At 37.6% G+C, this 72,089-nt stretch overlaps 1 protein-coding gene, 1 non-coding gene and 1 pseudogene across 2 annotated transcripts; 1 reads left to right on the top strand and 2 right to left on the bottom strand.

Moving 5' to 3' along the window:
* Positions 1–6,531: 6,531 nt before the first annotated feature.
* LOC141668141 (transcription factor TCP8-like) lies at positions 6,532–8,825 on the bottom strand (annotated as a pseudogene).
* Positions 8,826–23,982: 15,157 nt separating this feature from the next.
* LOC141669010 (small nucleolar RNA R71) lies at positions 23,983–24,089 on the top strand. The gene has a single exon (XR_012553312.1). It is a non-coding gene; the product is annotated as a small nucleolar RNA R71 (small nucleolar RNA).
* Positions 24,090–30,439: 6,350 nt separating this feature from the next.
* Positions 30,440–46,125, bottom strand: LOC141665459 (uncharacterized). The gene is made up of 3 exons (XM_074471443.1): positions 45,889–46,125; positions 45,185–45,621; positions 30,440–30,470 (listed from the first exon to the last, which is right to left on the bottom strand). The coding sequence occupies exons 1-3, from the start codon at positions 46,123–46,125 to the stop codon at positions 30,440–30,442; spliced, it is 705 nt and encodes a 234-aa protein (XP_074327544.1).
* Between the last annotated feature and the right edge of the window lie 25,964 nt (positions 46,126–72,089).

The following is a 72,089-nucleotide window of genomic DNA, read 5'->3' as shown; positions in this document are numbered from 1 at the left end:
CATACCTGTGCCCTCTTCCATGCCTAATATGTCTGCATCACCTCTGCATGCTATGCCTGTTATGTCTCAACAGAATCCTTATGCACATTTTGCAAACATGCCATATTTTAACAATCCTTATCTTGCTGCATTTAGTATGCCTCAAATGCCATACAATATGCCAATATGGAATAACATGCTTGCACAATCCATGCCTTATCAAATTCCAAATGTGCTAAATGATTCTGTGACTAACCCTACACCTCAACCAACTACATCTAAGATCAAGGTTGACTCAAAGTTACCTAAGTCTAAAGATGCAGGAGGAATGAAGTCTAGGAGAAAGGCTAACAAGAATGGACCCAAGGAAACTTGGGTACCAAAATCAACTTGATTGATTTTATGGTGTGCAGGGAAAAAGAAGAAGAATTCTTGGTACTTGGACAGTGGGTTCAAGACACATGACCAGGAGGAGTTTCTCCCTGCTCACACAGAGTTTAAGGAGAGAGCTCGGCCCTAGCAGAAACCGTTTGGAGATGAACAGCAAAGGGTTGACTATGGGATATGGTCCTTGATTTCACAAGGAATGTCATAATTGATGAAGTTGCATTAGTGATGGTCCTCAAGCACAAACTTACTGAGCATCAGTCAACTATGTGATAGAGGGAATACATTTCATTCAATTCAGAAGCCTGTGTTGTACCAGTAAGAAAGACAACAAAGTGGTTCTAACTGGAGTTAGAAAAGGAAATGTGTACTTAGCTGACTTCAACTCTACAGATGCAGAAATCTATTACTTGTCTCTTCAGCAAAGCAAGATTCAGCTTGAAAGTTGGCTATGGCACAAGAAGCTATCCCATTTGAATTTCAAGACAATGAATGATCTAGTCAAAAAGGACTTAGTTAGAGGAATTCCTCTTGTTGAATTCTCAAGGGATGGTTTGTGTGATGCTTGTCAGAAAGGCAAACAAAGGAAAGCATCATTCAAAAAGAAGCTTGAAACAACAATTGATGAACCATTACAGCTGCTACATATGGATTTGTTTGGACCAGTCAATGTATTGTCAATTGCAAGAAAAAGATATTGCTTGGTGATTGTAGATGATTTCTCAAAGTTTTCATGGGTCTATTTTCTTGGATCAAAGGATGAAGCAAGTGAAATCATTATCAATCACATCAGGCAAGTCAATAATCATCCTGACTTGAAGGTTAGGAATATCAGGAGTGACAATGGAACTGAGTTCAAGAATTTGACAATGAGGCTGTTCTGTGAAGAAAATGGAATCATGCATGAGTTCTCAGCTCCAAGAACACCTCAGCAAAATGGGGTAGTTGAAAGAAAGAACAGATCTTTAATTGAGGCTGCAGACAATGCTTGAAGAGAATCAAAGTCCAACTATTTCTGGGCTGAAGCTGTTAATTGTGCCTGCTACACTCAGAATATTTCTTATCAATCAAGCTAAAGGCATGACTCCTTATCAGTTGTTCAAGAGAAGAAAACCAACTTAAACTTTCTTCATGTCTTTGGTTAAATGCTTTACACTGAGAATCAATCTGATAAAGGGAAGTTTGATGCAAAGGCTGATGAAGGGATATTTGTTGGTTATCTGCTGGAAAATCATAGGGTCTACAATCTAAGAACCAACATTGTATGGAATCTGTGCATGTTGTGTTTGATGATAAAAAGATTGATGGACTAACAGATGAGGGACACATGAAGACTCAAATTTGACAACATTGAGATATTGTGATGATAGTGAAGAGAGAATGATAAGACACTCAAAAGATTCAGAATCCCTTGGATAATGCACAAATGTATCCGTTGAAAGTCATAATTCAGCTCCGTTGAAAGACAATGCAGCATCCGTTGAAAGACAAATGCATCATCCGTTGAAGTCATAATGAAGCATCCGTTGATCACAGTCTGTCAACGGATAATCATTCATCATCAGTTGATAGAACTCCAATTCCTGCAAAGGACAACAACTCAGGGGGAGTTTCAACCAATCAACTCTGTCTCACATCATGACAATACTGAGGCCACCTCATCTAGAGCAATCTTCCACCTCAAAGGAAATGGACCAAGAATCACCCTTTGAACTGATCATTGGTGATGCACATCTAAAGTGCAAACAGAAGCTACTCAATGAATGTCTGTATAGTAGTTTCTATCTCAGGAGGAACCTAAGAGTGGAAGAAGCTCTATGGATCCAGATTGGATTTAGCTATGCAGAGAGCTAACCAATTTGAGAGAACAAAGTTGGAAGCTGGTACCCAAGCCAAAGAACAAGAGTTCCTTGACACAAATGGGTATTCAGAAACAAGATGGATGAAAATGGCATTGTCATAAGGAATAAAGCCAGATTGGTTGCTAAAGGCTATTCTCAACAAGAGGGAATAGATTTTGATGAAACATTTGCTCCAGTTGCAGACTTGAAGCCATCAGAATCTTTCTAGCCTATGCAGCAATGCCAATTTCAAAGTCTATCAATGGATGTCAAGAGTGCATTTCTAAATGGGGAATTGGAGGAAGAAGTTTATGTAAGCCAACCTCAGGGTTTGAAGATCCAAAATTTCCAGACTATGTGTATTATCTGTTGAAAGCACTCTATGGACTAAAGCAAGCACCTAGAGCCTGGTATGAGACTTTGTCAAAATTCCTTCTAGATAATCACTTCACAAGAGGTACTGTTGACAAAACTCTTTCTTTAGAAATGTTAATGGCTCTACAATACTTGTTCAAATTTATGTATGATATATATTTGGATCTACAGATGATAAGCTTTGTAAAAAGTTTGCTAAGTTAATGCAAAGTAAATATGAAATGAGCATGATGGGAGAGCTAACTTATTTCTTGGTTTACAAGTTAAACAAGTTAGTGGTGGAATTTTCATTAGTCAAACTAAATATTTTGATCTTTTAAAGAAGTTTGACTTAATGGATTGTTCATCTGCAAAAACTCCCATGGCCACTGCCACTAAGCTTGAATTAAACAAGGCTGAAAAGTCTGTGGACATTAAGTTATAGAGGCATGGTTGGCTCACTTTTATATTTAACTGCTAGTAGACCTGATATAATGTTTTCTACATGTCTCTGTGCTAGATTTCAAGCTGACCCTAAAGAATCTCACTTAGTGGCTATTAAAAGAATTTCAGATATCTCAAGGGACTCCAAATCTAGGAATTTGGTACCCTAGAGAGTCTGGTTTGATCTAATTGGCTACTCAGATGCAGATTATGCAGGTGCAAAATAGACAGGAAAAGCACAACTGGCACCTGTCAATTTCTAGGGAACAAGCTTGTGTCATGGTTCAGCAAGAAGCAAATTCTGTTTCTACATCAACAGCTGAAGCTGAGTACATTGCTGCTGGTAGTTGCTGTGCACAGATACTATGGATGAGGAAATCAACTATTTGATTATGGACTAACTGTTGACAAAATACCTATATTCTGTGACAACACAAGTGCCATTGCCATTACTGAAAATCCAGTACAGCACTCAAGAACCAAGCACATTGACATCAAGTACCACTTCATAGGGAACATGTGATGAAAGGTACAGTGTAACTTCATTTTGTTCCAAGTGAAAAAGCAAGATTGCAGACATATTTACCAAGCCACTTGATGGATCAACATTCACAAGATTAGTAAGTGAGCTAGGTATGCTTAATTATTCATAAATTTATGTCCTCTATGTAATCTGCCTTGAAGCCTGAAATGAATTTGCTGCAAGAACAAAGTTGGCTTTAAGTAAGACTTATTCTATCAACGGATATTCCCTATCCGTTGAAAGCCAAAATTGTTCTATCAACAGATGTTCATTATCCGTTGAAAGACAAATATTTCTGGTAATTTTATCCCTCAACGGATAAAATAGTGTTGATCATCAACGGATAACTATTTACCTTATCCGTTGAAGTGTCACATCAGTTACTTTAAGTGAGTCACAGTCGTTGATTCTTTTACTTAACCGTTGATACAGATATACACTGTTGTATGTATTTGTATTAAAGACAGTTTTCAGAATTTCTACAGTTTTCTTTATTCTTAAACGACTGTAATTTATTTAAAAGTATCATTTAATCATTTTATTTACGTTTTAATTCAAGAAAGTATAAAAGCCCATTGAATTCCTAATAATAATAATAATAATAGATAGATATATTTAAAAATTATTGCAAACTTGATAATTATATCATATCCAATGATATAACAAAATAGTATGATCTTGATCATAATAATCACCATTACCTATATTCAATTATCTCTTTAAAACACAAAAACCCACCACTATTGCCCCAATAAATCATATATATACATCGCATAAAAAATCACAATTTTAACAATAAATCTATACTCATTTAAAAAAAACAATAAATATATAGCACGCACACATATGATTGAGAGAACAGCCAAATAAAATCAAAAGTTTCAAGCAAAAATTAATACGAATTATAAAAACAAAATACCCGAAAGTACAGAAATCACAACTTCAAATATGAAATAAAATAATTCACCCCCCAAAGCATATTGTCTAGGGCTTAGCAATATGAAATTTTGACACGAATTTACCTATTTTTGGTGTAAACAATTTCGGTGTAAACAATTTTCGGTGTTAAGAAAATGTTGAGGACAAGCAACATGAATATATTTCAATTTCTTAACACGTTTCCGGACCGCCGATATTATGGATTCGCCTTTTTTCTTTGTAAACACCGATCCAAAATGTTCTAAACTGAGAAATAACTGATTGGCCGTTGAAACTTATTATGGAACTCAAGTGCATACTCTCACAAATTCAAACTCGCCCTGCGTTAAGATAAAATTTTGGGGAACAATCTTCTTTCTATTGCCACAATGATACTCTTGTTATCAAGCCCGCCGTAAAAATACTGAAATTATGAATCGGTGGAACCGCACACATTCAACAAAAAACAAACTTGATATCACATCCAATATTTATCGAAAAAGATAAGATAAGCTCCTATGGTTGCTTTAAAATGACTAAGGGCATCTCTAAGGAAGCCCCCCTTCACTTTATATTACTCTATATTTGAAGTTGAAATCAAAATTCCATCCATCTCCAATAATAGTTAACTTCAACTTTATTTTTAATATAATACAATGCTCAACTTTATATTTAAAGGTACATGATACATATAAAGTAACTCATTACGGACTGATACATGTTCATTTCAATTATTATTTCATAATACAGTGATATATATATGAATGTTCATAATTTTATATGTATAAAATGGGTTTGAAGTAAAGAAATAGTTGGAGAAGAAATAATAATTTGAAGTGAAAAAGGTGAAAATTTAAAATAGAATTATTTTAAATAGAGAAACTGTTGGAAATGGCCCAATACATTAATTTTGAAATCTGATGTTACAAACTTGATGCAAATCTCGGTGGACAGTAACTTTTAGTAATAAAAAAATAGAAATAATTACAGTTCACGCATACCCTTAAAATAGGCCCTGATAACTTAGTTTTGTCTAATTTATACTGTCAGATTAGAAGTAAAATGAATATGTTGTTGCATCAAATTTAAGTTGATTTGAGAACTTGACTGTGACCATGTACGAATCTCGGCTGTATTACTACGGAGTACAACAAAAGGGCACAATTAAATTTGTTGACACGGCACTGTATCATTTTTAACTTATTTTTCAAAATATTTTAGCACAAATTTACGAGAAATGTTAGAGTTTGTCGAAACCCTTATCAAATGATGATATTATTATATTATTGGTCTAATAATTCATAAATAAAATAAATCCCAGCGCAAACATAATATATGAGTTCCACGACTAACAAACCGTGCACGTGTCATTTGATTTATCAATTAAGATTTATTTCCAGATTAATAGGTCTTCAAATCGTTCATTTGAAAAAATTGAAACCCTTAGCATATTCGACTAAATTTGATTCCGGAATTAGTAATAGTGGAACTGAAAGTTTGCATTGCCAATAAACCAATTTGTTACCTTTTGTATAAAATTCAAAATCTATTTCTCATTCCACAGATGTACCCAAATAGGCTAGGCAATCTTGGGACCGGTACTAGTCAAGATCAAAACTTGGCTCAGTGCAAAAAATAAAATAAAGGGTACTAGTAATATTTTGAGGGGACCATTTCTAAACAAAACACAATAAATGTGATGAAAATGATTATTTAGTGAAAATGAGGTAGTCATCTGAATGACTGTACAGGTCAATAACAAATGTCAGTATCAGTTGGTGTGTGTGTGTGAATGCAGTAGTATCTTGCAGAAACATGTGAATGAAGAAGAACCAACAGTGTTGAGTCAACTCAGCAGCTATTTAGTCCAAACTCAGTGAGTCATTAACATGGTTTAATCGCTGCTGGTTTACTAGATCGTTGCTTTTTAGAGCTTAAGCAGACCCACATGATACTAATCAACAAAAAAGTCACCAATGGTGAGCAAAAAGTGGAGAAGGAAAAATAGAATGCAAAGGTCTTTTTCTTGATCAAATTTTCCATGTGAATACAAAAAAGCAATAGTTTTATATGCTACGATGTGCAAAAAGGAAAGATCAAATCTTGGAATTTAAATAAATAAATAACTTAATTATCACTCCGATTATCTTAACCTCCTGGTTTTCTTATGCCTTTCGTACAGCTAAATCAAGTAGTAAATTACATACTACTCCTACCAAGCACAAGCCCATAAACCCTCCTATACAGTCTTCTCTCTTCACTCCTACTAGTGTCTCTTAATTTTGGACCAAACTAACAATTAAATTACAACTCAAATTCTCCACAAAATCAAATAAAAAAATCAAGAAAATAGTGACAAGCAAAATACATATAGATTGACAACTAATTACCTTTCTCGATCCTCAAACACCCACATTACTTCATCTCAGATTTACCTCCCAAAGTTGAACAAGATTCACAAACTCAAACCCTGCCATAATGCAAATATAACACATTAATTTAACAAATAACTTAGTTTACTTCATGCTACAACCTTAATTAATTGCATAATTAACAAACATGTATATGTTCAATAATGACTAACCAGCACAAAGTTGAAATTTTATCACTAAGAACTGTTTGGGTCCTCATCTCCACTATCTTCAGCCTGAGAGTGTTGATGTTGCTGCTGCTGGTGCTGTTGTTGTGTATGATGCAATGGATGATTTTGGTCCAAGTTCATATTAAAACCACCTCTGGGATAAGCATTTAGAGCAGCCAACATCCCCAAATTTGTATCATTCATTCCTAACCCGAGATGCTGAGACGGTTGTTGTTGTTGCTGCTGCTGCTGCTGCATCAACATTGAGCCTAGTTGCAACGGATTAGCTCGTCCGCCTTGAAATTCAATATTACCCGGAACATTAAACCTAGGCATAAAATTCAACGGCGCTTGAATAGTATTACTGTTCACAGGTTGTGGCGTAGCAAAAGGCCACATCTGAGGTTGATCAGACTGAGCACCACCACCTCCTGTGGCTGTTGCTACGCCACTGCCAGCACTAGCAGTGAAAGGCAACATCCAGAACGTATTACCGCTTCCACTGCTAGCTGCTGGAGCTACTGCCCACATAGCGGTAGCTGGCACCATATTTGTATGGTGCTGCTGCCTAGAAGACCCGGCTTCTTGTTGCTTAGGCAAGCCCTTAAAATGCTTATTAGACGGTGAGCTCGATTCTCCATCAACATCTCCTCCTTGTCCTTGCCCTTGTCCGTCTTCTTTAAACAAATCTTCGCGAAATCTTTTTCTCATGTAGTCCTCATTTCCGCCCTCATCACCACCACCAGTACCACCACTATCACCAGTAACTGAAATTCCAGCCATTTGTTCAGGAGTCAAAATATGCGGGGATTGTTGATGAGGATGATGAAAACCTAACATATGAGAAAACCCTTCTTCATAGGGATGATGCGCGAGTGCTAAAGCGCCATGGAAAGTGTGCGGTGCTGATTTTGAAAGCGGTGCCGAGAGTGTTGAGCCACTAGACCTTAAAGAAACGTTGAGTGTCGAAAAATTGGCAGGTATAGTTCCTGTTCCGGTGGCAGCAATGATAGCAGGCTCAGCTTGTTGTAGTAGCCACTCAATTGTTTCACCATCTGATTTATGTCCAAGTTCTCGTGTTAGTTGAAACACTCTGGCGGCGCAAGTCGCCGGCATTCGAATACGACGGCCACGGCCGTCGACTTTAGTGTGTCGGTCTTTAGTGGATCTTTTGGCGACAGTGGTGACTTTTTTGAAGTGTCGGTGGGTTCGGATCTTGTGGTGGAGATGGCTAGAGAAGCGTCGATGATTGCCAGTGGTTGTGCGGAGGGAGTTGAGGTGGAGGCGGCGGCGGTGGTGGAAGTAGAAGGGGTATGTGGAGTTGAAGTTTGGTTTGGTGGGGTGGTTTCATTAGGTTGGATAGAAGTGGGGTCCATGTTGAAAGATGAAGAAGATCTGTTGTCATATTGATTGTGGTGGAGATGGTGGTGTTGAGTGGTGGTGGGAGTGGAGGAGTTGGTGGTGGTGGCTTGGTTTTTGTTGTTGTTTTTTTGGGAATCTGTGAGGTCCATTGTTTGATATTTCATGGTGAGTATTATCAACAAGAGAGGTGGGTTTTTGTGGGGTGGGGGAGTGGGGTGAGGGGTCGGGGTGGTTTTAATTTTCAATGTTTGGCTTTCTGTTTTGTTTCCTTATAGTTTTGGTTGATGATTGATTTTGATTTTGATTTTGATTTTGATGAACCCCATCTCTCTGATCCTTTTGTAAAATTTATCCTCAATTCTTGAATTTTTTGGCTTATTTTTAGTGACAGAATTTAGGAGAAGCCTTATAAAGTTCTTGCATGATAATGGACCTACTATGAGACTATGAGTGTGTTTGTGGGTGCTGCTTATTGACTTGTGTTTCTTTGCTTTCTCTATTGATGCACAGGCACAACACAAACAGGAGAGAAGAGGTATTAATTTGCTTGATACCGGGAAATAATAGGGGCGGTTACTCATTTGTAATTTAGTGTTAATATATTTAAGATTCGTTACTTATTTGTCGTTCATTCATTATATTTATCAGACTGCATAATTTGTCACTTGTTATTTATAGGTTAATATTTATCAAACGGTACAATTCGTTACATGTTTACCGTTCATTAATTATATATTTCTTAGATTATACAATCCATTACTCATTTGTGGTTCAACAAATTATTTGCTTGAGTCTTAGTCCTTAATCCGTTCGCTATCTCCGTTCGCTATTTCAACATAATATTACCCCTCGATTCTTATGTACGAGATCCATAATTAGAAGGAACAAAATGAGTTGAGTTATTTAAATTGAATTTTGGAAAATGCATTTCTGTTTAAGTAGATAAAAAGAGATGAGCATCTATGAATATTGTGGATGGAAAGAGATAAGGGTTGTGACTTGTGGTATAGATATACATATATCAAATGAGATTTACATTAGAATTTGAAATTTTGGTCAAAAATGTTAGAAGTTTTAGTATGTCAGCAAGCAAAGTTTAGCAAGTATGCAGATGGGAAAAGGTATACAAAACCAAACTGAGTTTAGGTTGTTGTTTTGAATAGAAACACAAACTTGTCTTTCATCACAAAGCATAATTTAAGCAGAAATGGTCATCTAGTGAGGCCAAAAACTCTGTCTCTTTCCTCTATAAGAGACCACCCCATGTAACAACATGATATCCATCAGAGATTCTCAAAGCCTTATCTCAACAAAATTTCAAACTTCACACCTAGAAGATTACCACATTGCTGAATGCTAACATATACACATACGGCCACACATTAATTTGAATATATACATAGAAGTGTCACGTACAACACAACCATTATTGCAACATATTATATCGTTCTTAACAAAAATCATTTGTCAAGGACCCGTACTCATACAAACGTTCATATGTATGTTTAATTGTGTATGCTTGGATACCCACTGCAACTGCAATGGTGCTGGTAAGAGCAACAGTTGCAGGACAGGAACCGCAGAACAATAGCACTTGTTACAAGTTACAACCATGCAACTGCACCCCATATCTCTAATGACCAATTTACCATCATACAGTTCACATAAAAACACAAACTTTGATTTGTTGTCTAAGTGTGACAGTGTGTATATAAACTATACAGTAAGATAATGGGATTTTTTAGTAGTTAAATTAATATCTTGATAATAGTAATTTATAAATTTAAAAGATTTTTGTATGTTAAAAAAGATGAAAATGGAAGTCCAGGGTGGCAGATAGACACCACAGGTAGCATCAGATAAAAGCATCTAATGCTGTAGGACAGCTCATTTCTAGTCCCAGCCCCACTCTTTGTTTTTTTTCTCCTTATTATTCACTGTTTACCCTTCCTTTTCTTTTGTTTTCTTCTTTATTCCGAAAACATTACAAATATTAGTACAAATTTAAATTTGAGAGTGTGTATAAGCAGAATGCCTCGGTCCTAATTCCCACAACATAAAACTAAATAGAAATACTCCAATCATTTAGAGCAAGTCCAATACAAGGTTTAAAATAGCTATAATTATTGCTATAATTTAGTATCAAAAAATGTTTAAAAGAAAATTTCAACTCCAATATTAAATGCATTTTGAAATCAAATATTAACTTATTTGTCTAAATTTTGTCACTTTACCCTAAGTTTCATTTAAAATACACATGCATCTTATTTGTACTAGTATGATGACTTGGTTAGATGCATAAATACATCTTTGGTTTCAAATTTAGAATAAAAAATGCATATATGTATATTTACATCCAAGTATAAAATTTCTTTGGAGTTGAAATTTTGACATTTGATTTCAAATTATAGAAATAACTTCATTTATAATATTGCATTGGACTTGCTCACAAAAAAATGTTGAATTCATGGTTTTATTTATTAGTAAAGATACATTTTTTACATCTAAATTTGTGCTAAATTTTTGACAAATCCTTGAAAAAACTAACTATTCGTGAATGAAAAAATTTGTTTTCATTATTGAAAATAATCGAACAAGACAAGTGGAGGAGTTTCACAAATAATAGACGTAACATATATTTTAAAAATATTATACCAAAATAGATATAAAATGACGTAACATATTTTAACGAATGCATACGCAGAATGCCGTATTTTATGAGAAATTAAAGTTATCATTTATAAAGTACTTTTTAAAAAATCATAATAATATTTAGGACATCCAGTATTTCCTATTTTGAATAAAACTAAACATATTTTGACATGCATCTTCACATAATGTTTGTATAGTTACAGAGGTCTTGTTGACAATTGAGGACACATATGTATGTTTCATTTTTACTTCTTCCATCTCCCACATTTTTAATTCAAAAATTCAAATTTCGGTAACTTTGTTCCAAATTTCTGACAAATTCTAACAATTTCTAAAAATTTCTTGTAATATTTGTAAAAATATCTAAAATTATATATTTAATTAACGAAAAATAAATTCATTTTATTAATTAATATATAAAACATCGTTAACATTAATTAATTAATCACAATCAATTTTAAATCTAATAATTTAAAGTATATTAATAAGAAAACAATTATTTTATATTAAATTAAATTTAAATATCATCCAAATTTGAATCATTACTATTTACTGATTTAAATTTAAATCACCATTTGAATTACTTTTGAAGAAAAAATTGATATAATCTACCTAAAATTTAAATATTTGGATCACGGTTTGATATGTGAGAACTATAAGAACATGTTAAACATGGCCTAACTCAAAGCACTTACTCTTAAGTAGGAACCTAATTTGCTTTTGACCCTTAAAACCATGAACAAGAAAAGGACAGTTTTGTCTATTTCTTACTTACAATATTCATCGGCTTAGAGGGTGCGGTAATGATCTCACCCATATTATTAATTAAATATGTAGTGTGTTACTATTAAAAAGTTAATTATGAACAATTAAGCCAGACTGTTCCACCTGGACCCACTTTGTTTAAAGTATACTACTAAGTACTAACTAATATAATCATCATGAAATAAAGGGAATATTTAAAATCCATACAAACCCCACTCACACCCTCATCCTAATTATACTTTAGTCCAATTTTATATACTGCGCAATCTTTATCTAATAAAAATCAGAATTTGTTTTCAGAAGACAAATCCGGTAGTTTCTTGGGCATTTGTATTGTATGGATTGGCCGACCAACGTCACCGAACAGAATCCAAATAATTGAAAATATTATATAAATTAATTCGAACACATTTTTACAAATGAATTAAATCAAAATTGACTTATTGTTCGAACCGATTCCAAAGCAAAATAACCGAATTTTCATTAATTTCAAAATTAAATTATTAATTTTGAATATAATTATCTTACTTCAAATTGATTTATTTTGACTATGTTTTTAGGTATACATGATGATTAATTAGGGATAACAAATTAGCTAAAAAGGATTTTTTTTATTAAGAATAAATCATTTTTACGTTCAACTATATACTACAAATTAGTAAATGATATATTAGTAAAATAACCAAAGTATCATGTATAGTTAGACAAATGAATAATATAATATAACATAATATATATTCTAGAAAATGTTATAATATAATTGTAATTTATTAATATTCGTTCAATTTTGTAATTAGATCTTACTATTTTAGATGTTAAATATAGGAACAGAGAGCATCACATTTTACACCTGAGGAACGTTTATTATTTAAGATGTTAAAAACCGAAACCGAATCTGAGAATCAAAATTTAATTAAAAAGGAAACATAAAGCAAATTTAAATTATGAAAGATCCAAATTATAATAAAATTTTGATTAGGTTTGATCCTCATCTCGAACTTAAAAATTCACTCATATCCTGCAAGGGAACGTTCTACAACAACCGTTTGTTGTAGACCGAGATTTAACAAACGCCTTTTCCATCGTTGGATGGGGATTGGGCAGCTGGGATTAGGGGCGGACCGCGGAAATTTTCCGCGGTTGGTAGGACGGACCGCTGAAATTTTTCGCGGTTGGGAGGATTACTCCCTTATCCCTAGCAGCAACCCAACATCCTCCCACTCACCACACAAACCAACAAAAATTCACAACAAAAACTCCACTTGGAGAGTGATCAATTTAGGCGATTTTTGGGCATTTTCATCAAGAAATTCAAGTACTTTTGTCAATTCAAGGTATATTTTTTGTTTTCAATTTCACATTTTCATGGCGGATAATTTATTTGCTCTCATAAACGTAAAAATGAAAAAAAGAAGAGGCTATTGATCATATTTTACATCTTAATGATTTAAATACTAGTGAAGAACCTAAAACCCTTGTATTTGTTGAAGATGATGATTTTGTAGATAAAAATGAGAAATTTATTAATTTAGATGATGATTTGGTTGATGTTGAGGATGAAAATGAGGAAAAATGAGGTTGAAAATGATAATGATAATGTTGAGGGTGAGGATGAAGATGATAATGTAGAGGATGCAAATATGTATGAAAGTGTTGAGGGAAGAAGCTCCATATTTGAATCAAAATTTTCAAAGTGTGGATGTGGTCGGATCATTTTTTTGGGGCTTATGCTTTACGAAATGGATTTGCTATTAAAATTCAAGCGAGCCATCGTAATAAAGACAATAAGATATATAGTCGTTTATATGTTTGTAGGCTTTATGGAAAAAGTGTCGTCGCCGAGAGTAGTCAAAATAAACGGCGTAGAGAGGTTCTTCCTAAAAGTGAGTGCAAGGTGAGGATGTATGTCAATTATCAAAAGAAAAAACTTCTTTGGGAGGTAACTAGCCTTGAATTGGTACACAACCACGGTCTTGTTTCCCCTATTAAGATGAGTTTGGTACAACGCGAAAGACATGTCAACACCGCTACCCGTAATTTGATTAAAATGGTTTATGATTCGGGGGTTCTTAATTGCCAAGTGATGAATGTGATTGGTAACATTAATTGAGGCAATGATAAAGTTGGTTTCAATGTTCAACATGTTAGGAATGTGTTAAAAAATGAGAGGAAGAAAAGGTTTGAGATTAGTGATGCCCAAGCGGGGTTGGACTTGTTGCATAGGTTGAATGAAGAAAGTGGTTTTAAATATTTTATTAGGACCGAAGTTAATGAAGAGAATCGTTTGAAGTGTCTAGTATGGATTGATCCGAGATATTTAATGGCCTACCAAAATTTGGCTATGTTGTGGCTTTTGATACCACTTATCGGACAAATAGATATGCAATGCCATTTGTCCCATTTACCGGAGTCATTCATCATTATCAATCGGTGATTTTCGGGTTTGCATTGATGCGGGATGAACACGCGTCGACTTTTGAGTGGATTCTTCGTAGTTGGCTTGAAGGTGCGGGGAATAAGCCTCCATTGACTAGAATCACGGATCAAGATCAAGCCATGGCAAGCGCTATTGCGGATGTACTCCCGAATACTACCCATTTATTGTGTTCTTGGCACATAAGTCAAAAATTCCCCAAGAAATTAGCTCATTATTATTTGGCTTTTCCGGAATTCAAGACGGACTTCAACCATTATATTTATAAATCTCGCACCGAATGTATTTTTGAGGCTAGATGGGCATCGTTTGTGGAAAAGTATCACTTGCAAGAGCATAAATGGTTAAATGGGTTATATGAGTTGAAGCGCAGGTGGATTCTTGCATATACTAGAAACACATTTTCGGCATTTCAAAATAGTACATCGAGGAGCGAGGGGATGAATTCTTTCTTTGATAAGTATGTGAGTTCGGCAACGGGTATTCATTGAAAATGCCCAAAAGCATTGAGAAGGCAATTCACGAGGGAGAAGGAAGAAGATTATGTCACGATTAATCTAAACGTCCCATGAAAATGCATACCACATTGGAGCATCATGTTTCTTGTATTTACACTAAGGAAATGTTTAGAAGATTTCAAGATTAATTAGTTCAGTCTTCAAAATACTTTGTTGAAAAAGACCGACGAGCTTGTGAAGAAGGGGAGATAATGGGGGATGTCTATATGTACTATAGTTGTTATAGGCTCATGTCCGAGCCTACAAGAAGAAATATTTATTTTGTGGCATTCGAGAAAGCAAGCTTTTTGGGAATGTGTATGTATAGAATGGTTGAACATTCGGGGCTACCTTATAGACACCTATTGGCGGTATTCACTAAGAAACGGGTTTCGAAAATTCCCCCCATATTTCATAAACTCAAGGTGGACAATGCATGCCAATAGAGTTGATGGTGTGTTGCCTTACGATTTGGATGTTGGACAAAGTCATGAGATGACCTCAACCGATTGATTTAATAGGTTGACAATATTAACCATGAGTTTTTATCAAAGTAGCATTGCATTCAAGGAAGGGTATGATTATGCCGTTGGAGTGATGAATCGAGAAATACCAATTCTCGAAAGAATGAGCGTTGATGGAATTAAATCTTACGAAAGCAATTCTCATGCTCCAAATACAAGTGCTCATGAAGAACCAATTCTTGACCCTATGTTGAGTGGCATTTATGACACTTTATTATGCTCTAATAAGCTTTGGATTGATGCATTTGTACTCAAGTTTGTAAGTGTTATAACGTGTTTTCTAGTATTTTTGCATTTCAGGCATTAATCTGTGAATCAGGTGAATTAGCATTGTTTTGGTGCTAATATGGTGTCTAGGTGGTGTTGGAATAAAAGTTCGTTGAAGCCGGCTCGAAGCTGCAAGATAAAGAAAAAGTAAAGAAGTTATTTCTGGCAGAAGCCCAGCGCGCCCGCGCTGAACAAGCGCGCGGCCGCGCCGAAGTACAGAAAGCCAGCGCGCCCGCGCTGATGAAGCGCGCTGGCCGCGCCGTATCGGGATAATAAAATCCTGATTCTATTATAATTTTGTTTTCTGGACTCCTGGGTTGATTGGACTGCTATATATTGATAACTCAAGATCGTTTTTTAATAAGGAGACTTACCAGAGCACAAGGAGAAGACGACAAGAGACCTATAGCACAATTCAATAAAGACGAAGACGATCTAGTTTATTCTTGTAAATCTTCGTTTTGAGTTGTAATCTAGGATGCTCGTTTCTTGTTTTGTTGAACCTATACTCTTGTTTGTACTTGGTTTTATTTATTCATTATAAAGACTACGTTTTATATACCATGCTTTCATTGGAACCCACGTTGATGATGAGTCCGATTATGGGCTAATCGTTATAGTGGGGTTCTAGCGGATTTATTTATGGATTTCTTTAGTTAAATTGTTGATGCCTTAGTATGTGGTGATTGTATGATATCCTAGTGTTGGTTTTGCGTATTCGTCTTATGAGCGCCGCGAACTTATAAGATAGTGTGTTAATTCTTAATGAAGCGAAAGTGAATTTAAGGATTTAGAACTTGTCATGCTAGCATAGGTTCATGTATTGTCATGCATGATTCGTAGGTAATTTTAACCATCTTACTTGCCCTGTGTAATCAAGTTAGATAACTTGTGCTTAAACCGTTATGTTGTCAAATTCTATAGACATATATGGTCTCAATATAATTGGTGTTTATTCAGATTCTATCTCTTTTGTGGATGTCTGGTAGTATGGTACTTGTGCAACGAAAGTTGGCGTTTATCAGTTTCGTGTTATCTTATTAGTATCATCACCATTGCATGCTAAGATTAAGAACAATAAGGCTATTGAATGAAGTATTAAATGAAGTTAGAATCCCATGTTTGTCATACTTATTAATTCAATCAATCTTATTCTTGTAGTTATAGTTATTAGTTTAATTCTTAGTTATAAACAACCTCACTGCTTTATCGTCTTAGCATTGAATAATAATCATACATTGTTGCTTAAGTGTGTGAATTAATTATTTAACCAATACAGTCTCTGTGGGAACGAACTAGAAAAGATTTTATACTACTTGCAAACTTGTACTCGGACATTGTTACTTATCTGTTTCCTTGTCTTATTTTAGGTACTCTAGCGAGAGTGTATATATACGCGTTCGCGTACTCGTAAGAGAACACTGGATAAAGCCGAGGAAGAAGTTGTGGTAGTTCGTAAGGAAGTTTTTGAGGAAGAAAAGAAGGTAGAAGAAGAGAAAGTCGAAGAACCAGTTATAGTAGCGATGGGAGATCAAGCAGAAAATCTGAAGGCCATGAAAAATCAAATTGGGCAAATTGCCAATGTCTTGCTAAATCGTCAGACTGGTATATTACCTAGTGACACTGAAGTGCTAGGAAAGAGGAAAGCTAAGGAGCAGGTAAAGGCAATCACTTTAAGATCTGGAAAGGTTGCGAATCCCGAACAAACTCAAGAGTTGACTAAAGAAGTTGGGGCTGAGAAAGAAGTAGTGCAGCGGGATGAAGAAGTGGGACCAAGGAAGACTACTATTGAGCACACTTCGCCTGAGGGTAATACAGGGGAGAAACAAATCTATCCTCCACCGCCTTTCCCCAAGCGGTTGCAGAAGAAAAAGCTGGACAAGCAATTTGAGAAGTTTCTGGAGGTGTTCAAGAAACTTCATATCAACATACCTTTTGCCGAGGCTCTCGAGCAGATGCCTAGTTATGCAAAATTTATGAAAGGTATTCTCTCTCGAAAGGTGAAGCTAGTTGATTTAGAGACAGTCACTCTCATGGAGGAATGCAGTGCTGTGATGCAACAGAAGTTGCCTCCGAAGCTTAAAGATCCAGGAAGCTTCACTATTCCATGTACTATTGGAAAAGTGTCTTTTGACAGATGCTTATGTGATTTGGGAGCTAGCATCAATCTGATGCCTTTGTCAATTTTTAAGCAGTTGAATTTACCTGATCGCAAACCGACTTATATGACCTTGCAGTTGGTCAACCGTTCTATTACATATCCGCGAGCTATTGTAGAGGATGTCTTGTTCAAGGTTGATAAACAAATCTTTCCTGCTGATTTCATAATTCTTGATTTCGAGGAGGATAAGAAGATTCCCATAATCTTGGGAAGACCTTTCTTGGCGACTGGCCGAACCTTGATAGATGTACAGAAGGGTGAGCTCACCATGAGAGTTCTGGATCAGGATGTTACTTTTAATGTGTTCAATGCTATGAAATTCCCTACTGATAATGAGGAGTGCTTAAAAGTGGAGTTGGCCGATTCGGTGGTCATCTCGGAACTTGATCAATTACTAAGGTCTGATGCCTTAGAAAAGGCCTTATTGGGGAATTCAGAGAGTGAAGATGACGAAGGGGAAGAACAATTGCAATATTTGAATGCTTCTCCCAAGAAAAGGAAAATCGATATGCCTTTTGAATCTCTTGGAATGGAGGAATTGAAAAAAACTCCTAAACGCCTCAAGCCTTCTATTGAGGAAGCTCCCACTCTTGAGCTTAAGCCTTTACCTGAATATTTGAGGTATGCATTTTTAGGTGATGCATCTACTCTGCCTGTTATTATTGCATCTGACCTTTCAGGTAGTGATGAGGAAAAGCTTTTGAGGATCCTGAGAGAGTTCAAGTCGGCAATCAGATGAACTATAGCAGATATCAAGGGAATCAACCCTTCTTACTGTATGCATAAAATTCTGCTAGAAGAAATAGCAAATCTACGGTCAAGCAGCAAAGAAGACTTAATCCTATCATGAAGGAAGTAGTGAAGAAAGAAATTCTTAAGTGGCTAGATGCAGGGATCATCTACCCTATCTCTGACAGTTCATGGGTAAGCCCAGTTCAATGTGTACCAAAGAAAGGTGGAATTACTGTGGTAGGAAATGAGAAGAATGAGCTTATTCCTACAAGGACAGTCACAGGGTGGAGAGTTTGCATGGACTACAGGAAGCTAAACAAAGCCACTAGGAGGAATCACTTCCCCTTGTCCTTCATTGATCAGATGCTTGACAGGTTGGTCGGTCTTGAGTACTATTGTCTTCTGGATGCTTATTCGGGTTATAATCAGATTTGTATCGCTCCAGAAGATCAAGAGAAAACTACCTTCACTTGTCCATTTGGTACTTTCGCTTTCAGGTGAGTTTTTTTTGGTCTGTGTGGTGCGCCAACTACATTTCAGAGATGTATGATGGCCATCTTTTCTGACATGATTTGACAAAATGTGGAGGTGTTCATGGACAACTTTTCAGTCTTTGGCGATTCTTTTGATGAATGCTTGCAAAATTTTGGACATGTTCTCAAGAGGTGTGTTTTTCTCTCAAAAAGGACTTTTTCTCGTCTCAAAAAAGGACTTTTTCTGGTTTTTTTGTGTTTTTCTCTTTTCTTCTTGATTCTTCTACCTACTAATGTACAACATACTTGGGTTGCCTCCCAAGAAGCGCTTCTTTTACATCGTTAGCTCGACGTAAAATCTTGTGATCAAATGGACAATAAAACGACACTAACCACCTCGGGGTTTGCCGTGTCACCATAATAATGCTTCAATCTCTGACCATTTACCTTGAATGCTTGGCCCGGGTCATTCTCAAAAATTTCCACCGCTCCATGTGGAAACCCAGTTTTGACAATAAACGGCCCTGACCATTTTGACTTCAACTTTTCAGGAAAAAGACAGAGACGAGAGTTGAATAAAAGAACTTATTGCCCCGACACAAATGACTTGAGCACTAGACCCCTATCGTGCCACGTCTTGACTTTCTCCTTATACATTTTGTTGTTCTCATAAGCTTGAAATCGAAACTCGTCAAGTTCATTCAATTGAAGCATCCTCTTCTTTTTAGCCGCATCCAAGTCCAGATTCAACTTCTTCAAAGCCCAATATGCCTTATGCCCGAGCTCCACAGGCAAATAACACCCCTTACCATAAACTAACTGAAATGGCAACATTCCCAATGGAGTCTTATATGTTGTTCTATACGCCCATACAGCTTCATCAAGCTTCAAAGACCAATCCTTCCTTGATGGACACACCACTTTCTCCAAATGCATTTGATCTCTATGTTAGATACCTCAACTTGACCATTCATTTGAGGATTATAAGCCGTAGCAATGCGATGATTCACATTATACCTTTTTATCATAGCAGTGAACTTGCGATTACAAAAATACAACCCCCTCGTCACTAATTATAACTCTTAGAGTTCCAAACTTGTGAATATCTGCTTGTGAAAAAAATTAAGCACCACTTTCGCATCGTTCATTGGCAACGCCTTAACTTCAACCCATTTTGACACGTAATCAACCACCAACAAGATATACTGATTGTTACAAGATGAGACAAATGGCCCCATGAAGTCAATTCCCCAAACATCGAAGACCTCAACCTCGAGAAGCACGTTAAGAGGCATCTCATCCCTCTTAGACATATTACCCACACGTTGACATCGATCACATTTCAAAACAAACTGATGAGCATCTTTAAACAACATCGGCCAAAAGAAACCTGCATGAAGAACACGAGCTGCTGTCTTTTCTCCACCATAATGTCCTCCATAAGTCGTTGAGTGGCAATCTCGCAAGATCCCCCCCGTTTCGTTGTACGAAATACATCTCCTGATGACTTGGTCAACTCCTTGGTGAAAAAGAAACGACTCATCCCACATATACCACTTCACCTCATGTAGAAACTTCTTCCTTTGAGAATAAGATAAGTCGGGAGGCATGATATTACTCATTAGGTAGTTCACAATGTCTGCAAACCATGGTTCTTCTTCTTGCACTTCAAACAGTTGCTCTTCGGGAAAAGACTCATTTATCAATGTCTTATCCAATGAAGTAGCATTAGGATTTTCTAAATGCGGGAGATGATCAACGAATTGATTTTCAGTTCCTTTTATGTCCTTGATCTCTAGTTCAAATTCTTGGAGCAAAAGAACCCATCTAATCAATCTAGGCTTCGAGTCCTTTTTTGAGACGGGATATCGGATTGCAGCATGATCCGTGAAAACTGTCACCTTAGTCCCAAGTAGGTAAGATCAAAATTTCTCAAAACCATAGACAATAGCCAAAAGTTCTTTTTACGTAGTAGTATAATTCAGTTGGGCACCATTTAGGGTCTTACTAGAATAGTAGACCACATGAAATATGTTGTTCTTCCTTTGCCCGAGAACTGCTCCAACTGCATAGTCACTTGCATCGCACATCATCTCAAAATGATCTTTCCAATCAGGTACAGTTCTGAATGGTGCCATGATTAGACTCTTCTTCAATGTCTCAAAAGCTGCAAGGCACTCGTTATCAAACTTGAAAGGAACATCTTTCTCTAACAGACTGCACAATGGATTCAAAATTTTCGAGAAGTCTTTGATGAAACGCCTGTAGAAACCCGCATGACCAAGAAAACTGTGAATTCCCTTAATAGAAATGGGTGAAGGAAGATTCTCAATGACTCCCACCTTGGCCTTATCCACCTCAAGACCCTTACTAGAAACTTTGTACCCGAGAATGATGCCATGTCGCACCATAAAGTGACATTTTTCCCAATTGAGAACCAGATTGGTCTCAACACACCTCTTGAGAACATGTCCAAAATTTTGCAAGCATTCATCAAAAAAATTGTCAAAGACTGAAAAGTCATCCATGAACACCTCCACATTCTTTCCAATCATGTCAGAAAAGATGGCCATCATACATCTCTGAAATATGGTTGGCGCACCACACAGACCAAAAGAAACTCGTTTGAAGGCGAAAGTACCAAATTGACAAGTGAAGGTAGTTTTCTCCTGATCTTCTAGAGCGATACAAATTTGATTGTAACCCGAATAACCATCCAGAAGACAATAGTACTCAAGACCGACCAACTTGTCAAGCATCTGATCAATGAAGGACAAGGGGAAGTGATCCCTCCTAGTGGCTTTGTTTAGCTTCCTGTAGTCCATGCAAACTCTCCACCCCGTGACTGTCCTTGTAGGAATAAGCTCATTTTTCCCATTTGCCACCACAGTAATTCCACTTTTCTTTGGCACACATTGAACCGGGCTTACCCATGAACTGTCAGAGATAGGGTAGATGATCCCTGCATCTAGCTACTTAAGAATTTATTTCTTCACTACTTCCTTCATGATAGGATTAAGTCTTCTTTGCTGCTCAACCGTAGATTTGCTATTTCCTATAGCAGAATTTTATGCAAACAGTAAGAAGGATTGATTCCCTTGATATCTGCTATAGTTCATCCGATTGCCGACTTGAACTCTCTCAGAATCCTCAAAAGCTTTTCCTCATCACTACCTGAAAGGTCAGATGCAATAATAACAGGCAGAGTAGATGCATCATCTAAAAATGCATACCTCAAATGTTCAGGTAAAGGCTTAAGCTCAAGAGTGGGAGCTTGCTCAATAGAAGGCTTGAGGCGTTTAGGAGTTTTGTTCAATTCCTCCATTCCAAGAGATTCAAAAGGCATATCGATTTTCCTTTTCCTGGGAGAAGCATTCAAATATTGCAATTGTTCTTCCCCTTCGTCATCTTCACTCTCTGAATTCCCCAATAAGGCTTTTTCTAAGGCATCAGACCTTTGTAATTGATCAAGTTCCGAGGTGACCACCTAATCGACCAACTCCACTTATAAGCACTCCTCATTATCAGTAGGGAATTTCATAGCATTGAACACATTAAAAGTAACATCCTGATCCAAAACTCTAATGGTGAGCTCACCCTTCTGCACATCTATCAAGGTTCGGCCAGTCGCCAAGAAAGGTCTTCCCAAGATTATGGAAATCTTCTTATCCTCCTCGAAATCAAGAATTATGAAATCAGCAGGAAATATTAGTTTATCAACCTTGACCAAGACATCCTCTATAATACCTCGCGGATATGTAATAGAACAGTCGATCAACTGCAAGGTCATATAAGTCGGTTTGTGATCAGGTAAATTCAACTGCTTAAAAATTGATAAAGGCATCAGATTGATGCTAGCTCCCAAGTCACATAAGCATCTGTCAAAAGATACTTTTCCAATAGTACATGGAATAGTGAAGCTTCCTGGATCTTTAAGCTTCGGAGACAACTTTTGTTGCATCACAACACTGCATTCTTCCGTGAGAGTGACTCTCTCTAAATCAACTAGCTTCACCTTCCGAGAGAGAATACCTTTCATAACCTCTGCATAACTAGGCATCTTCTCGAGAGCCTCGGCGAAAGGTATGTTGATATGAAGTTTCTTGAACACCTCCAAAAACTTCTCAAATTGCTTGTCCAGCTTTTTCTTCTGCAACCGCTTGGGGAAAGGCGGTGGAGGATAGATCTGTTTCTCCCATGTATTACCCTCGGGCGGAGTGTGCTCAACAGTAGTCTTCCTTGGTCCCACTTCTTCATCCCGCTGTACTACTTCTTTCTCAGCCCCAACTTCTTTAGTCAACTCTTGAGTTTGTTCGGGATTCACAACCTTTCCAGACCTTAAAGTGATTGCCTTTACCTGCTCCTTAGCTTCCCTATTTCCTAGCACTTCAGTGTCACTAGGTAATGTACCAGGCTGACGATTTAGCAAGACATTGGCAATTTGCCCAATTTGATTTTCCAAGGTCTTGATAGAAACATCTTGACTCTTGCACATAAGTTTCAACTCCTCTAATTCAGATTTTTTATTGGCTTGTTGCAGCTGGAGTTGCTGTGAGGTGCATACTGTGTTTGCTGAAAACCAGGGGGTTGTACTGTTTAGCTGGGTACTGCTGATAAGGCTGTTGAACCGCATTCTGAGCATTGCTCTAAATAAAATTAGGATGATTGCGGTTGTTGGAATGATAGATGGCTGGCACTGGTTAATACGATCGCTGGAAGTTGCTCACGAACTGAGCTGATTTACTAGAAATTGCGCACTGGTCAGTCTCATGGGCACCAGCACAAAGCTCACAGACACTAGCGATTTGATTTAATCCATAATTAGCCAAAGTGTCCACCTTCATCATCAAATCCTTAAGTTGGGCAGCGATAGAAGTAGCTATATCCAACTCCAGAATTCCTGCGACTTTCCCCTAAGTCAGTCTCTGGGAAGGATTCTGGTGCTCATTAGCAGCCATCAGTTCAATAAGTTCATAAGCTTCATCGTAGCTCTTAGCCCACAAGGCTCCTCCTGATGCTGCATCAAGCATGGGTCTAGAAGTAGCACCCAATCCATTGTAGAAGCAATTAGTAATCATCCAATCAGGCATGCCATGGTGTGGGCACTTCCTTAGCATCTCCTCATATCGATCCCAAGCTTCACACAGAGATTCCCCTGTTTGATGAACAAACTGGGTAAGAGCATTCCTGATTGCAGCAGTCTTCGCCATGGGGAAGAATTTAGTGAGAAAATTTTATGCAAGATCCTTCTAAGTGGTGATAGATCCTGCTGGAAGAGAGTGTAACCAGCACTTAGCCTTGTCCCTAAGAGAGAATGGGAACAGGCGTAGCTTGATAGCATCTTCGGTCACATCATTGAATTTGAAAGTGTCGCAGGATCTGGATAAAATCCCTGATGTGCATGTTGGGGTCTTCAGTAGGAGAACCCCCAAACTGAACTGAGTTCTGTATCATCTGAATCGTGCTAGACTTGATCTCAAAAGTGTTAGCCCTGATGGCCGGTCTGATGATGCTTGACCGAATGTCATTAATCTTAGGCTGAGAATAGTCCATCAAGGCCTTCAGATTTTCTGCTTGATCTCCCATCGCTACTATAACTGGTTCTTCGAATTTCTCTTCGTCTACCTTCTTTTCTTCCTCAAAAACTTCCTTACGAACTACCACAACTTCTTCCTCGGCTTTATCCAGTGTTCTCTTACGAGTACGCGAACGCGTATGCATACACCCTCGCTAGAGTACCTGAAATAAGACAAGGAGACAGATAAGTAACAATGTCCGAGTCAATGAACTTTAACGACCACTGATGGAAAGCACATAAACTATCAATTAACACTGCACTCCCCGGCAGCGACGCCAAAAACTTGTTAGTCGCTAAACACACGCTAATAATACACGCAAGTATACGAGTTCGCAAGTAGTATAAAATCTTTTCTAGTTCGTTCCCACAGAGACTGTATTGGTTAACTAATTAATTCACACACTTAAGCAACAATGTATGATTATTATTCAATACTAAGACGATAACGCAGTGAGGTTGTTTATAACTAAGAATTAAAGTAATAACTATAACTATGAGAATAAGATTGATTGAATTAATAAGTATGACAAACATGGGATTCTAACTTCATTAAATACTTCATTCAATAGCTTTATTGTTCTTAATCTTAGCATGCAATGGTGATGACACTAATCAGATAACGCGAAATTGATAAACGCCAACTTTCGTTGCACAAGTACCATACTACCAGACATCCACAAAAGAGATAGAATCTGAATAGACACCAATTATATTGAGAAAATATATGTCTATAAAATTTGAAAACATAACGGTTTAAGCACAAGTTATCTAACTTGATTACACAGGGCAAGTAAGATGATTAAAATTACCTACGAATCATGCATGACAATACATGAACCTATGCTAGCATGGCAAGTTCTAAATCTTTAAATTCACTTTCGCTTCATTAAGAATTAACACACTATCTTATAAGTTTGCGGCGCTCATAAGACGAATACGCACAACCAACACTAGGATATCATACAATCACCACATACTAAGGCATCAACAATTTAACTAAAGAAATCCATAAATAAATCCGCTAGAACTCCATGATAACGATTAGCCCATAATCAGACTCATCAACAACGTGGGTTCCAATGAAAGCATGGTATATAAAACGTAGTCTTTATAATGAATAAATAAAACCAAGTACAAACAAGAGTATAGGTTCAATAAAACAAGAAACGAGCATCCAAGATTACAACTCAAAATTAAGATTCATAAGAATAAACTAGATCATCTTCGCCTTTGTTGAATTGTGCTATAGGTCTCTTGTCGTCTTCTCCTTGTGCTCTGGTAAGTCTCCTTATTAAAAAACGATCTTGAGTTATCAATATATAGCAGTCCAATCAACCCAGAAGTCCAGAAAACAGAATTATAATAGAATCAGGACTTATTATCCCGATACAGCGTGGCCGCACGCTTCATCAGCGCGGGCGCGCTGGCTTTTTGTACTTCGACGCGGCCGCGCGCTTGTTCAGCGCGGCCGCGCTTGTTTAACTTGTTTAGAGAGCAGCCTACAAGGATGGTGGGTCAGGATACTTGGAACAATAAGACTCCAGAGGACTTTGATTTGGATCTCATCGTTGCTACTCTCTGTGTGCCTGAGACTCATTGGAAGTTCAAGAGGGGCACTACTAATTACTCCACGTTCCCTGCGTCGTGCATGAACAAGTTTGCACGGGCTTGGAACTCGTTTATTTGTGCTAACATCATGCCATCTTCGCATGTGCATGAGATTAATGTGGAGCGTGCTCGTCTGCTGTGGGGTATTTTGCAGGGTGATTACATTGACTTGGGGATGGTGATACATCAGGGGATTTTGAGATTCTTGAGAGGAGGTACTACAGGTGATATTCAGTACGCATCAGTTGTGACGAAGTTGTGCGTGGCGGTTGAAGTTCATTGGCTAGCACATGAGCATCTTCAGCTTCCCAGTGCTCCTATTGATAGTTCTACGCTGCAGAGCATGCAAGAGTGGTATAGAGGGAAGCTCGATCCTAAGGGGATTGGTTATTCATATGATCATTTGCCAGGTGGTATGCCTATGGAAGCAGCTACAATAGGAGGTTCTCAGCATGCCCATAGAACAACTTGGAGAGCTCAATATGGAGAGGAGGCTGGTTCATCATAGCAGCAGCAACAGCAGGAGGCAGCAGGAGTAGAGATGAGAGCTGGTTTGAGTTCGATGCAGTATAGGTGTCTCATGAGAGGATGGATGCGATGCATGACATCCATAGTCGGTTTATACACGATCTCACCCAGGCACTTGGGACAGCTTTTAGAGTCACCGGTGTTGACATCCAGTGGCCAGTTTTTGGTGAGGATTCAGTGTATCCGCCTCCAGACACGTCTGACACTCCACCCGTTGAAGGTGAGGATTCTGATTCACAGTAGCTATGCCTGATTCCTTACTATTACCTTCATTGAGGACAGTGAATATTTTAAGTTTGGGGGTAGTAGTTGAAGGAATATAGTTTGTGTGAGTCTCATATAGTTTGCATGTTCATGATAGTTTTATTTTATATAGTTTCCTAGTTTTATTTCATATAGTTACATATATTTCCATGTATTTTTTTATTATTTTTGGTAGTTTTATGATATTTTGTTCATGTAGTTTCATGCATTTGCATTATAACATGATCCCTTAGATAATTTTCCGATTAATTTGTGATATTGATGCTAGTGTAGTGATGTCGTATTTGGTGATGTTGAGTCTTATTGGATTGATTTGCATGCTAGAGACACTTGTATTTCACTAAGTCTTATAGGTTGCTAGAGTGTTAGATCATAGTCATGAGTTGTTTGATTGTTGAGGTTTAATCGCTTGTTTATATTTGGAATTTGGGGTATTCTCTTAATAATAAAAGACATGGAAATTTAACAATTGGAGAATTGGATTTCATTGCTAGCTGTGTGGCTAGGTGTCAAATGGCTAGTAGTCGGCTCATAGTTTTATGAGTAGTCTAGGGTTGAATGAGATGGAGCGAAACACACTCATTCAGAATTTGGAGAAGAAATATATATAAAAAAATAGAAAAGAAAAAAAAAGAAAAAAAAAAGAAGAATAAGTGTTATGCATAATTGATCACGAGTGGGCTCTTTAGTACTCGAGTTATTAAGTTCTTAGGGGACTTTGTGCCTAGTGACCTAAAGCTATTATAGTCTGGGATTTGCTAACCTAATGCTCGCTACATGGGTACTATTGTATAAGTCTTTTATGGATCTCACTCATTGTACCATCAAATAAGCATACTTGTGTTGTGTTATTGTGAATAAAAGCATGAATCCATAACAACTCTGATATAAGAATTGATTTTTTATGAGTTATTTTGAGTCTAGCTTTTATTCTATTTATAAACTTGTTATTGTTTTGATAAGTAGTGAGTCATGATTGTCGATCTAGTAGCAATAGTATATCTGTAAGCATTTGCACACACGCACGTCTCTGGTTTGTAGGTTGATTTGAGAGAATTGATTGGTCTTTATGCGAATAATTACATTTGCTGAGGTGTTGCTTATTGGTTGGTTTAGTTACACTATGGGGATCATTTCATTATTATTAGTTGCATTCATGCATTTTTATTTCTCGTTCTTTGAGTCTGTTTATGCTTGAGGACAAGCATCGATTCAAGTTTGAGGGCATGTTGAGTGGAATTTATGACACTTTATTATGCTCTAATAGGCTTTGGATTGATGCATTTGTACTCAAGTTTTTAAGTATTTTAACGTGTTTTCTAGTGTTTTTGCATTTCAGGCATTAATCTGTGAATGAGGTGAATTAGCATTGTTTTGGTGCTAATATGGTGTCTGGGTGGTGTTGGAATAAAAGATTGTTGAAGCCGGCTCGAAGCTGCAAGATAAAGAAAAAGCAAAGAAGTTATTTCTGGCAGAATCTCAGCGCGCCTGCGCTGAACAAGCGCGTGGCCGCGCTGAAGTACAGAAAGCCAGCGCGCCCGTGCTGATGAAGCGCGCGGCCGCCCGTATCAGAATAATAAAATCCTGATTCTATTACAATTCTATTTTTTGGACTCCTAGGTTGATTGGACTGCTATATATTGATAACTAAAGATTGTTTTTTAATAAGGAGACTTACCAGAGTACAAGGAGAAGACGACAAGAGACCTATAACACAATTCAACAAAGGTGAAGATGATCTAGTTTATTCTTGTGAATCTTTGTTTTGAGTTCTAATCTTGGATGCTCGTTTCTTGTTTTCTTGAACCTGTACTCTTGTTTGTACTTGGTTTTATTTATTCGTTATAAAGACTATGTTTTATATACCATGCTTTCATTGGAACCCACGTTGATGATGAGTCCGATTATGGGCTAATCATTATCGTGGGGTTATAGCGGATTTATTTATGGATTTCTTTAGTTAAATTGTTGATGCCTTAGTATGTGATAATTGTATGATATCCTAGTGTTGGTTGTGCGTATTCGTCTTATGAGCGTCGCGAACTTATAAGATACTGTGTTAATTCTTAATGAAGCGAAAGTGAATTTAAGGATTTAGAACTTGCCATGCTAGCATAGGTTCATGTATTGTCATGCATGATTCGTAGGTAATTTTAACCATCTTACTTGCCCTGTGTAATCAAGTTAGATAACTTGTGCTTAAACCGTTATGTTGTCAAATTCTATAGACATATAGGGTCTCAATATAATTGGTGTCTATTTAACTTCTATCTCTTTTGTGGATGTCTGGTAGTATGGTACTTGTGCAACGAAAGTTGGCGTTTATCAGTTTCGTGTTATCTGATTAGTGTCATCACCATTGCATGCAAAGGTTAAGAATAATAATGCTATTTAATGAAGTATTTAATGAAGTTAGAATCCCATGTTTGTCATACTTATTAATTCAATCAATCTTATTCTCGTAGTTATAGTTATTAGTTTAATTCTTAGTTATAAACAACCTCACTGAGTTATCGTCTTAGCATTGAATAATAATCATACATTGTTGTTTAAGTGCGTGAATTAATTAGTTAACCAATACAGTCTCTGTGGGAATGAACTAGAAAAGATTCTATACTACTTTCGAACTCGTATACTTGCGTGTATTATTAGCGCGTGTTTAGCGACTAACACCCTATTATTTCCCAAACTAAAACGAGGAAAAAGGATGTTCATTTCAAAAGTCCCATATAATCGATTGGTAAAAAGGAGAAGCCGCCAAGAAAGTGCACCTATTGTCAAATGGAAGGCCATGATAAAAGAATGTGTGCTAGTAGACTAGAAGATCTTAAAAATGCTCAAGAATTACAATATAATTAGTAATTTAGTATTTTGTAATGGAATGTTGTAATCTTTTTATGAATTTGAACTTCTTGTATTTAACCTTGCTTTCTTCTTGGTTATGTTTAATTGTCATATAATTGCCAATTATTTTCATATAATTGTGTTTTATTGTGATAGGTAACATGACTAGCGAGTATTGTGGTGACAACAACTCCGATCATAGTTGTTATTCGGTTTCCCGTGTTAGCAACACATTCTCGGACTCCCAACCAAGTGACTCGTGGTATTAGGACAATGACGAGGAAGTTATGGTATCACCAACCTTTAGTGATATGGAAGATGCATGTGGTGAGTTGATGCCCCTTGTGGACAATGATGAGCCGCCCCATTTGGAGGAAGAGGATACAGACTTGTACCCTCCCGATGAGGAGGCTTATCGGGCCAAAACTTGGATCGAGGTATGCAATTGGATGGGGGGTAGTGAACCGTGGAGATTGGTGAACTCTCATCTGAATCCGTACTTCCTTCCGATCTTGAATTTGGGCAACAACACGCCTGATGGAAAATGGAAAAAATCCGGATGGAATGGCAGTAAGCTTGTTAAATGTGATCGGATTGCCGATATTGTAAACTTGAGGCCTCGTGTGGGTTGTAATATGGACCAAATGCGTATTGAATATGTGAAGGGTTGGGGTCTGTGATTTTTTTTCTGTAGCCTACAGACAGAGCATCCATAACCAAAATTCACAACCAAAATTCCAAAATCCACCAACACCTACAAAATTCACAATCCTAAAATTCACAACCAAAATAAACCAACACCTACAACCAAAATCCACAATCCCAACACCTACAACAATCCACCAAATCCACCAAAATCCACAAAAAACAACAAAATCCACAACAACCCAAAATGCACAAAAATAACCAAAATCCAATAAAATTAAACTCCGTCAAACCAAACAATCCAAATAAACCAAAATAAACCAAATGAAATGAAATCCAACTACATAATCCGACAACCTAAAATCAAATGAAATCCAACGACGTAATCCGATAACCTAAAATCAAATGAAATCCATCTACGAAGCTTCTTGACGTCTACGCATACGAATCTCGGGAATCCCCCTTGCCTTCCCTAGCTGAAGCTCCTTGGCTATCCGATACCTAAAGGTATCCACCTCCTCTTGCGACCAATTTGGTATCGCGGCTAAGTCATATCCATGTATGAAGTAGTCCATGTATTTCATCACATAAACAACGTAATCATTGGAGTTTCATTGCTTTGGTCTGGACGGTAAAACAAGGTTTCCCCCTTGCGATTCAAGGTTTCAAGGATGCTTGGGTTGCTGGGTTTCTCTGTCTCTGCTGGGATTATCCGCCTCTGCTACGCGTTTCTCTGCCTTTTTGTGTTTGTGTTTGTTTCTCTCTGTGTTTGCTAGGTATTAGGCAAACAAAAAATGACACTAACCGCGGAAATTATCCGCGACCCATGGGCTAGGGGTATTTTCGTAATTACCCCGGACCGTGACCGCTGAAAATTTCCGCGGTCCCCTTTATGTTGTTTCAATTATTAGCTGTTCGATCCACTATCCAATGGTAGAAAAATGTTGTTAGGCACAAATCATGCGCTAATAATTCATACAAGTATACGTGTTCGCAAATAATATAGAATGATTTCTAGTTCGTTCCCACAGAGACTCTGACTAATTATGTTCAATTAACACTTAATCACCAATGTATGATTACTTCTCAATGTCAAGATAATAACACTTAAGGTTGATTAACTAATTATTAACTACAATTAACTACGAGAATAAAACACTTAAATTAACACTTGAATTAACAATATTAAACACACATGAGATCATAACTTCATTACTACTTCATTTAGTAGTTATTGTTATTACCCTTAGCATGTAACATTGATGATATTAATCGAACAACACGAAACTGATAAAAGCCAACTTTCGTTGCACAAGTACCATTCTACCAAGCATCCACAATTAAAATAGAAGTTGAATAGGCATCAATTATGTTGAGGCCCTATATGTCTACAGAATTTGACAACATAACGATTTAAGTGGAAGTTATTCATTATCATTACACAGGGCAAGTAAAACGGTTAGAGTTACCCACTAATCATGCATACAAAATATGAACTTATGCTAGCATGGCAAGTTCTAAATCTCAAGATTCATTATCGATTCACAAGAGATTAAGAGACTATCTTATATGTTCGCGACGCACATAAGACGAATAAGCACTACCTATGCTAGATATCATACAATCATCACATACCAAGGTATTAAACAATTAACTAAAGAAATCCATAGTAAATCTGCTACGACCCCATGATCACGATTAGCCCATGATAGAACTCATCGTCACCATGGGTTCATATGGAAACATGATAATCACACAACGATATAAACTAATAAAAATACTTATTAAAACCAGAGTACGTCACAAGAGTATTAAGGTTCAAAGTAAAGAAAACTAGCATCCACTGTTATAACGAATAAAAGAATCACAAGATAACGTATGCTTCCTCTTCTTCATTGTGGTGTGCTAAAACGGTCTTCTTAATCTTCTCTCCTTGCTCCTTGCTTGTCACTTGTTGATACTTGTTATTGTGAAACGTCTCCCAAGATTACTTATATAGAAGTCCACAAGAAACAGCACCGTCAGAAGCCCAGTAGAACTCAAATTAGAAAATCCAGATTCTAAAATTACGACCCCAGGCGGCCGCCTCAGTTCCCAGGCGGGCGCCTGCATCTCCAGGCGGTTGCCTGCACATCCCAGGCGGGCGCCTGCACAGCTTCTGGAAAAATCCACTTTCTGCTCCTGATTTTTCTGAATTCTTCGCACAACTCCCCGTAACTGGTTCCAAGTACTTCCCAAGGCTTATTATGATGAAATCTCCTTAATTACGCAAGTTATACCCTGAAATGCAAAGACACTAGAAAAACGCATCAAATACACAAAATACTTGATTTCAAGACATCAATTCAAGCCATTATAAGATGTTCTAAGTGGTATAAAATGCTACTTATCACACCCCCAAACTTAAATCGATGCTTGTCCTCAAGCGTCACAGACTCAAAAACAAAATAAAAACATGCATGAGTGCAAACTATATGAAATGCATCGATCCCCATCGCAATGACTAAACCAACCAACACATGACATCTCAACAAATGCAATTAGGCGACTAAAGATCAATCAAATCACGCAAGCTAACATACAACTAGAAATGTGGTGTGTGCGAATGCTTAACATATATGCTTCGAAACTAGATCAATTATCATAACTTAATTATCCTCAAGGCAATCACAAGATTATACGAAGAATATATTCTAGACACAAAATGACTTATAACACTTCAAGATCACTGGAGCTTATTACGGAATCATGCTTTTATTCAACACAATAAACAAATGCGTATTTGATCATGCAATGAGCGAGGTCCATAAAAGACTTATGCAATGGCATCCATTTAGCGAGCGTTAGGTTAGCGGATCCCAAACTATAAAAGCCTTAGGTCACTAGGCACAAAGTCCCCTAAGAACTTAATAACTCGAATACCAAAGAGCTCTCTCGTGATCAATTATGCATTAAACCATATATATTTTTTTTTCTTTTTTTTTCTTTTTTTTCAATTTTTGAGCAAGTGCGTTTCGCTCCATCTTGCTCAACCCTAGACTACTCGCATACAATATGAGCCGGCTACTAGCCATTTGACGCCTAGCCACGATTAGCAATGAATTCCAATTTTCACTTTAATTTTATCTTTTCATGCCTTTTATCATTAAGAGCCTATCATACATTCTAAGCATAAGCAATAGATTAACCTCAAAAACCATCAAACCATGACAACAATCTAGTCCTTAAGCATACTCTAAGACTTAGTGAAATACAAGTGTTTCTAGCATGCATGTCAACCTAACAAGATTCAACATCACTCTAACGCTATCACTACACTCGCATCTGTATCACATATCAATTGTTAAAGCAACACAAAAGGGATCATGGTATATGCTCGAGCTATATGATCATGATAAATAAAACTATAAAATAATAAAAAAAACTATATGGCAAAAAATATGCAACTATATGAACTAAACTAACATAAATATGCAACTACATGACACACACACAAATATGTTCCTTAACTACCACCCCCAAACTTAAAATCTTCACTGTCCCCAGTGAAGGTAATAGAAAGGAACACAGGGTATACCTACTCAGAGAAATCATCATCATCATCATCACCCTCAGAGGGTGGAGTGTCAGGAGGTTGATAAGCAGAGTCCTCACCAAAAATAGGCCACTGTATGTCAGCTCCAATGCCTCTGAAAGCAGTCCCAAGTGCTAGGGTGAGCTCCTGTGCAAACCTACTCTGCGAATCATACATCGCATCCATCCTCCTGGAAAGCCTCATGTACTAGACATCAGCCATCCCTGAACCATCATCTCTCTGGGCTCTAGAAGAACCTGCCTCGTCATGAGCCTGACTGGGCCTAGCCATCGTAGCACCAGCTGCTGGACGTCCTCCTGGAAGACGATATCCCAACCCATACTCCTCGGGCTCTCCACCCGTCCACTCCTACATCGCATTCAGCGTCGATGAATCAATAGGAGCAGCCGACATCTGTAACTGCTCATAAGAAGGCCAGTGGACTCCAACTACCTTGCATAGCTTCGTGATAATAAAGGCATAAGGGATGTTGTTATGCATCCTTCCCCTCAAAAACTTCAAAATCCCTTGGTAGATGAACTCACCAAGGTCCACATAATACTCCTCATTCAGAATCCCCCATAACAACCTGGCTCTCTCAACTGTAACCTCATGTGTATGCGAAGAAGGCAAAATATTAGCATAAACAAAGGCATTCCTTGCACGGGTAGACTTGTTCATCGCAACAGCCGGGAAAGAACGATATTCGTTGGATCCCGTCTTAAACTTCCACACCGTGCCCGACTGGTAGAGAATAGCAATAATCAAATCTAAGTCAAAATCCTCAAGGGTCTTCTCATTCCAATTCTCCTCCTGGGGATTCCTTTGTCACTGCCTAATAACACGGCGAATCGCCTCGGGCTGATAATCAACAGTAAGCCCACGAACAATAGAATACCCATTCTTGTCGGCATTGGCGTTCGCATAAAACTCGCGAATAACACTCATCAGAACCGCCTCAGGCGACTGGCAAAAAGTAATCCAACCCTTCTCTGCAATCATCAACAATAACTCACCATCCCTCCCTGATGGAAAAAATCCCCTCTCCTTCAGAATCGGCTTAGTCAGAAGCCTAGCATACTCCTCCTCAGCAGCCCTATTTACCAATCGGGGCCTTGCAGTAGTACCTCTTAAAGAATCAGCAGTAGGAATGGTGCTGCTGCTATCGACAGTTCGAGATCTCTTTGGGGCCATTGAAACTGAGAATAAGAGTTGAGAGTTGTGTTTTGTGTGTAGGAGAGAGTTTGTAAGTTGAAAGTATATGGGAGTGTATATGGAGAGGTTGTGTGTATATATATGATAGGATTAGGGTTAGAATTAGATTAGGAGTGGGGTTTGTGGTTAATTTGGAGAAGGAAATCATGGGTAATGGGGTTGTAGTGCTGTGGAATTGTTTTTGTGTTTTTTTAAAAAAAAACTGAAACAAATTTTCAAAAATTTGGGCCGCAGGCGGTCGCCTGGAACCAGCAGGCGGGCGCCAGCCAGCAAGCGGCTGCCTAGAACCTGCAGGCGGGCGCCTGGAAGGTTCCTGGAAAAAAAATCAGCCATTTTTTCTAATTTTTTTGGGTTTTTTGGATAGAGTACTAAATTCTAAGGGTTCCTATGGTCTCATATCTTGGGGTGCCTCCCACGAAGTGCTTCTTTTACGTCATTAGCTTGACGTAGAGTAGTTCAATCAAGTTGACAATAAAACGGCACTAACCACTTCCCGGTTTGCCGTATCCCCATAATAATGCTTCAATCTCTGACCATTAACCTTGAATGCTTGGCCCGGATCATTCTCAAAAATTTCCACCGCTCCATGTGGAAACACAGTTTTGACGATAAATGGTCCAGACCACCTTGATTTCAACTTTTTAGGAAAAAGTCAGAGACGAGAGTTGAATAGAAGAACTTGTTTCCCTGACACAAATGACTTAGGAGATAGCTTCCTATCGTGCCATCTTTTTACTTTTTCCTTGTACATTTTGTTGTTCTCGTACGCTTGAAGTCGAAATTCATCAAGTTCATTTAACTGAAGCATTCGTTTCTTCCCAGCTGCATCTAGATCAAGGTTTAACTTTTTCAATGCCCAATAAGCCTTATGCTCAAGCTTCGCAGGTAAATGACATCCCTTACCATAGATAAGTTGAAACGGGGACATCCCAAGTGGAGTCTTGTATGCTGTTCTATAAGCCCATACAGCTTCATCGAGCTTCAAAGACCAATCTTTCCTTGACAGACAAACAACTTTCTCTAGAATGCGCTTGATCTATCTATTAGACACTTCAGCTTGACCATTAGTTTGCGGATGATAGGCAGTAGCAATACGATGATTCACATTGTAGCGTTGCATCATAGAAGTGAACTTACGATTGCAGGAATGTGACCCCTCATCACTTATGATAACTCGTGGCGTTCCAAACCTTGTGAATATCTGCTTATGAAGAAAACTCAACACTACCTTTGCATCATTCGTCGGTAAAGCCTTGACTTCTACCCATTTCGAGACATAATCGACTGCCATCAAGATGTACTGATTATTGCAGGACGAGATAAATGGTCCCATGAAATCGATTCCCCAAACATCGAAGACCTCAACTTCAAGCATCACATTTAAAGGCATCTCATCCTTTCTAGTAAGATTCCCAACTCTTTGGCAACGATCACACGCTAAAATGAACTGATGTGCCTCCTTAAACAATGTAGGCCAGAAAAAACCTGCTTGAAGAATACGAGTTGTTGTCTTTTCACCACCATAATGTCCACCATAAACTGTGGAATGACAGTCTCGTAATATCCCCTTCGTCTCACAGAATGGGATACATCTCCTAATGATCTGGTCAGCTCCTTGTCTAAACAAATATGGTTCATCCCACATGTACCACTTCACCTCATGCAGAAACTTCTTCTTTTGATTTGCATTTATATTATGAGGCATTATATTGCTGACAAGAAAGTTCACAATGTCTGCGAACCATGGCTCTTCCTCTTGAACTGCGAACAACTGCTCATACGAAAAAGATTCGTTGATCAATGTCTTATCATGTGAAGTAGAATCGGGATTCTCCAATCTAGAGAGACGGTCAGCTACTTGATTTCCAGTACCTTTTCGATCCTTGATCTCTAACTCAAATTCCTTAGCAAGAGCACCCAACGAATAAGTCTAGGCTTCGAATCCTTCTTTGAGACCAGATAGCGAATGGCAGCGTGATCAGTGAATACTGTCACCTTTGTCCCAAGTAGATTAGATCGAAATTTTTCGAAACCAAAAACTATAACCAAGAGCTCCTTCTCAGTAGTGGTATAGTTCAATTGAGCTCCATTTAGCGTCTTACTAGCATAGTAGACTACATGAAAGATATTATTCTTGCGCTGCCCAAGATCTGCTCCCACTGCATAATCACTTGCATCGCACATCATCTCAAAAGGTTCTGTCCAATCAGGTGCCATAATAACTGGTGCAGTTATTAAACTCTTCTTGAGAGTCTCGAATGCTGCCAAACATTTATCATCAAATTTGAAAGGCACATCTTTCTCGAGCAAGTTGCACAACGACTTAGATAACTTAGAGAAGTCCTTGATGAAACGCCGATAAAAACCCACATGACCAAGAAAACTATGGATTCCTTTCACAGAAATAGGTGGCGGAAGATTTTGAATGACTCCCACCTTGGCTTTATCCACCTCATGGCCTTTGCTAGAGACCTTATGCCCAAGAATGATGCCTTGTTACACCATGATGTGACATGTTTCCCAATTGAGCACCAAATTAGTTTCCACACACCTTTTGAGCACCGAACGGAGATTATTCAAACATTCATCAAATGAATGTCCAAAGACGGAGAAGTCATCCATGAACACTTTCACATTATTTCCAATCATATCAGAGAATATAGCCATCATGCATCTCTGAAAAGTGACAGGTGCACCACATAATCTAAAAGAAAATTCTACGAAAAGCAAACGTGCCAAATGGACAAGTGAAAGTAGTCTTTTCTTGATCTTCTGGTGCAAAGCAAATTTGATTGTAGCCCGAATAGCCATCCAGAAGACAATAATACTCATGACCAGCCAACCTGTCAAGCATCTGATCAATAAATGGAAGAGGGAAGTGATCCTTCCTCGTGGCTTTATTTAACTTTCTGTAGTCCAAGCATACCCTCCATCCTGTGACTGTTCGAGTAGGGATGAGCTCGTTCTTCTTATTTGCTACCACAGTAATACCTCCTTTCTTAGGTACACATTGCATGGGGATCACCCAAGAACTGTCAGATATAGGATATATGATTCTTGCATCCAGCTATTTTAGAATTTCCTTCTTCACCACTTCTTTCATAATAGGATTAAGTCTTCCCTGTTGCTCAACAGTCGACTTGCTACCTTCCTCTATCAGAATTTTATGCATGCAGTACGAAGGGCTGATTCCTTTTATATCTACTATAGTCCATCCGATGGCTGATTTGAATACTCTCAAGATCCTCAAGAGCTTGTCCTCGTCACTACCTGAAAGGTCAGATGCAATAATAACAGGCAAAGTAGATGCATCACCTAAAAAAGCATACCTCAAGTGTTCAGGCAATGGTTTAAGCTCCAAAGTAGGTGCTTCCTCAATAGATGGTTTGAGCTTTCCCTCAGCATTCTTGAGATCAGTATTACCAAGAGATTTAAATGGCATGTCTAGCTTTCGCTTCCAAGGAGACGCATTTAGATATTGTAGTTGCTCAATTCCTTCCTCATCTTCAATATCAAATTCCCCAATAAGGCTTTTTCTAAGACATCGGACCTTAGCACATGATCAAGTTCTAAAGTTACTTCAAAATCAATCAAATCCATTTTGAGCACTCCTCATCTTCTGTGGGGAATTTCATCACATTGAATACATTGAATGTCATATCCTGATCTTGCACCCGCATAGTAAGTTGACCTTTTTGCACATCTATCAAGGTACGGCCTGTAGCCAAGAAAGGTCTTCCCAAGATTATGGGGATCTTCTTATCTTTCTCGAAATCCAGAATAACAAAGTCTATAGGAAAGATGAGCTTATCCACCTTTACTAACACGTCCTCCACGATGCCTCGTGGGTATGTAATAGAACAATCAGCCAATTGTAGAGACATGTAGGTGGGTTTTGGATCAGGAAAATTCAGCTTTTTGAAGATAAAAAACGGTATCAGATTGATGCTTGCTCCCAAATCGCAAAGGAATACGAACCTAGCCGTCTTTGGGCTTATCAAGACATTACACGATGGTTGCCCATTTCCGTGCAAGTCCGAAAGTCAATGGTCACAGAGACCATATAATTGTATACTGCGCCACTCCGCACTTGGTCACTACCCGATACCTCTCCGTGCTGGGTAGGCCACATTCCAGTCCCAAAACAATTATATCATTTACATAAAATCCTTTATCGAAGGAATAGATCGTTCTGAGTTGACCTTTAAATAAGATAATTTATTCATCACTTTTAATACAATTGATCCTTGGGAGTTGTCGGAGTTTTGAATTAAAAAATCATTTTCAAACCCTTAACTGTAGTAGAGTTTTACATATATTATTCACTTGTTTTTCATTGAGCGAGGAAGCAAAACCCTTATGCTTATAGACTAAGTTCCCTAAGGTTTTGGAAAGTTTCAGATGATTGATCTCTTCCGAGAATTTTGAATAATTTAGAAAGTATCCTTGGGAACTATGTCTATTTTTAAATGATTTTTAGAAGTACAGAATATTAAATATTTACGGTCTCATAATATTTTTAAGAAGGGTTCAATGAATTGATAAAATCTTAAGTACGAAATGTTTCTCAATAAGGTTCAATGAATTGATAAAAATCTTAATTAAATACTTAAGACATGGTTGACATCTTATAATTATCCTTCGAATGGTTACATACATTTTAGATAGAGTGAATTGATTTAAAAACTTTTCAATATCTCTTTAAGTATTTTCCAGATATTTTAGTAACTCTTTAGGTATTACTTATAAATAAATAATCAAGTAGGATATACCTTGAGTGAATATTCGATTATCTCTTTTAGTTATAAATCAAATCTCAATCATTCGTTTAATATGTATGTTACGTGAAAGTACTTTCTTTATTGAAATCCAAATCTTCCGCGTCCGGCTCATTACGGGATTAAATAGTTATAAAAATATCTCCGACTCCCACTATCTTGTATTATATTAAAATTACATTTCAATTTCTCATACTCGTATTAAACGAAGTTTGTTTTTTCGTAAACAATCGCATATTTGGAATATATTGATATCACAGACAAGTATATATTTTCAAACTGTAAATCATGGCATCAATATCACAACAGTATATATAGCATGGATAATTTGTGTTAGGGTTTCGTAAACTTGCCTCGAGTGCTAGGAGTGGTATGGTCTCGGGGCTTCTGTTGTCGATCTAAAATCAATAACCAACGATCTTAGTTAGTACGCGATTATCGATTCGCTTCACTAAAACATTTTTATAAAATCGATAAATTAATATTTCCTTAAAATTCCTTTTGGAAAGTCTTCCTTGCTGCATTATTTAATTATCATAATTTTTCCAAGATTCTGAAATTATTTTTAGCCTTTCAAAATCATCATGCAAGTGGCCTATGTGCAGTTGGCTTTTTCGTATGAACGCTCTACAATAAAACGTTCATAACTTCTAAACCATAAATCCCCTCATGACGATCCACACATGTACAGAAACTAAAAATAAAGATCTACCCATTCATGTCCAGTGACTCACAATTTCAAACATTTACATGGCCGAATATACTGCAGAAGGCAGACCAAGTGCAATAGGCTCCACATTCCATTTCTACTACTTGTTCTTGACACAATCACTACTTATGACCAATACAACACTTCTTACTTCTCAAGATCCACCCACATACACCTTATATACTTTATCTAGCATCACAACTCAAAAACTCAATTACTTAGCAAGAATATGAGCAAAACAACCTTACACATCCACAAACTTTTGGATCGTGACACTACATTACAAATAACTCTTAAACTCACCCTTAAAACTTTAAAGAGTTGGAAGTTATACCTTCTTGAGCACTAGGAGGGTTATTACTAAGATGAGTAGGGCTTGGTTTTCTTGAAAAACCCTTATAAGGGCTAGATCTTTAAGAAACAAAACCAAGAAACCAAGTTAGTCAAAACAGTCCATAAAGTTCTTAAACTTCAAGAATTTGTTTCTCACAAACCATTAAGAATTTGACCATGAAATCATAGACATACCTTTACTAGGATGTAAGGAAGCTTTTTGAATTTTTGTAGAATTTTTAATAGAGGGAATGATGGAGAAGTAAAGTGAGGAAGATAGCTCTCCCTCCTTTTCTACATAAACAGGCCGAGAGCAAAAAGGGGGAATGGGGGGGGGGTTTGGTTTGATTTTTGTTGAAGTGTGAAAGTGTATAAGATGGTTTGATAGTGTGTATATATGGCCATAATAATCAGCAAAAGAAATGGCTTAGTTGACAATTTTAGATGAGTAGAAATGGGGAGGTATGGCCTTGTACCTTCTTGTCTCCCAATTACTATTCACTAACTATTCACTTACTATTCACTTACTATTCCACTAACTATTCTAATTAGCTTCTAATTCCCTGGTTACATCTCCTAACTACTAGTTAGCTTGGTTTTGCATGGCCAACTTGCATGGAATTAATTTCTCATTCAATTATTTAACATACACGCGATTGTCGTTCCATTCCGATAGTTTAATCGTATAATATTTCGTTTCGTAGTGAATTCTTTTATCGCTTATAATCCTTTAACCAATTTTATTCCTTTCTCTTGATCATAGAAACACCTTGATATAATATTTATTTCACGTAGTATTCCCGGTTCTACGCCATTCCTTACGGATATGAAAACACGTAGTATAATTGTGAATCTTCGAATTCCGACGGCTTTTACATTCACTTATTTTCCTCGATAAACAAGAATATGATCTCGGATTTCCAAAATTCCACTATTCATATTTGTGATGAACTCCATGCGTATTACATAACTAGTTCCAGTTACTATTCACTGGAGTTTTAAAATATTACAAAAATCAGGGTTCTTACAGTCTCCCCCCCTTAAAAGGATTCCGTCCCGGAATCAATCCACAAATAGATGGGGGTACTTTTCTTGCATGTGACTCTAATTCCCAAGTTGACTCCTCGATGTTGTGATGCCTCCATAAGACTCTGACTAGATTGACACTCTTGTTCCGGAGTACTTGCTCTTTTCGGGTAATAATTTCGACTGGCTGCTCAACATAGGACAGATCTGGTTGAAGGTCTACTTGCTCATGCTCCACTATATGTTTGGAATCCGCATTATACTTCCTCAACATTGATACATGAAAAACATTATGAACCTGCTGAAGATTTGGAGGTAAAGCTAACTCGTATGCCACGGGTCCTATCCGTCTTAGAATCTCGAAAGGTCCAATATAACGGGGGCTCAGCTTCCCCTTCTTCCCAAATCTCATCAATCCTTTCCATGGTGACACTTTCAGAAATACCTGGTCACCCACTTCATACTCTCTGTCCTTCCATGCCAGATCGGTGTATTTACGCTGTCGATCCTGGGCTGCTGCTATACGTCCTCTGACTAATTGAACTATGTCCCTTAACCTTTGCACCAAGTCGGGACCTAGTAACTTTCTCTCACCAACTTCATCCCAATACAAGGGCAAACGGCACCTTCGGCCATACAACGCCTCGTATGGGGGCATTCCGATACTTGCATGATAACTGTTATTGTAGGCAAACTCTATCAAAGACAGGTGTTCATCCCAAGAACCCTTAAAATGTATTACACACATTCTCAACATATCCTCCAATGTCTGAAAAGTTTACTCACTTTGTCCATCTGTTTGCGGATGGTAAGCGGTGATCATGTTTAGTTTGGTTCCTAGGCATTCCTGAAAGCTCCTCCAAAATATGGAGTTGAATCGGGGATCTCGGTCAGATACAATAGCTACTGGCACTCTATGTCTTACCACAATTTCCTTAATATATAGCTCCGCTAATCTATCCACGGTGTAGGTTTCCTTGATTGGAAGAAAGTGCGCTGACTTGGTTAGTCGGTCTACAATTACCCATATTGCATCATGGTTAGTCTTAGTTCAGGGTAATCCTACCACAAAATCCATAGCTATGTGCTCCGATTTCCATATCGGAATTTCTAAGGGTTGCAAGAGTCCATTTGGTCGCTGGTGTTCTGCCTTTACTCTCTGACAGGTCATACACTTACTGACCCACTCCGCTACATCCTTCTTCATGTTAGGCCACCAGTAGTACTCTTTCAAATCTTGGTACATTTTGGTGCTTCCTGGGTGGACCGTATATCTAGAGCTGTGTCCTTCACGTAAAATTTCATCCTTTAGTTCTTGGACGTTAGGGACCCATATCCTGTAGGCATGCCTCCTAATTCCCTTCTCGTCTGGGTCACACTTGGCCTCCTCTCCGCTTACCAGTTCCTTGTTCTCCCTCAACACTATTTCTTGGAATCGCCTAATCTTTTCCAGTAGCTCCGGTTGCATAACCATCTCGTACAAGCCTTCGGTCCCTGGGTCAGCGACCTTGACCTCAATCCCTAACTTTTCAAAATCTCTGATCAAATCCTCTGATGTGGTGATCCTTTTCAATCTTTTCTTACGACTAAGGGCATCGACCACCACATTGGCCTTCCCCGGGTGATAAAGAATTTCGTAGTCGTAGTCCTTAATCAATTCTAAACACCTTCTCTGCCTCATATTTAGCTCCTTCTGGGTGAAGATATATTTAAGACTCTTGTGGTCAGTATAAATCTCATACTTTTCTCCGTATAGGTAATGTTTCCACATCTTAAGGGCAAACACTATGGCGGCTAATTCTGTCATGGGTGGGGTACCTCACTTCATATTCCTTTAATTGCCTGGATGTATAGGCAATCACCTTATCGTGCTGCATCAGCACACATCCCAAACCCTTATGGGACGCATCACTATAAATCATAAAGTTCCCTTTATCGTCTGGTAGGGCCAGCACTGGGCCGATACCAACCTTTTCTTCAATTCTTGGAAACTCTCCTCACATTTCTCTGTCCAAACAAACTTTTCTGTTTTCTGAGTAAGTCTAGTCAACGGGCCTGCTATCTTGGTGAAATCCTTTACAAACCTTCGATAATACCCGACCAATCCAATAAAGCTTCTTACCTCGGTGGGCGTGGTTGGTTGTTCCTAATTAGCGATAGCTTCTATCTTTGCGGAGTCTACGAGAATTCCTTCCTTACTAATCACATGACCCAAAAACTGAACTTCTTTCAACCAAAATTCACACTTTGAGAATTTGGCATACAATTTTTCTTTCCGCAAGATTTCCAATACTATCCTGAGGTGTTCTGCATGTTCCTCCTCCGATCTAGAGTAAATTAGAATATCATCGATGAAGACTATCACGCATTCGTCCAGATACTTCTTAAAGACTCTGTTCATCAGATCCATGAAAGCCGCGGGCGCGTTAGTCAAACCAAATGACATAACTAGGAACTCATAATGTCCGTACCTAGTGCGAAATGCAGTCTTAGGTATATCCTCCGGTTTGATCTTAAGTTGATGATAACCTGTCCTAAGGTCAATCTTGGAAAAATACGTTGCATCCTTTAGTTGGTCAAAGAGGTCATCTATTCTTGGCAATGGGTACTTGTTTTTAATGGCCAGCTTGTTCAGCTCTCGATAACGGATGCACAATCTCATGCTGCCGTCCTTCTTCTTCACAAATAACACGGGTGCACCCCACAGGGATACGCTCGGTCTAATCATTCCTTTATCCAATAGATCTTGCAGTTGATCAGCCAACTCTTTCATTTCGATGGGGGCCAAACGATACGGGGCCTTTGATACTGGTGTCGTGCCGGGAGCTAAATCAATGGCAAATTCTATCTCCCGATCCGGAGGTAGTCCGGGAAGATCCTTGGGAAATACATCCTCAAACTCATTAACTATAGGTATGGTGTGGATCTCAGGGGTTTCTCGTTTGGTATCCACCACGTGAGCCAAGTAGGCCTCACATCCTTGCCTTAAAAGTCTCTTGGTCTGCACCATACTTAGAAATTTCTTGGTTTGCCGTTGCCCCTTAATTATTATACTCTTTCCACTAGGTGTTTTCAATTTTACTTTCTTCCCCTCGCAATCAATCTGGGCATGGTTTCTAGATAGCCAATCCATTCCTAATATCACATCAAACTCCCCTAATCGAAAGGGAATTAAATCTACTAGGTACCTCACTCCACCTAATTCTAAGTTGCAGTTAGCATAAACTTGATTAACAAGAATAATCTCTTGATTAGCTATTTCCACTTGCAAAGATTCTTTCAAAGGTTCTACTTTTAAGTTCAATTTTTCAGCAAATTCCTTAGATACGAAAGACTTAGTAGCTCCAGAATCAAATAGCACATTGGCGGGATTGGAGTTTAGGAGGAGCGTACCTGTTATAACATTAGTGTTCCTCATGGCATCTTTCACAGTCATATTAAAGGTCCTGGCAGTCGGCACTCTGTTAGATGCAGCTACACTACCCCTCGAGCTAGCTGGGGCTGCCGCAGAATAGTCCTTCTTCATGTGTCCTGTCTTTCCGCACTGAAAACACTTAGCCGCTTCCTGGTTACAAGTTGTGGCAGAGTGCCCCACCTTACCACATTTAAAGCATGTCACCGGTTTCTGCATACATTGCCCAGAATGCCTCTTACCACAGCTCTTGCATTCTGGAAGAGGAGGTCGTGGTTGGCTATGATAAGACATTCCCGTCTGGTTCCCGCTCCGGGCCACACTCACGCTCCCTGATCCCCCGAATTTTGTACTGCGGTTGGGTTGGGAGGCCGTCCCCCTGACAAACTTACTAGGGAAGCTCTCCCCTCCCACACTCCTGCTTCGACCATTAAACTTTCATTTCTTAGTTTATTTCATTTTCTGGCTCATTTCACTCACTGTTTCAGCTATTGTGGCCTTCTGCACTAGGGTGGCATAGTCAGTTATCTCCAGAATTGCCAGCTTGTTCTGAATCCACTGCTTCAATCCCTGTTGAAATCTCTCAGCCTTTTTCTCTTCGGTGCCCACCAGCTGTGGCACAAACCTCGACAATTCTGTGAACTTAGCTTCATATTCCGCTACGCTCATATTCTCTTGTTTTAGCTCTAGGAACTTTCGCTGCATCTGAATCTCCATAAACTTCGGGACATACTTCTTTTAGAACAACTCAGTGAATCTTTCCCAAGTAACAATCCCCTGGGGCTCCATATTTTATTTGGCTTCCCACCAATAGTTAGCCTCACCCTTTAAGAGATAAGTGGAAAAATTAGTCTTGTGGGCTTCCTCAGTGCCAATTCGCTCAAAGGTCTTTTCTACCTCTTTCAGCCAAGCCTTGGCCTGAACTGGGTCAGCAACACCGTGAAACTCTGGGGGCTTGACCGACTTGAAAGATTTAAATGCATTAGCCATGGCCTGCTGGGGTTGCCAGGGTGGTCGTTGCTGTTGCAGGTTCTGCCTCAGAAGTTCTACAAACTGCTCCATAGGGTTCACTAGCATTTCCATCCCCTGAGTATCTTCAGCCTCTGACTCTTCATAGTCCTCATCATCATACTCATTTCGTTCTTCGTTAATTCTTAATGGTGGGGTCTGTGCTCGATGCCCTTGTTCATTATTACTACCCTGGCCGCCAGATGCAGCCGGACGAGTTCTTGTTACTATTCTCCTTGGTGGTATTTTCCTGTTACATAAACTTATTTAGGTTGTTTTCATTTTCCAATCCTCATGCTTCCTGATTTGTTATGACAGTATGTAATTATGCAGGTATGAAAGAAGATTAAACCATAATCTAGAAATCGTAACTAATCAACACGATAATTATACATAATTTGGCCATAAGCCAGGTCTGGGTACAACATACTGAATAAAAAAAGTACAATCTGCCTTAATACAATAATCCTTAGCTGGTGGCACTATCAAAGATAACAACCCAAAACAACTATCACAAAATAACTAAGTACCACCGCTGAGGAACAACGACCAACTACTAACAGTGTCTACTAGCCACGAGCAACATCAAGAATCCACCTCATAGCGTGGACCACGACCCTGATAACCTCGCATCTACTCACCAAGTCACGCTGTGGGGATAAGCAGTGAATCCTACCGAAGGTCCTCTGCTCTATGCGGTGAATGGTCCTGCGCATGCGTCGGGCGCTGGGGTATCCTCACCTGCCTCGGGCCTCTATCCTCATGTACCGCTCGATGGAAAGCTGGTCCCTCAGCTCGGCAATACGGGCCTCGGCCGCTGTCAGATCAGTAGCATAGCGACCTACCACCCAGTCGTGAACTGCTAGGGATATGACTGGTAGGGGTGGTGGAAGTGGGGAATCTGCAGGAGTCACTGCCACACCGTCAAGTATAGGGTCCATGGCGTCGTCGGTCTCAGTCCGTGCGGGACTAACTGGTATAGGGGATGGGGTGGGTGTCCTCACTGGGGTGGCTGCCCCTAGCTCCGCCTCTAACTCCTCAGTCAGTGCAGTGACTCTGGCCTGCAGAGCTATCATCCTATCCATCAAATCTGCTACTCCCGTCTCGTTCTCGAGCTCAGCGACTCGAGCCTGGGCTGCTGAGATCCGATCTAACAAACGCTCTATCGACCTCTGATGCACATCCACCCACATCATCTCTGGAGATGGAACCTCCGTGCTTCCGTATGGAATATCCTCAGGAGGGGCTATCTCAGTGTCTGGCTCAGTGGGATCCTCCTCCGGGTCCTCCTCAGGGTCAGTCTCCGGGTACTCGAATACTTCTAAGCCCACAGTGGGGGCAGGGTCAGGGTCAGCTACCTCGATCTCAGCTAAAAGGGCCTCATAATGCTCTCTCTCGTTCGCCTCTACAGCCTCAGGGTCTAACACATCAGGTACCTACAAGTCATTTAACACATGCATTACTATCCTTGGATACTTAAATCACCTCTAAGGGTTCTTAATGTCAGTGCTACCCTCGTAGCCCAACTATGAACTCTATGTGAGTTCTAGTTCATTGATTCAGTTGATTCACCTAATGTTTCTGAGACTTATAACCTAGGGCTCTGATACCATTTCTGTAACACCCCCAAATTCAAGGTCGGGAATTCGGATTGTTACGATCACTTAATATTGTCTAATAAATAATTAATCCTCTTGTCACATCATTACTCGACCTTTTTAACCAAACTTACACACACACACAGGTTATATGCTCAGAAACTTTACTAAATTAACGTTAAAGTATTTAAGTTATTACAGACCAAAGGAAATTATCTCAAAAGGGTGAACGCCGAGAACAACTTTACATGAGACTGGCTCAGGTCACAATTAGTCTTGGTTCAAGTACTCAAAAGGAAACTATCTCTACTCGTCTACCTGAGGTGGCTGGCGGACGAACAGTCTACGATACTCACGTGCGTCCCCTACCCGCTTGCGGGCAGTCGTCCTGGTTCGGGCCATGCTGGTAATCTGTTGTGATATGATATTTATAAAAGCAAGAGTGAGCACTAACGCTCAGTAAGATATAGATATCCATTATTTAAATATGATCATTTAGGGAATAATAACCATTAAGCATTATATATCCAAGGTTTCTAAAAGTTTATATGCTTGTCACTTTTATGAAAAACTCAACTTTAAATGTATCAGTTTAATCAGCTTATACTCATGCTCATTTTATCTCAAAATCTCTATATGATGCTTGAACCAAGATTCTCGAATGGATGTGATATATATTCATCAACAACCTTATTTCAAACTCAGCCTTATCGGCAATCTGCTGTAGGTTTCATAACAATTTATCCAAAGTGGAGGAAAGGGACTATACTGGAATAAACCACGTACCGGTGATCAGCCGAATACGAAATTTTCTCTACTAGTAGAAGGAATACGAACCTAGCCGCCTTTGGGCTTATCAAGACATTACACGATGGTTGCCCATTTTCGTGCAAGTCCGAAAGTCAATGGTCATAGAGACCATATAACTGTATACTGCGCCACTCCGCGCTTGGTCACTACCCGATACCTCTCCGTGCCGGGTAGGCCACATTCCAGTCCCAAAACAATTATATCATTTACATAAAATCCTTTATCGAAGGAATAGATCGTTCTGAGTTAACCTTTAAATAAGATAATTTATTCATCACTTTTAATACAATTGATCCTTGGGAGTTGTCGGAGTTTTGAATTTAAAAATCATTTTCAAACCCTTAACTGTAGTAGAGTTTTACATATATTGTTCACTTGTTTTTCATTGAGCGAGGAAGAAAAACCCTTATGCTTCTAGACTAAGTTCCCTAAGGTTTTGATAAGTTTCAGATGATTGTTCTCTTCCGAGAATTTTGAATAATTTAGAAAGTATCCTTGAGAACTATGTCTATTTTTAAATGATTTTTAGAAGTACGGAATATTAATTATTTACGATCTCATAATATTTTTAAGAAGGGTTCAATGAATTGATAAAACCTTAAGTACGAAATTTTTCTCAATAAGGTTCAATGAATTGATAAAAATCTTAATCAAATACTTAAGACATGATTGACATCTTATAATTATCCTTCGAATGGTTACATGTGTTTTAGATAGAGTGAATTGATTTAAAAAAATTTCAATATCTCTTTAAGTATTTTCCGTATATTTTAGTAACTCTTTAGGTATTACTTATAAATAAATAATCAAGTAGGATATCCCTTGAGTGAATATTCGATTATCTCTTTTAGTTATAAATCAAATCTCAATCGTTCGTTTAATATGTATGTTACGCGAAAGTACTTTGTTTATTGAAATCGAAATCTTCCGCGTCCGGCTCGTTTCGGGATTAAATCGATTTAAAAATATCTCCAACTCCCACTAACTTGTATTATATTAAAATTACGTTTCAATTTCTCATACTCGTATTAAACGAAGTTTGTTTTTCGTAAACAATCGCATAATTGGAATGTATTAATATCACAGACAAACATATATTTTCAAACTGTAAATCATGGCATCAATATCACAACAGTATATATAGCATGGATAATTTGTGTTAGGGTTTCGTAAACTTTCCTCGAGTGCTAGGAGTGGTATGGTCTCGGGGCTTTTGTTGTCGATCTAAAATCAATAACCAACGATCTTAGTTAGTACGCGATTATCGATTCGCTTCACTAAAATATTTTTATAAAATCGAAAAATTAATATTTCCTTAAAATTATTTTTGGAAAGTCTTCCTTGCTGCATTATTTAATTTTCATGATTTTTCCAAGATTCCGAAATTATTTTTAGCCTTTCAAAATCATCATGCAAGTGGCCTATGTGCAGTTGGCTTTTCGTATGAACGCTCTACACTAAAACGTTCATAACTTCTAAACCGTAAATTCCCTCGCGACGATCCACACATGTACAGAAACTACAAATCAAGATCTACACAGTCATTGCCATTGACTCACAATTTTCAAACATTTACATGGCCGAATATACTGCAGAAGGTAGACCAAGTGTAATAGGCTCCACATTCCATTTCTACTACTTGTTCTTGACACAATCACTACTTATGACCAACACAACACTTCTTACTTCTCAAGATCCACCCACATACACCTTATATACTTTATCTAGTATCAAATACAACCATCACAACTAAAAAACTCAAGTACTTAGCAAGAATATGAGCAAAACAACCTTACACATCCATAAACTTTTGGATCTTGACACTACATTACAAATAACTCTTAAACTCACCCTTAAAACTTTAAAGAGTTGGAAGTTATACCTTCTTGAGCACTAGGAGGGTTAGTACTAAGATGATTAGGGCTTGGTTTGTTTGAAAAACACTTAGAAGGGCTAGATCCTTAATAAAAACAAAACCAAGAAACCAAGTTAGTCAAAACAGTCCATAAAGTTCTTGATCTTCAAGAATTTGTTTCTCACAAACCATTAAGAATGTGGCCATGAAATCATAGACATACCTTTACTAGGATGTAAAGAAGCTTTGTGAATTTTGTAGAATTTTTAATAGAGGGAAGGATGGAGAAGTGAAGTGAGGAAGAGGGTTCTCCCTCCTTTTCTGCATAAACAGGCCGAGAGCAAAAAGGGGGAATGGGGGGGGGTTTGGTTTGATTTTTGTTGAAGTGTGATAGTGTATAAGATGGTTTGATAGTGTGTATATATGGGCATAATATTCAGTAAAAGAAATGGCTTATTTGACAATTTTAGATGAGTAGAAATGGGGAGGTATGGCCTTGTACCTTCTTGTCTCCCAATTACTATTCACTAACTATTCACTTACTATTCCACTAACTATTCTAGTTAGCTTATAATTCCCTAGTTACATCTCCTAACAACTAGTTAGCTTGGTTTTGCATGGCCAACTTGCATGGAATTAATTTCTCATTCGATTATTTAACGTACACGCGATTGTCGTTCCATTCCGATAGTTTAATCGTATAATATTTCGTTTCGCAGTGAATTCTTTTATCGCTTATAATCCTTTAACCAATTTTATTCCTTTCTCTTGATCATATAAACAACTTGATATAATATTTATTTCACGTAGTATTCCCGGTTCTACGCCATTCCTTACGGATATGAAAACACGTAGTATTATCGTGAATCTTCGAATTCCGACGGCTTCCACATTAACTTATTTTCCTCGATAAACAAGAATATGATCTCGGATTTCCAAATTCCACTATTCATATTTGTGATGAACTCCATGTGTATTACATAACTAGTTCCAGTTACTATTAACTGAAGTTTTAAAATATTACAAAAATCAGGGTTCTTACATGTAGTATCTTGATAATTGTGGTAGTTGTCACTAGAGATCATGATGTAGTAAGTTAGATTGATGGAATAAAGATCAAATTGATGTTTGCATGTAATGTTTTTGGGGAAATTCGGATAGTATAATTCGAGTTTATAAGAAATTAAGATGATTTATGTACTCAAGTTGTTGCTCATATGTTTCCATGAGTTATAATGTTGAATTGAGGTTAAAATTGAATAAATAGCGGTTGCATGTTCAGGAATGGTGTTGAATTTGGTAAAATTAAGATTTAAAAGAATCGTTTGATTCTTGCTTGTGTTTTGTGATTAAGCCAAATGGATCATAGTTGTAAAAGGGTTTATCTCTAATAAAAGTGGTCGATTTCATCCTTGGGATTCACTAAGTGAATGCATGTAAGATTACTAAGAATTATTTGGTTTATTTGGTGGTTTTGGTTCGAATTAAATGGAATAAAAGGAAGGATTGAGTCGCCTTGATTTGAGATTGTATAATTGTTATTATAACCCGAGTATAGAGTTTGGATACAAGGATTATATGCTATGTGTCGTAATTACGTTGTAATATGTGATTCAATGACCATTTGGTTAAAGTATACGAGTATATGGTATAATCGTGCTTTGTGAATATGATTGAGTATATATATGTACTCTTAGGGTATTGTGATAAAGGGAAATTGTTAAGCGTTCCGGGAACGTCGAATGGGAATCTAATTAGGGTTTTGATTTTTGGATTGTAGATTCGGAGCGTGAGGGCATTCAGGCTAGGAAAGGGAAAGGTGTACTAGGTGGTACTTGGTAGTAATTCAACCCTTGTAAAATAGGAAAGCGAATTCAGGAAAGTAACTTTGCCTACTTGTAAAGGTTGTGTATTAAAAAGGATATTAATGATGCCATGATGCCATGATAGAGTAATGATCTTTTATAACACTTGTGATAACCTGTTATTGATTCTTGAGAAACCCCGTTATTGTAACTTGTGAACCTGTTATTGATTCTTGTATTGACTTGATACGATTATTGTTTAAACCTTTATAGTAACCTTTTTATTCATATCTAAATCACCTGTTGATACCTTGAATTCTTGTAAACCTTATAAAAACCTTTATGAACTCCCTTGCATAATGATCCTTCATTCCTTTGTTTACCTTATTCCATAATGGTCCTTGGAATTGTTTTGATTCCCTAACTTGTATACCTTGTTATCATTTGATCAAGATCCTTAGCATTGAACTTTGCTTACCTTTGATTAATTCACTTTCTTTGAATTCTTGAAATTGAACTTAAGAATGAGTTTCGACTTGAAAGAGTCTGAATGATTTCATATTCTTGGTAATGTTAAAATGAACTTAGTAAAACCTTTCTTTTCCAACACAAGGTTTTCCAAATGAAATCCTGATGGATTGGATTGAGACGTAAGAGATTAGTGGGACTAGTCCAGTCATATAAGAGACTAGCGGGGCTAGTCCAATTTAAGGCTGAAATTATGCCATAGGTACCTTAACGAACAGATGGAGGTCGGTACAGGATGATCACCCATATTATTATTATGAATTGAAAGTTAAAGTAGTCCAATTAAGGGTTCCCTATCACTTTATAAAAAGATATTGAATACATTGCCTTAGCAATTTCTTCTTTGAAAATGAAATGATTTGAAATGATTTGAGAAGAATTGATTGTGTTATTGTTTAGCATACAGCTTTGAGAACCCTGATTCTTATTCTGATATTGTTATCAATCATATAATTGCTTTCCAGAGTTGAAAAGATTCTTGCTTTCCATTTGAAAGATCCTTGAGATCCTGTTAATGATTTGTGATGAATGTCGGCTTTTTCCTTATCTTAAACCTTGATTCTTGAAAGCCCAACTATCTCTTCATAAACCTTCCCTAGCCCAAAGATATAAATCTACCACCTAGAGTTTTAAAAGAGAATGCCTTAAAAGTCTTGTGAATAGATATTGATTATTGCATCATAGAACTGTCATTTAGTTACTTGCTGAGTTTTATACCCATATATTATGTTTTGTTCTAACCATGGCAGTTAAGCAAGAGGATGGCTAGACTTAGGCGCACTGCTCGTAAGAGCGTACCTGGTGGCCCCTACAGTGTTGTAGGCTTCCAGATGCCAGAGCAGGTAGTACAGGTTGTGTGTGAGCAAGCGCTTAGTTGGAAAATTGTAAAGATACAATGGGTTATCTGTCGGTTCTAAGTCAGAATCGATGATGTAAATTAAATATTATTTTGGGTTATAATATATATTATCTGGTTGGTAGGTGTAATCTTGTCTCAAACTTAATCATGTTTGACCCTGTTACTTGTTAATCGGGGTTTATGTTTATTTATCGTTAGTTTAATGGTGTGTGGGTCCTCATTTTCTAACCTCGAGATTGAGTGCGTCACAAGTTGGTATCAGAGCTACAGGATCTAGTCCCTAAGACAAGTTAGGATAAAAGGGTATTTTGGGTTATATATCTATATCGTGAGAGTGTTCGACTCATATAGACTTGAGTTAGACTATTAGGTATAGTCTAAAGAAAGTGAATAGGCTAAAATGGCAACTAGAGTTAGGGTGTGAGTTAGTTGGAAGTTTTATTTAACCCTAACGCTGTTTCTTGGTTGCTGTTTTATGTTTTCTGTTCGGACCCTAGTAGTGGTAGTGATTCTGATTTAGAGATTAGTTTGACCGGTACCCCAGTGGACCCCATTCCACCCTCTTCATAGGTGCCTGTGTATATTAGTTTAGATCCAGAGGAGGATCCATCTGAGAGTAGTGAGATTCTTATGCAGATATCACCCTTAAGGCTAGAGTCAGAGACCCCAGCCCCTGAGCCAGAGCCTGAGATGCCTAAGATTGTGCCTGTTAGTGTTGGTGGCAAGTTAGACCGGGATCGAGATTTTGTTTACTCCCGCATTCTTGAGTTGGGAGCTTTGGTGGATAGGCTAGTTCAAGACTCTAGGCAGAGGACTTCAGTTGTTGAAGAGGAGTGGAGAGCTAGGATTCAGTTGGCAGAGCAGGTTGCCCGGAGGAGATTGGATGAGGGGCCATCCACTAGTGATGCTGATGCTGAGGCCCGGAGGCTGCATAAGATCATTCGCTGGATGTTGGTTGTGTTGAGAGAGATTCTGGATGGTTAGTGTTGATCAGGCGGGACAGTTGGTGGAGCCCGTAGTTGTTGTTGTTCCCTTTTAGCGCCAGTAGGCTTGGGATACTTGGTCAGATGCCGGGATCCCTTATTTATTTGTTATGATATATTGTATTTCAGGACTTTGTATCGTAGTGGTTGTTAGAACTTAGGGGTAGATAGGGTCTATTTTCCAGTTTTTCTTCTGTTTAACCCTGCTTTATTATTATACCTTAATGAAATCAGACTTTTTATCTATGTACCTTTGGCTTGTTGAATCAATCATATATCTCATTTCCTATTGTGGACCCTGAAATCTTCATAACTGTTTTGCTTACCATGTTTCTATACAACCGTGTTTAAAATTTCGTAAAATCGTTCCCTGTGCTATGAGAAAACACAACTGATAAGAGAAATTATGTAGTAATAGGATTGCATGAGCAAAATTGGGTAAAGCTTAAAACCCGCAAAAGTGATTTTGTAGTAAATATTGTTGTTATATATCAATGCCATGCTATCGTATTGCTAAATAATTGCTCAATCAGGTTTGTAAGAAATGGCCAACTCACCAGATCACCCAGAAGAAGAAATTCAAACCCAAGACCCAGAACTGAACCAAGACACCACTATGATAAACCGACTTGCTCAGCTTTTGCAACAACCCATAGCCCCTAAAGTTGGAAACTTCAAACACTTTCAATCTGTTCATCCCCTAGAGTTCTTAGGGTTTCCCGACCCGATAAAAGCTCAGTCGTGGTTAAGAGAAAGGGAGAAAGCATTTGAGTTAGCAGAAGTTAAGGATGAAAAGAAAGCTCAGTATGCAAGTTATTATCTTAAGGATGAGGCAAGTACTTGCCAAGTTATATGCAAGATCAGCTGAAGATGAAGTTTTTGGATCTTAGACAAGAGGATATGTCGGTGGCAGAATATGAAGTTAAATTTTCGGAGTTATCTAGATTTGTACCTGAGTATGTGAATACGGAGGCGAAGAAGGCCAAAAGGTTCCAACAGGGACTTAAGCCATGGATTCGGAGTCAAGTGGCACTGTTGGAGATCAAGAATGATGCCGCCTTGGTGCAGAAGCCAATGATAGTGGAAGGAGAGCGTGAAGCTGCAAAAAGAGAAAATGAAGGTAGGAAAAGGAAGTTTGAGAGCTCGGAGCAAGAGAAAGGAAGTTCGAAGTTTAGAGGGAAGTTTGGCAAGAATGGGGGAGGTCAGAATCAAAAGTTTCAAAAGCTTAAACCCGGGAATGGAGCTCAGAAGAATCGTTTCCAGAAGGCCGGACAACCGAGAAAGGATAGTAGACCTCAGATCCAAGAGTGTAAATTTTGTGGGAAGAAACACCTGGGAAGATGTAACAAGCTGGATGTGACCTGTTTTAGCTGTAATCACAAAGGACATTATTCGTCAGAGTGCCCAAATGGAGCAAGGAAGCCTGAATTAACTTGTTTTAAGTGTGGAAAAGTGGGCCATACGGCTAGAAACTGCAAGGAGCCTGTTCAAAAGGCAAATGTTCTTAGGATTGCTGGACCACCGCGTCTCCCAGCACCAACAGCTCAACCCAGAGCTAGAACCTTTAACATGAAAATGAAAGATGTCGTGCAAGATGTGGATGTGGTGGCAGGTATGCTCGTTATAAACTCAGTAGAAGTAAAAGTATTAATGGATTCTGGAGCAACTAGATCCTTTATTTATGAAAGTATTCTTGATATACTAAATGTGATGTGTACCCTCTTGAACCCAATTTGATTATAGAAGTAGCAAATCAAGAGAAAGTCATTATTAATAGGGTTTGTCCCGATTGCGATGTGGTTATAGAAGATCGACACTTTTATGCTAACTTATTCCTTTTAAGTTGGGGAGAATTTGACGTTATACTAGGAATGGATTGGTTTTCGAACCATGAGGCACAAATAGAGTGTAAAAGCAAGAAGGTAAAGTTAAAGACTAAGGATGGTATCGAAGTAATATTCAAGGGAAAAAAAATAAGAGAAGAAGTTTCTAATGGCTATTTAGACGAGGAGATCGTTACGTCAAGGATGCGAAGCTTATTTGGCTCATGTCAAAGATGTAGAGAAAGAATCTGTAAGGGTTGAGGATATTCCAGTGGTAAGAGATTTTCCCGATGTGTTTCCAAATGAATTACCTGGGCTACCTCCAGATCGAGAGATCGAGTTTACGATTGATTTGGCTCCTGGAACGGAACCAGTATCGAAAACTTCCTATCGTATGACGCCAGTTGAGATGAAGGAGTTAGCAATGCAATTGCATGAATTGTTGGATAAAAGAGTAATACGCCCAAGTGTATCCCCATGGGGTGCCCCCGTGTTATTTGTGAAAAAGAAAGATTGAAGTATGAGGTTGTGCTTTGATTATCGTGAGTTGAATAAGTTGACGATTAAGAATAAGTACCCTCTACCGTGAATCGATGACTTGTTCGATCAGTTAAGGAAGCTACTTATTTTTCCAAGATTGATTTGAGATCTGGGTATCATCAGCTAAAGATTAAAGCGGAAGATATACCCAAGACATCATTTCGAATGAGATATGGACATTATGAGTGTTTGGTAATGGTGTTTGGTTTGATGAACACGCCAGCCACATTTATGGATCTTATGAACAGAGTGTTCAAGCAGTATTTAGATAAGTTCGTTATAGTGTTTATCGATGATATTTTATATACTCCAAGACGGAGAAAGACCATATAAAGCATTTGAGGATTTCTTTAGAAATCTTGAGAAAAGAAAAGTTATATGCCAAGTTTTCCAAGTGTGAGTTTTGGTTGAAGGATGTACAGTTTCTTGGACATGTAGTAAATAGTGAAGGAATTAAAGTAGATCCAGCTAAGATAGAAGCTGTAATGAATTGGGAAATACCCAAGACTCCTACGGAAGTTAGAAGTTTTCTAGGATTAGCAGGATAATATAGAAGTTTTGTGCAAGATTTCTCTAAGATTACTGTTCTATTGACTAAGTTGACCAGGAAGAACGACAAGTTTGTATGAACAGTTAATTGTAAAGAAAATTTTCAAGAGTTGAAGAAGAGGTTGGTAACCACCCCAGTTTTGGTGTTACTAGATGAAAAAGGAGAGTTTGTGATCTTTAGCGATGCTTCGTATAAAGGGATAATATGTGTGTTAATACAATACGGGAAAGTAATAGCATATGTGTCAAGGAAACTAAAGCCGCATGAACAAAAATATCCCACACACGATTTGGAATTAGCAACGATTGTGTTTGCTCTTAAAATTTGAAGGCATTACTTATATGGAGAAAAATATGAGATCTATACGGATCATAAGAGTTTAAAATATATTTTTATGCAGAAGGAGTTGAATATGAGCCGGAGAAGGTAGTTGGAATTGATCAAAGATTACGATTGTATGATAAGTTATCACCCCGGAAAGGCGAATGTGGTAGCAGATGCTTTAAGCCGCAAAGAAAAATTGAATGTGTTTACTTCATCAGAGGAATTGTTCAAGGATTTTGAAAAGTTGGAAATAGAAGTGCAGATTCCAGAGCTAGAAAGAGGAGCCTTGTGTGCAATGTCATTTCAACCAGAAATTTTGGAAAGAATTCGTTGTGGTCAAGATCAAGAAATGAACCACGAGAAAGATAAGTTGATATGAGAGGAAGTTAAAGCTCAAAAGGATGCAAAAGGCATATATCGCGTTAACTCGCGCATTTGGATACCTAACATTGTGAAGTTTAAGCATGAGATTTTGCACGAAGTGCATAACTCTAGATTTTCAATTCACCCTGGAAGTACAAAGATGTACAAGGACTTAAAAGAGAGTTATTGGTGGCCAAACATGAAAAAGGAAATTGCGGAATGGATAAGTAAATATTATACGTGCCAAAGAGTAAAAGTGGAACATCAACGACCAAGTGGATTGCTTCAACCAATGGACATACCCGAATGGAAATGGGAACATATCGCGATGGATTTCGTGGTAGGTTTGCCAAAGACCAAGTCTAATCATGATGCGATTTGGGTGATAGTTGACCGATTGACGAAGTCAGCGCATTTCTTGCCCATCAACAAAAGATTTTCATTGGAAAAGTTGGTCAAATTATATTTGGATGAGATTGTGATGTGTCACAGAGTTCCAGTATCTATCATGTCTGATAGAGATCCGAGATTTAACTCAAGATTTTGGTGATAATTTTATGATCATTTGGGAACTAAATTGAAAATGAGCAAGGCGTATCATCCGCAGACCAACGGACAAAGTGAAAGGACAATTCAAACAACCGAGGATATGTTACGAACCTGGGCAATAGATTTCAAAGGAAATTGGGATGATCATTTGCCATTGATTGAGTTTTCCTACAACAACAGTTATCACACGAGTATTGGCATGCCGCCATATAAAGCGTTGTATGGACGAAAATGCAAATCCCCTACATATTGGGACGAGGTAGGTGAGCGTAAACTAATTAGCCCGGAACTAGTTCAACAAACAAAAGAGAAAGTGGAAGTGATTCGTAAATGCCTAATTTCTGCTCAAGATCGACAAAAGAAGTACGCGGATCGAGATCAGAAAGATTTGCAATTCGAAAACGGAGACAAAGTGTTGTTAAAGATATCTCTGTGGAAAGGTTTATCCCGATTTGGGAAAAAGGAAAGTTGAGTCCTCAGTATATTGAACCATTCAAAGTATTACGAAAGTTGGAAAAGTGTCTTACGAATTAGCGTTACCTCCGCAGATGCAACATCTTCATAACGTGTTTCACGTTTCTCATCTAAAGAAATATAATGCTGATGCAAGCCATGTGATTTAATTAGAACCAATGGAAATACAACAAGATTTATCTTATGTGGAACAACCAGTTCGAATCTTAGATCGAAAAGAGAGAACGCTCAGAAATAAAGTTATACCTCTAGTTAAAGTGTTGTAGGGAAATCCTTTAGCATAAGAGTCAACTTGGAAATTAGAAAGTGAAATGCAAGAAAAGTATCCCCATCTATTTGCTTAGACTAGATTCTGGGGACGTAATCCTTTTAAGGGGGGTAGATTATGACGACTGGAATTTCGCGACATGATTAGGTGAATAAAGTATAATTCTGTGGTGTAATTATAAATTATGTGATTTAATAAAGGGTTAAATGATTTTGTTGGTTAATTGTCTTTGTTGTATATTAATAACTGGGAATATAAAATGACACGTTCCAGTTTGATGAGTCAGCTTAGGGGATAAGCTGTGTTGACGGGCCATCAGGTAGAACGGGACCCGTTTTAAAAGAGATCAAAAGTATTTAAATGTGAACTATGTGTTGTTATATAAAATGGAAAGGTTTAAAAGAATATTATATTCTAGTGTCGTGTTAGTTGGTATGAAGTATTGATTGTGAAGCGTAATTGAAACGCTCAGCGTCGGGCTTTCAGACAGGACGCGGACCGTTATGCGAAAAGGGGAATAATAATAATAAAAAGGGAAATTTTGTGATCGAATATGAGTCGCGATATGTGAATACGTGCTATTGCTTGAAAATACGCTTGATTATGTGCTCTGTTTATTTTTAAATGAGTTTAAAGGATTTTTTTGATTTAAAATAAGGTATATTGAACCTTTAAATATTTTTATAAAATTATCCAAGTATGTTCAAGGTGTGAAGTTGTTTTTTATCTTCAAAATAGTCCTAGAGACTTTATAAAAATGGTAGATGGATTTATTTCATGATCGGTGTATTTTAAAATGATTTTATTAAGTTATAATTTTATTTTAAATGTCATCTTGTAAAATCCGTAATAAATCAACCATTCGCTCAAAAATTATTCTGAAAATATGGATGAAATGCAAATTTCAAGATCGACGTTCTAAAATTTTGATTCTTTTCATTCCCATCTTTTATGAGAGAGCTATTCATTATTTAGAATTCGTTTTTAGATTGAGAATAAAAGAAAAGAGAAAAAGGAAAATCAATGTATGGTGCAATGATCATATTACCCTTGCCAATTCAATATATATATACTCTCTCCCCTCCCCTTTCTTTTTCTTTCACCCAGCTCTACTCTCTCTCTTCTCTCACTTTCTCTCATCTCTCTCTTTTCTCCCTCACTCTCGAGAAGTCTCTCTCTCTCTCTCTCTCTCTCTCTCTCTCTCTCTCCCTCTCTCTCTCTCTCCCCCCTCTCTCTCTCTCTCTTTCTCTTTTCTTCTCGGTACAACTCTCTTTCTTTTCTCCATTGATCTCTATAAATTCCTCCATGAAACTTCATTTCTAATTCATATATAAGCTCTAAATCATGTGCATGTGTGTTTACGTGCTTGCATGCGAGTGTGTGTGTGTGTGTTTAGATTCGGTGATGAACCGAAGGTCGAATTCTTGGCTTCTTTTGAATGATCGACTTGAATTTTTTATTTCGGTGATGATTGTGTATTGCATGTGTTAGTTGCTGTATTTTTTAGGTGAAAATCGGAGGTTCAACGTTGGAAACCCCCGAATGGGGGCACCACCGTGAAACCACCGCCACCGGTGATGAAGTCCGGTGAACCGGTGGTGAGTAATGATATACAAACTGAACTCTAGATTCTTAAAACTTGATTTTCAAAAGTTCCATGTGATGATTCTTTTAAAATCCGAATGGTTCTTGATTTTTTTTAAAAAGATTAAGTTAAATTTTTGTTGATAATAATGGTTTGTTGTTGATTGTAGAAATTAGATTGAGAAGTGGTTTAAAGATTTAAAATAATGCATGCATGTAGTATCTTGATAATTATGGTAGTTGTCACTAGAGATCATGATGTAGTAAGTTAGATTGATGGAATAAAGATTAAACTGATGTTTGCATGTGATGTTTTTGGGGAAATTCGGATAGTATAATTCGAGTTTATAAGAAACTAAAGTGATTTATGTGCTCAAGGTGTTGCTCATATGTTTCCATGAGTTATAATGTTGAATTGAGGTTAAAATTGAATAAATAGTGGTTGCATGTTAAGGAATGGTGTTAAATTTGGTAAAATTAAGATTTAAAAGAATTCTTTTGATTCTTGCTTGTGTTTTATGATAAAGCCGAATGGATCATAGTTGTAAAAGGGTTTATCTCTAATAAAAGTGGTCGATTTGATCCTAGGGATTCACTAAGTGAATGCATGTAAGATTACTAAGAATTATTTGATTTATTTGGTGGTTTTGGTTCAAATTTCATGGAATAAAAGGAAGGATTGAGTCGTCTTGATATGAGATTGTATAATTGTTATTATAACCCGAGTATAGAGTTTGGATACAAGGATTATATGCTATGTGCCGTAATTACGTCGTAATATGTGATTCGATGACCATTTGGTTAAAGTATACGAGTATATGGTATAATCGTGCTTTGTGAATATGATTGAGTATATATTTGTACTCTTAGGGTATTGCGATAAAGGGAAATTGTTAAGCGTTCTGGGAACATCGAATGGGAATCTAATTAGGGTTTTGATTTTTGGATTGTAGATTCGGAGCGTGAGGGCATTCAGGCTAGGAAAGGGAAAGGTGTACTAGGTGGCAGTAGTTCAATCCTTTTGAAACAGGAAAGCGAATTCAGGCAAGTAACTCTGCCTAATTGTAAAAGTTGTGTATTAAAAAGGATATTGATGATGCCATGATGCCATGATAGAGTAATGATCTTTTATAACACTTGTGATAACCTGTTATTGATTCTTGAGAAACCCTGTTATTGTACTTTGTGAACCTGTTATTGATTCTTGTAATGACTTGATACGATTATTGTTGAAACCTTTATAGTAACCTTTTTATTCATATCCTGATCACCGTTGATACCTTGAATTCTTGTAAACCTTATAAGAACCTTTATGAACTCCCTTGCGTAATGATCCTTCATTCCTTTGTTTACCTTAATCCATAATGGTCCTTGGAACTGTTTTGATTCCCTAACTTGTATACCTTGTTATCATTTGATCAAGATCATTAGCATTGAACTTTGCTTACCTTTGATTCATTCACTTTCTTTGAATTCTTAAAATTGAACTTAAGAATGAGTTTCGACTTGAAAGAGTCTGAATGATTACATATTCTTAGTAATGTTAAAATGAACTTAGTAAAACCTTTCTTTTCCAACACATGGTTTTCCAAATGAATTCCTGATGGATTGGATTGAGACATAAGAGATTAGTGAGACTAGTCCAGTCATATAAGAGACTAGCGGGGCTAGTCCAATTTAAGGCTGAAATTATGCTATAGGTACCTTAACGACAAGATGGAGGTCGGTACGGGATGATCACAGGTATTATTATTTTGAATTGAAAGTTAAAGTAGTCCAATCAAGGGTTCCCTATCACTTTATAAAAAGATATTGAATACATTGCCTTAGCAATTTCTTCTTTGAAAATAAAATGATTTGAAATGATTTGAGAAGAGTTGATTGTGTTATTATTTAGCATACAACTTTGAGAACCCTGATTCTTATTCTGATATTGTTATCAATCATATAATTAATTTCCCGAGTTGAAAACATTCTCGCTTTCCATTTGAAAGATCCTTGAGATCCTGTTAATGATTTGTGATGAATGTCGGCTTTTGCCTTATCTTAAACCTTGATTCTTGAAAGCCCAACTATCTCTTCATAAACCTTCCCTAGCCCAAAGATAGAAATCTGCCACCTAGAGTTTTAAAAGAGAATGCCTTAAAAGTTTTGTGAATGGATTTTGATTATTGCATCATAGAACTGTCATTTAGTTACTTGCTGAGTTTTATACTCATATATTATGTTTTGTTCTAACCATGGCAGTTAAGCAAGAGGATGGCCAGACTTAGGCGCACTACTCGTAAGAGCGTACCTGGTGGCCCCTACCGTGTTGTAGGCTTCCAGATGCCAGAGCAGGTAGTACAGGTTGTGTGTGAGCAAGCGCTTAGTCGGAAAGTTGTAAAGATACAATAGGTTATCTTTCGGTTCCAAGTCGGAATCGATGGTGTAAATTAAATATTTATTTTGGGTTGTAATATATATTATCTGGTTGGTAGTTGTAATCTTGTCTCAAACTTAATCATGTTTGATCCTGTTACTAGTTAATCGGGGTTTATATTTATTTATTGTTAGTTTATTGGTGTGTGGGCCCTTATTTCCTAACCCCGAGATTGAGGGTGTCACATGTAAGGCAACAGGAACTTAAAGAGTTAGATGTCAAGAAGAAACATGATTATTTTGATGCTATCTGGAATGATAAATGGAAATGTTGCCCAGTAAGGATACAATTGTTTAAGGGGGTTGGATACAATTGTATAAATATTTCGAACAAGTAATAAAATATAACAGCTTTTTATATTTTTGATAAAAACTGTTACAAAACTCTCTCAAGAAATACTGATGTTCTTGAGAGCTGCTAGGTCGTATGATGCTCAAGTTAATTCACTATGTGATGACCTTAACCGTGTTTATATAATACACAACTACAACTAAACAATCTAGGATATGCATTATCAAAAGCTAACCGAAACTGATACATATCTTCAACTGAATAGATAAAATCCTATAACTCAGACGTAAAAGATATATATTCTAAAATACAAGGAACAGAACAAATATTCTAAGATGACTGCCTCCAAATACTGATGACATCCAAATGCTGATGATGTGTCAAATTCTGACGACACATCAAATCTCGATGACACCCGAACAGCCAAATCCTGAGCTTCTTCTAATCATTGAGAATCAGTACGTAACAATCTCCCCCAATTTATGCTTAATATAATGAAGCACAAATTCTATTCTCAATTATGCCAAAACCAACTACAAAATGTACAAGGAGTAAAGTTTACTTCAGTATCTTCAGATAACTGATAGTTGTTTCCAGAAAGTTTTTCAATCTTTCTTCCTCCTTGTCTTGTAGAACTTTAACAAGCTTTTTCTTCAACTCTATCTTCTCTTCAGTGTCTTCTCCAAGCCGATAGATAGCTGATCTTAATTTAGAAATTGAGCTTTTGTTTATCTCAAGATCACCAATCAACATGAATAACAAAAGATAACTGAGGACTGTTGAGAAAAACTTTTAGAACATCAGCTCCCTTTTCCATCTTTATTTCTTGAGCAGTATAATTTCTATACATAGGAACATAATCACCATTGTATTTATCATCTTTTGTCATGACTCTTCTTCTGATGACTTCAAGTATCATAGAAGACCAATTTCCGGTGACACTGTTCTCAATTCTAAGAAGGTAGTGAATGTATTTCAATTCTGTCACAGTCTTCATTAAGAGTTGCTGTAATGTAAAGCTCTTTACTTTACCATCCCTTAAGAAGTACAAAATCTCTTATTTGACATCATTATCATTTATCTTTCTATAAACAATCTTCACATCTTCAACTTTCTCAAGATGTGAAGGAGAAACTCTTTCACCAAGATTCTCAGTCAGAGTATTTGTATCCAGCATATTAGATCATAGAATCTTCATATCAGAATTACCAATGCCTCCTCTGGTTCGAGATTTGACAAGTTTCAGTTTTTCATTATATTCCACCCAAGAAGGTTTCTTGATGGACTTATCAACATCTTCCTGTTCCGAAATAGAATCCCTTAACCCTGCTGACACAAATTCAATATGCTTGAACCCTTTAGGATAATCGAATGTATAAATGTCTTTCCAACTTTTATCCTTCTTGCTGAGAGGAGAATAACTTGTAGACAAATCATGAATCTTCCCTTTTGCTTTATGCCATAGCTCTCTCTTTGATTTTAAAACTCTTTGCCCATAATCTTTGCATACTTGATCAGCTTTTCTTCTGTCAACCTTTTCTTTTTCATCAACCTCTGAAATATGAGGAGTGACTACTGTAGTAAGAGCTGACTCATTTAATGCTTCGATCACTTTTTTATTAGAGTCAAAATAGTTATCAGGTTCACAGTATCAGGATGTGCTTTTACCTCAGGATTTGTGTTTGCTTCAGGAGTTACATTCTGATTTGCTGTATCATCTTGATCAATGTTAGTGGCTGATTTTTTCTTCCTTTGAATAATCAACTCTTCTGGCTTCTGAACTTCTTCAGCTCCTTCATGTCCTTGTACATGAACATAACCTTCTCTGGATAGAACATTCATAAATGCAAAATTAAATGCAGTCAATTGACTTGGTTTAGAAGTCCTTCCTCTTCCTCTTCTTCCTCTAGCTCTTATAGATCTTCCGTCTCTTTTTCCTCTACCTTTAGAAGTTTTAGCTTCAGCTTCAATTTTAGTCATTAACTCCTTTTATTGCATAACTGCTTCTTCAGCTGTTAGATCATGAAATTCTTCAGTTATGGGCCCAAGAGCACTTCTAGCATTATTTTGCTCAAACCTCTTATCTTTGTAGAACAAGATAATCTCTTCACATGTTTCCTTATGTCTGTAAGGAAAGAATAACCCTTTAGCATCTACTAAATTAGAGATTGTAACATCATCATCCTCTGGATCATCAGTAGTAGTCTTATGCTTAGCTCTATGAGCACCAGTAGACTTCCCTTGTCCTGAAGAACCAGTCTTCTTGGAATGTTGAGGTTGTTGAGCAGTAGAAGCAATTTGAACGTCTGTAACTGGATTCTTATCACCACAATATCTTTATCCTTTATCTGAATAGAATTTGGTGTACATTTTGTAGCAACTATCTTCTCCCCCTTTTTGGCATCAGTATTTGAAAGAGGAGAAAATTGAGCATCCAGTTTATCAGCTATAGAAGAGACCTTATCTTCCAAGAAGGAAAGTCTAGAGTCTATGTTGTGTTGAGATTGGACAACACCTTTAATAGTACTTTTCACACTCATGATTTCAGCTGAGGTAGGTGTGTGGAGCATAAATCCATCAATTTTGTCCTTGACAGCAGCATGAGACTTCTTCATATCATCAAGGTCAGAGTGAATTCCTTTAACAGAAATAGTAGAGGCTTTAAAATGCAACTTCAGATCAGGAGTTTTTATTTTATCATAGGCACGATGAATATGTTGCAGGCCAACAGCAGATGAGATAGAAGTATTTGCATGTCTCCATTTAAAATCCCATTCCGTCTGTCGAAAACGCTCAGCATCGGCACTGTAATAAGAAGGATTTTCATTGAAGTGTGATGAAGAACCAACATTGGACTTCTTAGATGCATCAATTGCAGTCTTAAGCTGAGTTATATCAGAATCATCCTTATCACTGTCATTATCAGAATCAGACAAACCCTCAGAAGAATTTGCAGAATTAGGCAGAATTGCCTTGCCTTTACGGAAATCCTTTGCAATAGGTGCCTGTGGCTGATGAGATCCTGAAACAGAAACATGGTAACACCTAAATCTCTCTTTGGTCTTAAGCTGAGCTGTGCCTGTGGCTGATATATTACTTTTAAGAGTAATATGGTTCTTACAGAAGAAACTTTATAAGTAAGAGAAAAAAACTTATAAGATTCTTGTCTCAAAGCTACCTCTCCTTTTGCCAGTACAGGAGACTGCCACTCAAAAATTTAATTTTCTCACATGATATTTTCACACAGTCTCACAGAAAGGCTCAATCACACATTTAGCAAAGAAATAAGAGATGGCTGAGAAGAGTAGTATCCTTGTCATATAAATAGAGGTAACCTCAAAGAAGAGACTATTTATAATCATACAAACATGAGAACATATGAGAAATATAACAATACCTAAGGTGAGTCCTCAAGTGGAAATGATGATAGTAGAGGAACAAACAGCACATTAGGATGTTTTTGCAAACTAGTAATCAGTAGGGGATCATCAATAGTAGATAGCTCAGTTGAAGGATGAAACTCAGTAGGAGTTGTTGTAACATCAGAATTTGACCTGTCTAGAAGAGGTAAGAGACCAACATCAGTACTTTGAACTGATCGTTCTTGTGGAGTCTGAGAAATGTGAGCTGCTTCAGCAATGCTTGGTGAAGGTTCTTGTGTGCTCTTCTCAAAAATAGGATCATTGATGATTGCATCCACATTTGACAGTGCCTCTTGATGAGCTTTCTTTTCCTATAGTAGTTGAACAGAGTCAGCAAGAAGATCACTCTCAGCAATATAAACAATGATTTGTGCAGCCTCGTTGTTTGCATCTTCCCTTTGAGAAGATGGTTCTTGTGTGACTAGATGTATTACAGTTGCTAAATCCCTTTGAGACTTAGGTTCTTGTGTACTGACATCCTTGACAAGAGGCTGAGTCTTTTTATTCTTTCTGATGTACCCAACTACTTCTTCATTTTTTCTTTTCAACTTGCTCTTTGCAGTTGTCTTGAGCTCAACAGTTGCTTCGATCACTAGAAGTTTATGAAGCAGAGCACTAGCATCAGTAGTTGGCTCCTTGGTTCCAGTAGTGTCAATAGAGTCATCAGGATGTTTAACAGTGGATTTCTTGGTTTTTGACAAAGACCCTATTGGCATCTGATCATCGGATTTAGAATCATCTTGTATGATCAGTCTTCTTTTCCTGACTGGAAAACAGTCTTCTTTCTTCCCACTCTCACTCAGTGAGGCTTGTTTAGCTTTTTGTCCAGATGTGACAGATTTCTTAACTAGCCTTTTCTTTGTTACAAATGATGTCTTTTGAGAGACAACAGATGAGGCTAATTTAGAAGATGGGTGTGTTTGCTGTTTGGAAGAAGAAATGCTTAGGTTAGAAACAAAATGGGTAGTTTCTTGATTCTCAGCATTAGGAACTGTGATAGAGGTGCCAGCATCAGGATTTGCAGGCACTTGTGTAGGAGTAGGTCTATTTCTTAACAGAAATTTCCTGATCTCTCTAGGCAGAAAAGGAGGTCCTGAAAATTTATTCTTTTCATCCCGTTTAATGTGATCAGTGATTGCTTTTTCAGAAATTTGAAAAACAGGAAGTAATTCATCATCATCAAAAATAGCATTAGGGCATAGAAAATTGAAAATCAGTTGTAGAAATCTAGTATACCCTATAACTCTCGATGCATCTACTCTCCTAGCAATTATGAATTGTATTATAGTATTACCATAATCAAAATTACCAGAGTAAAGAAGATAGTACCCAATTTTCAATAGATGGAAGAGCATCAAAATTTGTTGTTTTGTTCAAGAAACACCTACTGATGCAATCAAAGAAAAAGTTCCATTCTCTTTTCAGTTTAGTCCTTGCCAGTTTTCCAATGGTTGTGATTTCTCCTTTATAGCCTAAAGTCCTTAGCATATCAAATAGCTGCTCAGTGGTATGAGTATCAGGAGCACCATCAAGGGCAGGCAATCTCAAGGCTTGAAGCAGAACATCAACATCAACCTCATACATGTGACCCTTATACTCAAAAGAAAAGCCAGTATTTGTTATATTAACCAAAGATGTATTCCATACCTGCATTACTGCCCTGTATGACACCTTGATAGGATTCGTAAGAGCATACCCAATTGGACATTGGAGTAGAAAATCCTGAATATCATGAAAAGATGATGGTAGCTGCTGATGTGTAAGCATAGCTAAATAATTATTAGTGCCAAATGTATTTCCATGAATGATTGTGGTTTGGCTGAAGAGTGGTGAAAGTTCAGACGATGTCATGATGTGTGTAGCTTGTGAGAGAGAATATAAGTGAGATATAAACAGTGAAGCTATATGTATGATGAGTTGTCACAGAAGTTGTTGTGGTTATATAGCTTTGCAACTCTGGAGTATGTATAACACATTCATATGAACAAGGTAATTTAGTGAATTTGACTTCGGACAGGTAACAATTACTTAGTAGTAGAATTTGACGGTGGAGTAAATTGCGGAAGTAAAGACAAAATACGTACAGATATGTCAAGACACAACTGTAGAAATTTGTTTATCAGATAATCCACCATTAACCATTAATTAAGTGAGACACTTAATTGTAGCAATAAAACTACTAAAAAATTAATTATTACTAATAATCTGAATTATAACATGCTGACCTGTCGTCAGTATTTGAGACCTCTTTTCTGTCAGGATTTGAAAAAATCAGGATGTGTCGATTTGAATTCAACAGTTGTTTGTCAAAGCATCAAAAATTATTAGAAAACCACAATTTTAAACAAAACAATCATCAAAGTATACATTTTAAGTGGATAATGTAAAGATTAACAAGCTTCAATTAAGAACATTCACATGCATACATAGCGAAATAAGCATAGATTAAATCTTGTAATCAAAAGAAATTTCATTAATATATTAGATGAGTAAATTTCATGAAATTTGTGGATTACATGCAAAAGAAATTACAAGATAGTCCTATTCTAAGAAGAACCTCAACAGTCTTAGTCGAAGAACTAAGGCTGTTGATGTTATTTAGTTCCTCATACTATTTACAAATAGCACAGCAAGACGGATGATCCGTTCTTGTTGACGAAGAGCTTCTCGCCATGCTTCTTCCAAGCGATCGAGATGAAGACGAGACTCCATCTCGAAGAACATGAGTTCTGTCGAGATCTCCCATGGAATCGAGTTCCACATCTCATCAGGAATGTCAGTGATGTGCCATTCCTGCTGCCAGTCAGTGTAGCTGAACTCTACGTGGAAGTTCTTAAAGTTCATGAACTTTTTAAAAAGAACCATTTTTATAATAGGGAGAAAATAGTGAGAAATGAAAGATAGAAGATCGTTTTGTGTGAAAATAGGAGATGATATGACTGGACGAGTAATGATGGTTAAATAACCAAGGAAGAGAGAGGGAATATCAAGAGACCAGAGATTTGATTAATATTTAACTGAAGAGTTAACTTAATGATTTAACCAAAAAAATCTTATTTATGCGTGTCTCCCTAGATCGACTAGTAATGATGACAATGATATAATTTCATACATGCACATTTATCAAATAAATTCACTTAATTTATTATGCACAAAATGAATTACATCAAAAAATTCCAACAAAATATTGTCAATCATTATTTAGGACATATCAGTACTTGATCATCATTCATCAGAATTTGGCCAAATAAAAATTAACAGGAAATTATTTGTCCCAACTAACCATTCCAAGATCATTGACAAGCTTTGTAAATGTTGCTTCAGGTAATGGCTTTGTGAAGATGTCATCCAGCTACTGATCAGTAGGAACAAAATGGAGCTCGATGGTTCCTTCCATGACATGTTTTCTTATAAAGTGATATCTGATACTGATATATTTGGTGAGAGAGTGTTGCACTGGATTCCCTGTCATAGCAATAGCACTTTGATTATCATAATAAATAGGAATTTTAGAAAATGATAATCCATAGTCCATGAGCTGGTTTCCCATCCATAATAGCTGAGCACAGCAGCTTCCAGCTGCAATATATTCAGCTTCAGCAGTTGAAGTGGAAATGGATTTTTGCTTCTTACTGAACCAGGATACTAGTCTTCCTCCCAAAAACTGACAACTACCAGAGGTGCTCTTCTGGTCTATTTTACATCCAGCAAAGTCAGCATCTGAATATCCACATAGTTCAAAATCAGCTTCCCTTGCATACCATAGATCAAGTGATGTTGTGCCCTTGAGATATCGAAAGATTCTCTTAACTGCAATAAGATGTGGCTCCCTAGGATTTGCCTGGAATCTTGAACACAAACAAGTAGCAAACATAATATCTGGCCTACTAGCACTTAGGCATATAAGAGAACCAATCATACCTCTGTAGCTTGTGACATCAACTGCTGTACCTTCACGAGGATCAAGTTTTTTAGCAGTTGCCATAGGAGTGCTTGCAGTTGCACTTTCTTGCATATTAAACCTCTTCAGTAGATTCTTTGTGTACTTGGACTGATTAATGTATATGCCATTATCAGTCTGTTTAATTTGCAAGCCTAAGAAGTAGCTCATCTCTCCCATCATACTTATTGATATCTTGATTGCATCAACTTTGAAAACTTATCACACAGTGTTTGATTAGTTGATCCAAAAATGATATCATCCATATAAATTTGAACTAAAAGCAAATCTTTACCTTTATTCAGATAAAATAAGGTTTTATCTATTGTATCTCTTTTGAATCCACTTTCAAGTAAAAACTGAGGAAGGGTATCATACCATGCTCTAGGTGCTTGCTTCAGTCCATAAAGTGCTTTGTCAAGTCTATAAACATAGTCAGGATATTTAGTATCCACAAAACCTGGTGGCTGTTCAACATAGGCTTCTTCTTCAACTTCTCCATTGAGAATTGCACTCTTGACATCCATCTAGAAGACTTTGAATTTCTTGTGTGCAACATATGCCAAGAATATTTTGATTGCTTCTAGCCTAGCAACAGGAACAAATGTCTCATCATAGTCAATGCCTTCCTGTTGAGAATAACCTTTAGCCACTAACCGAGCCTTGTTTCTAACAATGGTTCCAT

Source organism: Apium graveolens, chromosome 6 (assembly GCF_009905375.1).
Source record: "Apium graveolens cultivar Ventura chromosome 6, ASM990537v1, whole genome shotgun sequence".
Lineage (NCBI taxonomy): Eukaryota > Viridiplantae > Streptophyta > Magnoliopsida > Apiales > Apiaceae > Apium > Apium graveolens.
Note: the sequence above shows the minus strand (reverse complement) of the source record. Positions and strands in the feature narration are given on the sequence as shown.

Bases quoted from the DNA above. Each gene is read 5' to 3' on its own strand.
- LOC141665459 (XM_074471443.1), bottom strand. From the start codon at position 46,125: ATGGAGATTCAGATGCAGCGAAAGTTCCTAGAGCTAAAACAAGAGAAT. The intron at 45,622-45,888 runs GTGAGTGAAATG...CAATGTATGCAG, and splicing joins AGGCCACAATAGCTGAAACA to AAACCGGTGACATGCTTTAA. The intron at 30,471-45,184 runs GTACCTAGTAGA...TGAATTTTGTAG, and splicing joins TTAGAATTAGGTGGAGTGAG to GTGTTGGTGGATTTTGGAAT.